Genomic DNA, 72089 nt, shown 5'->3' on the forward strand with positions numbered 1-72089 from the left:
AAACTGGAAGTGGAGTTGGGCTCAAAGTGCTAGAACACTAGCCTTAATCGACAAAGCTCAGAGTGAGCACCAGGTTCCTAGTTCAAGCCCCATGAGCTATCTTCCCCATGCAAATAAGAAAGACCTACAAATTGATTTCTCCGTTTTGTTTTACCAAAAAAATCAATAATCCAATAAACTTAAACTCACAATGGTATTTTGAAAATACTCAAAGATTTGAGAAAATTTAAATTCTTTGTAACCTTTGAGAAAGCCAGTTTTATGATAGCTTTTAGTCCAACTTCTTGATCATTACTTGATTATAATTTATCATTTTTGTAACTCAGAAATCAATTATTTAGGTTTTATAATAATCATCACATTTCATTTAAAAACAAATCTTTAAAGAGAATATCTTAAAATGATAAATTATTATTTATTCTAATTTTTCACATCTTTAGCCTGATGAGTTATGTTTCAAGAAGTTATATGAGCTGGGCGCTGGTGGCTCACACCTGTAATCCTAGCAACTGAGGAGGCTGAGAAGGGGGGATCGTGGTTCAAAGCCAGCCCAGGCAGGAAATTCCGTGAGGATATATTTCTTTTGTTTCTGAATCCCCTAGTCTAAGATACTTTGTTACTGCTATTCAGGGTAAGATGCTGCACTGTTTCCATTTAAAGAATGTTTGTTTAACTTATTCTGGTTCATTCTCCCTGTATTTTTTTCATACAGTTTAAGATTAAGTTGTTAATAATAAGAAGAAGAGGAAATATAATATACATCTCCAAATGCATTTATTCTTAATTAAAAATTTAGGTTGGAATTATCTTCACTGATATAAATGAAAACAGATTTCCTCACAAAGTGGCTTCCATGTTCAACAATGAAGGAAGGGACTTAATTAATTATTTTTCTGTTCTTTTCTTTTTCGTTTCTTTTTCTTTTCCTTCCTTTCATTTCTTTTTCTTTTCCTTCCTCACCTTTTCTCTTCCTTCCTCTCCTTTTCTTTCCTTCTTTCTTTCCTTCCCTTCTCTCTCTTCTCTTGCTCTCTCATTCTCTTCCACTTTCCCTCTCCCCCTCTGCCCCCATCTTTCTCTCTCTGTCCTCTTTCTACCCTACTCTCTAGTCCAAGACTGGTACTCTAAGTAGCTGATGCGCTCACTCTGAATAGAGCTCTACCAACTGATCTTTGCTCTTTCCTTCTGCTGAAATAGCAGATAATTAAATTATTACTTCTTCCTTCTTCCTACTTCAAATTTCAAACCTTAAATGTATCCTAGTTTTTGCCTATAAATTCGCTTTACCATTGGGCCGGTGATTTCTTGGTATCTACAATCCTCTGGACTTCTCATCTGCCTTTAGGAATCTGAAAATTGGCCTTGGAAAACTTTTATCTTGGTTTCTTTTATGAAAGGAGTACTGTAAGTGAATCTCTCTCTTATCCTCCTCAAAATAAATTACTGTACATTGCTAATGATTCATTTCTAGGTTTGTTGCTGTTTTCAGTTTCCCTTTTTTGTTTATTAAAATATATTTTTGTTGTGTCAGTAGTGGGGTTTGAATTCAGAGTCTCATGCTTTTAAGCTGATGTTCTGCCACTGAACAACAACCCCTCATCCTAGTTTGCTCTAATTATTCTTGAATTAGGGTCTGTCTTTATGCCCTGACTGACAGAGAACACAAACTTCTAACTTTCCCACCACAGCTGATACCAATGCTGCCCACTATTAATTGACACGAGAAATTCCCTAGAACTTATAGGTGTGAACCACGAGGTGTTGGCTTCACTGCTTCCTTCTAGTGGTGACATTCTCATATGAAGTTATGTCTGACAGGACTATAAATCTAACTTCTAATGATAACAATAAGGTTCCACATCGTACCTGTCGTGCCAACTACAGTACACCTTAGTGTAACAAGCATTATTACACAAGGAGGCAACCTCTAGTTATAAGTGTATACTTAGATTATGTACAATTCACTCAGTCAATTATACTAAATCATGCTGAAAATTATACAGGCAAATGAAAGATGAGAATATGAAGTGCTTTAAAAAAAATGGTAACATCTTTGTTACTAGAGGTTTAGCAAATTTTTGAGATTGTACTTGCCAGGCATACTGTTCAAATAAGATTATATATTCGAACCTGTGAAGTTGCATTTTTAAATGCCACCCCTCTTATGGGAGTTTATGTCACCATTCTACAAGAAGGAGGTGATTTATCAGATAAACAGATAGAAAGATAGGTGGGTAGATAGATAGATACATAGATACATAGATAGATAGATATACACACAAGATTGATAAAATAGATAACATATTTACATTTTTATTTTCTTTATTTCAAAAGAAAAACAAACTTCAATTTTACTATTCTCACTTTTATATAGGAACTATATCTACTATAAGCAGATAAATATTTTGATTAGATGTTGTACATCTCTGAGAAATGGTTTCAAATTCAGTACTGTTTTTACCTGTCCAAAAATTCTTTAAAATATAAAGCGATGTTCAATAGAATATTTCTGTAGAAAAACAGATGTCAGTACATGGGTGAAGGCAGTCTAAGGAATCTCAGGGAAACCTGTTGATTAAAAGGGGATTGAGAGTGTGGAAAGAAAATGAAATGGAGAGAGATATTCTGGGCAAAATATAATATATGCACATCTAAATTATCATAGTGAAATCCCTTAGTGGACTTAATATGCACTAGAGAAAGAAAGAGAAAGAAAAGAGAGAGAATGACAGGAAAGTAAAACTAGTTCCAGTGTGAGTGGAGGGATTACTGGGAGAGCAGAGAATTCCAAATAAAATGCCACAGTGATTCTAAATCAAGCACCAACATTTCTTTTGTTGAGCTGAAACCCCATTGTACAATTACTTGAAGATAATTCAGAAAAAAGTAAAAAGGAAAAGAATCAGCTTTCACACATGTAAAAATTGCCTAATATTCCATAGCTTCTATGTTTTTATTATCAGAACGGTATTTCCCAGGGACCTTGTGTTTTAACCAATCTAAGGCCATTTCAACTGAAAAAATCTAAAGAAATAAATGTCCTATCTGACTGTTTGTATATACACATGTGTATTAGCTAGGGTGGAAAAGCTCACATTTTATTGAAGATTACAAATTTTTTATCTTCTTTACACTTTGATGGATATAAATTATTCTTCTTGTCTATGATCATGAGAAACATTCCAACTCCCCACACTTTGATATCTTTGCTCTTTGCAAACCTTTGTCCAATGTTTTTATTAACTCAATTTAATAGAACCTTTTTATGGTGACCTTAAGAATTTAATAACTCCTCCATGCAAGGACAATACCACCTGCAGGCTCCACTGGGATTAAACTGTACTGGTTCAATATGTCTGTTGGAACTCATTAAAAGAGGAAGGGGGAAGGAGGGAGGGAGCAGCAGCTACACAAATCAGTCTTTTCCCTCTCACCAACAAGTACTGCAGTTGCTTAGGACAGTCAATCCAAGCCATTTGCAGAGAATTTTGGTGGTTGCTAAGGTAATATGTAGCACACTCAAAGCTTCTTAATAATATTAATCTAACTTTGATCATGCAGAGGCTAGCAATATTCAATTAAAAAATGTCTCTCCTCCTGACAGACATTCTGCATATTTTATAGATCTGATCAATACGTTATTAGTCAACAACCTGACGCTGGCTCATGAATTAATCCTTTTCTGTCAATCCAGCAGTTTATAGTCTTCTGTAACCTCATTCCCTCATTGTAGATGTTACCTGGCTTAATCCAATTAAGATAAAATTAACTTTTCCCCCTCCTGGTACCCTCCTTCTATGTTAATTTAAATCTCCAAGGACAGAGACTCCAGGCAAATAATTTTATGCTTGACCTTTTATGTGCAATATTAAAGTGGTATGGATATATGCATGGAAAATCAATGCGCTGTCTCTCCATTTTCATCCTTCTTTAACAGTGCTGGAAAAATTCCATGTGAACGCAGAAGATTACTAAATGACAGTGATATATTTATTTAGGTTGTGAAAAGAACTCAGCTTTGTATTTAGTATCTGTAGTGTCTTTGTCTTTTTTGAAAGGTAAATTAATAATAGGTGGTGGCAGCACTATCAGAGTTATTGTAGATATGGCACACCAAGGATGTTTTTAACAGTTTGCAATATGCAAAAGTAATCATCTATGCTCCTGCAACTCATGTGGCATATGACATTACCTGCTAAGAAAAAGAAAAAGGTGGGAAATATTATTTAATTTTGCATAAGAGCATTAATAGACTGCCTGTACTTCTGGGCAAATACAAAAATTCCACTTGGATAACAGAACAAGATTTCTTCATAAACATCTAGCATACATTCTTTGAGGTTCAGTTTTAAAGTCTAGTCATCTGCAAGCCAACATTTGAAAAGAATTTGTCTCTCAAGCAAAATGGTTTCTATTTCCTCTCCCTTCCTCCGTAATCTCATCCACCTCCTCTACACACCTGTCCACACATGCCTCCATACACCCCCTTAGATGCCATTTTGGAATCTAACTTCTTTGAAGTCATTTAGGAGAGCTTACTTTTCCTTTCCAAGTAACACCTAGGTCTGAAAAAATACATAAATGCAAATCATTGCCACTGAAGTGAAATGTAAAGAAATATATTGCCTCCTCATAGACTTGTAAGTGTAAAATTCGTTGCCTATATAAGAGAGGAATGAAATGTCTATTGGAACAGAATTATCATTTTATTTCTGTAAACATTAACTCTATAGGCTTTTGGTTGTATTTGATTAAGTATAATAAGCAGTGTTTATTTTTGTTTTTGTTTTTTTGTCCGTCAAGAGGCTTGAACTCTGGGCCTGGGTGCTATCCCTCAGTTCTTCACTCAAGGTGAGTGCTCTACCACTTGAGCCACAGCACCACTTCCAGTTTTCTGAGTGGTTTATGGGAGATAAGAGTCTCACAGAGTTTCCTGCCCAGGCTGGTTTTGAACTGCGATCCTCAGATTTCAGCCTCTTGAGTAGCTAGGTTGCAGGCGTGAGCCACCAACGCCGGCAATAAGAAAATTTTTTACGTTGTAATAGAGAAAAGAAATAATGTTCAGCAAAAAACCAATAACGCTATTATATTTCTAATTGACTGCCACATCACCATATATATTCTCTCTATGTTTCTACATGTTTTTTCTGTGTTTTGTTTTGGAGTGTGTATGTGTGTGTGTGTGTGTGTGTGTGTGTGTGTGTGTGTGCATGCACACACACCGCACCAATCCTGAGGCTTAAACTCAAGGCCTCAAACTCTCACTTGACATTTATGCACATGGCTGGCTCACTACTATTTGAACTTCACCTCCACTTCTGACATTTGTGGATTAATTGTGCCCATTCTGTCTTCAAACCGTGATCTCCAGATCTCAATCTCCAGAGTAGCTAGGATTATAGCTTTCTGCTATAAGTTTATTGTGAAATCTTTTGATCAAAGAGCAAACATTTGTATATCCTCCATCCAGAGCTCATTAACAAGACATAGGACTCTGTGAAATCCCTGAAACTAATTTCAAGTTTCCTCCACTTAAAAATACATTATTACTCTGTATTTCACCTCAGTTATTTAATACTAAATATGATAAATATATTTGAATGAACACATATACATTGTTATCTTCAATAATCATTCTTATATTTCAACCTTTCTAAGACTCAATTTTCTGTCTTCTTTAGTATTTTTATTTAAAAAACGTATTGTCAGGGCGATGTATAAAGGGGTTAGAGTTACATAAGTAAGATAGTGAGTACATTTCTTATTGAACTTGTTACCGCCTCCCTCATTTTTCTCCCACTTTTCTGCCCCTCTACTCACTCCTCCCACATTGTACTAATCATTTCCAACATATTGTCTTGGAGTTTTGCCGTTGTATTAGTTCCTTCCTTGTCCTTTGTCTTATGCAGAGTTTGCATCTAAATCTCAACATTTGACATCTTTCTTCAAAGATAGTTTTGTTGTTAGACAAGTCTTAATAGGTGTTTTTTTCTTGGTCTATTAATTTTTTTCTAGGGTTATTTTGGCTTCCACTATGGTTATGACGCATTGAATATTAGGGCTGGGATCTGAAATATCTCCCCAACTCTCAGATGCAGCAGGTATTTCTTTCAATGAAGTAGTGTTTGAAGATGAAAACGTTAGGCGGCGGTATGATTGTGATGACTCTGACTCCATCTCTGGATTTTTTTCATTGATAATTTCATAAGTTAATGGGATATTACAGTTGAGGGTCGTAGAGCTGTATTAGAGAATTTTGGAGGTGATGGAGAATTTCAGAGGTGGTGGAGACTTTTCTAAGTGGTGATGTTTTCAAGAGAGACCTAGCCAGAGGAAATCTGTAACTGACAGACATACCTTTGAAGCGTAATCTTTTCTAATTTTGGCAGATCTTGTCAGGTGTTTTGGTTACAGCAAAGGCAAACTACCCAATTCGCTGTCTTTCCTAACCCTTACAGTCAATATTTTCTCCCTAATATGTTACAAAACCTTTGTCTTAATCTGCTTACAATTTCATAAGGGAAGTTTTGTATTCATTTATTCTATTTGGAATGTATTAGCATAGCCATGAAGATGTTTTCTCCTCAGTTCTACAATATTCATTTTCTCCTTAAAGATTCAATTCCAGTATGCCCTCAAAAAATGTATATTTTCTGTGCATATTTCCAGAGTTGTCTGAGAACTGGAGGGACTTTTGTCTCTAACTTTATATATTGTACTAACTAGTGACTCATTTCATGGACTAGGATTTGAGACAAACCAGAAGGCAATTTTGCATTAGTTAATAAGCACAAAATATAGAAAACTGACAGGTTTAGTTTCCATTTGATTGCTCTTTAGCTTTCTGGATATTTATATTGAGTAGAATAATGCAGAGTCACTTTGGCTACATTAAGAGACAAGTGTAAAGATTCTTCTGAGAAGACAAAGAGCTTCCTGAGATCTGGATATTCTGTGTAGTGCTTAATAATCTAAAGTTAAATTTGAGCTTTGCAACCTCTGTAGTAGCTGTGTTTGTGAGTGTTGAGCATTTCTAATGTTTGCCTCAACTTCTTCCTTTAACATATCTTAATTTTATTAAATCCTGCTATGAGTGCACTTTATGGAATACTATGAGGCCTATGGACTACCTGACCGTATATAATTAATATACCTTTAAAACATGCTTGCTTCTTACCCACCCGTGTTTAAAGTTGCTGGCTTTTTTTCTTTCCTTTCTAGATCAGTCCTCTGTTTACAAATATTTTATTTAGTAATTTTGGTGTTGTCAATAGAAAAGTCATTGAAAACATTTAATAAATCCTACTGCTTGAGGGTCAAAATCCAGGGAAAGTTAACACTGAAAAGCAGGAAGAATGGTAACTTCTGCACACAAAATTCTTTATCATCTCATCAGTGTATTAAGAGTTGATTTTACTGAAAAGAAATGTCAAATATCCTAAATTCCAACATGGCTGACATGCATACTTAGAATCACGCATCTTATTTATGTAAGGAAAAAACAAATAATGCTTAGATAAGGAAATTATTCACACATTTATACTACTTCAAGATATTCTCATCTTCGTTGCCTTATTGCAAGACTTCAACACTGCCTATGCTTTATTTGAGGCTTTAGAAAATGTCAAATCACTATGAAAAAGTCGAAGCCATTTTTATCCATTATATTCTAAACCGAAAGAAATAATCTATCATTTTTCCCACAGAAGTGGTACTCTAATGAAAAAGGAAGGGAAAATAATGACTATCTAGATAAGCTGCCAACAGTCCTAAGGGAGTGGATTCAGACCAGTTCAGTTCGGTTTTGTTCTTGAAATAAAAATCCAGGGCACCCAGCAAATTTGACCACATGTGTTTAGTTCTTGCCCCAGATCCCCTTGGTAACCCGTGAAAAGAGAGACCAGAGTTGTATCTCACATGCCTCATTGACAGGCTTTACCCTTTGGCACAGAACAGAAGAACAGATGCCTTCTTGCTTAACTGCTTACTACCTGCATGGCTTCTTTTTAATTGGCACCTGCCCCTTGTTCAAGTGGTGGGTTGTGCAGCTGAGTAACTATCACCCACCAGCCTCGTTCAAAAAGATGCCAGGCTTTCTTTCTGAGCTTAGATTTTAGCTGGATTCATTTGTAGTAAACCTCCATGTAAACTTTTCACCTGAAAAAAAAGATGAAAGACAACTTCACGTAGAGAAATCATCGAGGGGCCCAAACAAGGAAGACAGTTGGAGAGAGATGATTTACAAATCTGTTCTGCTAGTTCTTCTAACTTCAAAGAAGGCTAAAAACTTTTGGGGAGAGTCATAGAGGTTGAAATAAAGCATATAGTCTGGAGACTTTTAAAAAAAATGGACTGATGCCTATAGTTCACTGAAACTGATGAAGATATTTTCTCCCAGAAAAGAATATTAATGTTAACTAAAAATACAAAAAAGTAAAGACAACCCCAACAATATGTCAAGATAACTGAAATAAGAATTTCTTAATTGAACATCTGTCAAAATAAAAAATGTGTGCTAGATACCATTGCCTTTTACCTGCAATCCAACCTATTCAGCAGGCTGAGAGCTGAGGATCATGGTCAAATCCAGCCTGAGCAGACAAATCAGAGTGACAGCTCCAAAATGCAGAAGTGGCACTGTAGTTTAAGTGGTTGAGTGCCAGCCTTGAGCAAAGGGACAGTACCCAGTTCCTCAGATTAATTTACAGAAAGAAAATGTGTCAAAATATTTTAATTGTTGCTATAATATTTATGTTTTAGTTATTATTTTTGTCCTGTTACTAGGGTTTGAACTCAGGGCTGTATTTTTTGTAACGGTTAACACCCTACCACTTGAACCTTACCTTCACTTATGGTTTTATGCTGGTTAGTTGAATAAACATCCCTTGGTTTTGTCTTACTGATTGGTTTCAAACCTCCATCCCCAGATGTCAGCCTCCCGAGTAGTGAGCCACCAGTGCCTAGCAACATTTTCATTTAAAGTAAACTTCAGCTGATGCACTAGTATTTCTGGTTTAAGATTTGTAGTGATATGTTCATTCAATGATCACAGATCACCATTTTTTCACTCTGCTCTGACACTCTTAATTCATATCTATTTCCATAACATGTAACTCACCTTTAGATAGAGACAATGTGATTATATACCTTCTAGAGGCTACCTGACTTACTATCCTGAAATTAATAAATTCTTTGTAAATTGAAAGGTGAAAGCTATTTCTTTTAATACCTGCATTATTTTTCTAATTCTGTACATTATATTAGTCCCTAAATAGTAGGAAGTAGTGAAGGAACTGAGCACTAACTTTATTAGGTTATTGATGTTAAATTTGTAATTAATCATTGTTGAAAATCTCATTCGTTGACTGCTTGTATGACCTCATACAGATATCAAGTTTTTGGAAAGCATGCCAGTATTCTGCTCAGTTACTTGGGTAGTGAGGTGTAACTGACTATGACTATCACAAGGTATTTTCATATGTTGGGCTCAGATGCATTCCACCATCTTTACCATTCTATGCTTTCAGAACGTGTCCTGGCCTACAGCTATCCACCTGGCCTACAGCTATCCACATGACCCACGGGGCTAGTCCGCAGTGCCTACCGACACAGGTGATTTTCTTCACATGCTTCGTGAGCATTTTCGGTAGAGTTGAGGAGTGCATCCATTTTTCAGAGGTCTTATGAAAAATTAAATGGTTTGCACAACATGGTGAAACATTATTGGGACAACTAAGGCTTAATATTATTAACATATAACATTATTTTTATTAAAAATTAACACCTGTATATTACACTATTAAGTTTAAAAAGAAGATAAAAAGAGCATAAATAATCTGGTATAAAAAACATATGTATACTTTTTAAGAAAAAGGATATTCTACTTATTTCAACTGTGAGGTATCTCAAATAGCTCCTATAATAGTTTGAGGTTTTTGGAAAAGCATAACTTATATACTTGATTCTATATTTATTATAAGTACTTATTTTATTACTCAGATTAAGAGATATTGGAGAGAAAAGACTCATTAAAGTACAGTTTGAAAATCTGTCACTTGATGACCTAATTGAAGGGGACTATTTATAATAATGATGAAAATCTATACATATTAATCTATTCAATTGGATTCTGAGCTTGTAAACAAGCCAAGAAAATATTTGTTTAATTTTAAATAGCCTCATGAATTACAATTTCACAATTAAGTGATTAAGTGCATGAATATCTTAGCAGAATGCTTATTACACATTAACACTATAACAAGATAATATTATTGCTATAGTCATCTTTATCAATATTACTTTCATTATCAATAGTAAGAATAGCAATGGCATTGATATTCATCAGTTTAAAAGTTCATATTTTAATAAAAAGTTTTGAATATGTGGATCCTATTTGATTTTAAATTATGTGAAATCAACACAATAAGAAGTGAAGTGCATAGTAAGGCAATGGTAATCTTATGGTAATATGAAGGAGATTTTCCTGCAGACTTTTGTCTTGTAGGTGTGTGTGTGTGTGTGTGTGTGTGTGTGTGTGTGTGTGTGTGTGTGTGTGTGTGTGTGTGTGTTCATTCTATAGGATACACATTCTATAACACATATACACCCACACATTCTATAGGCTATATATTTTAAAACGTAAATAATCTATCTATCTATCTATCTATCTATCTATCTATCTATCTATCTATCTATCTATCTATCTATCTATCTATCTATCTATCTATCTATCTATCTATCTATCTATCTATCTATCTATCTATCTATCTACCTGTCTATCTATCTATTTATCTATCTAGGAATATTCTCAGATATATTATTTCCAAATGTTATTTTTTAACAGTAAGAATAAATCTTCTCAGTTCAATAAAGGTTGTTCTTTAACCTTTTATCTTTATGTTTATGTGTTCTTACCATTCTTACTGAGAATTGATATTTGAAAACTTTTTCTTTTTTTAATTTTTATTTATTTTTTATTGTGAAAATACTGTACAGAGTGGTTAAAATAACATGGGCAAGATAATGAGTACATTTGTTATCAAGAATGGTAGTCTCCCCCTTTGTTTCTCCTTCCCATCCCTTCCCAGCCGTCCGCACCCCCTCACCCAATCCTCCCCCTGCCCACCAAAGTTGTAAAGTTCATTTTCAACATGACAACTTGTACTTCTCATTGTTGCAACAGGTCCACTCTATCCTTATTTTAACGACTTGTTTTTCCCCTTCCCCTCCACAAATTATACCGACATCAAATACAGAGAAAGCAGGGGTTATACTGTGGGGGAGGGACATACAAAGCAACAAAGAAATAATCTTATAAATGCGTTAGAAACAAATGCATGAAAGAAAAAAAAGCATTTAAATGCATATCTTAGGATTCATTTTCCTAACATCACCTTATCTGACCTTTTCTGCTTGACTCATACATATACTAGATGTTGCAAATAAGGGAAACCATGGGACCTATGTTTCTTTGGGCTTGGCTTACTTCACTTAATATAATTTTTTCCAAGTCTTTCCATTTCCTTAAAAATGGGCAATGCCATTCTTTCTGATGGAGGCATAGAATTCCAAAATTATCAAAAATATTGAGATTTTACGGACATGTGTAGGTATGTCTCTAAAATATGCAGCAATAAACCCAACACACAATTTTTTAACCAGGTGCACATTCTTGTTCTTTTACAGTAGGTAACATATGCAATCAACCCATACAACAAAAAGGAATGGATATAGAAAATAAGGCATAATGCATTATTCTAATTAATACAATATTTTGTAGAGCCACCAGATTTTTTTAAGTTTACATTTTTCTTTTACATTTGTTTGTATGTGTGGGTTAATGCGTATGTGTGTGTGTGTGTGTGTGTGTGTGTGTGTGTGTGTGTGTGTGTGTGTGTGTGTGTGTAGAGTGACTTAAACTCAGAGCCTTGTGTTCTTGTTTGCTTTTCTTTGCTCAGTCTGGCAATGTATCCCTTGAATCACCTCTGCTTCTGGGGTTCTGCTATTTAGTTTGAAATAAAAGTGTCTTGGATTTATCTGCCTGAACTGGTTTTGCACCTCAGGTTTTAGAGCTCAGCCTGGTGAATAGTTAGGAGTACAGAAATGAGCCACAGGCAGCTAGCTTTAAGCTTACTATATAAGCACTTACCTTAACAGATAACAATTTCTGACCTACAAATTATTAAGCAAACTACGATGTTATTGCACTTTCTCTTTTAAATATCTAACTTTGAAACTTTGCTTTGAGTTATCCACAGTTTTTTTGTAATCACATTTTCTTCAGAGTATGAAAATATATTTCAATTCCTTCCATACTAGTTCATCCATATATATTAGGTGCTATTAGAAACTGGGCATTTTGTCTGATAAAGGACAATTTGCGCAAGTGCCAGCCTGTGTTCCTTTTTTTTTAAATTAAATAATAGTGGCTAAGTACTAATCTAGGGTAACACATTCTACGATTATTCATGATGTCTTTCATTCCACAGGTAACATTTGAAGTTAAATTTGCAGTATCTAGGTGTAATTAATTTAGCATGGTAGTTGGCCCAGACATGAATTTCTGAGAATTTTTTTTGTTTTGTATTTGTGTAACTTGGGAAATTTTCAATAGGTTTGAATTAATTCTGCCATAATATTAGATGCCTAAATTTTAGTGAAACTAAACTAGACATATACTAGTTATTGCAAATAAGGAAATCCATTGGACATATGTTTCTTTGCACCTGGCTTACTTCACTTAATATAATTTTTTTCTAAGTCTTTCCATTTCCTATAATTCAAAAGAAAGATAATATTAGAAGTGAACTCATAAAAACAGAATTTTCTCTGATTTTTAAAATCATCTGGCAGTTGGCTAAATCAAATGATTTTATGAATCCAAAATGAGTAATAAACTAGCCATCTTTAAACTGCCTTAAAATGCTTTTTCTAATTTCCATGATTCTCTGAAAACTCTTAGGAGCATAATTAGGTAAATATTTGATTACTTTTTCTAAAAATTTCAAAAAATATTGAGTTTTCATTTATACATGGCATAAGAGAATATTTATTCCATAAACAACAAATACTAAAAAAAGAATATATCATAAAATGACCATTGAAATTCATCAAATTGAACTTTTCTTACCAGTTGGAAATTCTTTATACATTTCTTCTAAATTTACATGCATATCACATGCATCACAATAACACAAACACACACTAACTTGATATTTAATTGTTGTCTTCATTTTACATGGATTGTGGGCACATTTTCTTGATTGCTGTTATTGCAACTGTAGCAGTTTGAAAGGCAATCACTAAAGCTATTGTCAATGCTCAGACTCTTACATCAAGTATAAAAGGAAGTCTGTAAGACATTCAAAAGAAAAATTACTTGCCCTTTGATTATTTGGATTGCTAAGGTTGTAGTTCTTAGAATGATAGAAAAAAAAACACATAGTGATTAATATGTATGTCATATACAATGTATTTCATTCTTAGAATTCTTTCTGGGTAAATTACAGGCAACAAGTTTATATTGGGTTTCATGTAAATAGTATTTGTTTTTTCATGATTCAGTTGACAGCTTTGAAGGCTGTGCTTATTCAATTTCTCATTCACAAACCAGTATTTTCTTATCTATCAACTCTGGTATCAAAGACATCAACTCCCTACAGGGAAAATGGACAGAGACTTTCATTCTGCACAGGTGATCATGCAGAGAGACAAAAGAAAGACTAGCTTACAACAACAGATGAAGAAAGAGGACAAACATTCTTTTCCAGAAACTCCACACATACTTCTCCTTTCTCTAATTGTATCACTTTGCTGCAGAAACTCTTGGTTGAACAACCCCAATTAGCCATAGTTTCCATGTATTAGTTAACTTAGCATCTGTTTTCTAGATTATTAAGGTATTAAGGAAAATGGAATTTTTATTCCTTACTTAGAAATTATCCTTCTAGAGTCAAATTTAAGTGAAATGTATGAAAATAAAGACATTTTCATACATCCACATTCTCCAAATTGCTACCACATTGCTATCCACATTGCTACCATCCTTCCTTTCTGATTAATCCTTGAGAGTTTATGCACCCTCCGGACAATGGAGTACTTCAAAAAGGGAAGATGGAAAGTCTAGAATGCAGTTGACCAACCAGAAAATACTATAAAGCCCAGGATGATTATTAAGGAGATTTGTGGACAAGACTATTAGAGCTATATGAAAAACCTCTTGTTTTAAATAAGTCGTGAATCAATCATGTCCTATATGAAACATATAAGCTGTCACATATGCATGAAGAAATACTAGTGGGTAATTAGCATATGGAATGATGCTGAAATTTATTTCTTACTAGACAGTAAATTTAATGATGTGTACTCTGATTTGACCCATTTTGTTTCAGCTAATTGTGTATTTGCTTAGAGCTAAATAACCTCAAAATCTCTTTTGTATCTAACATCCAGCAATTCTTTCACTCTTATTAGTTAATTTAGTGTAAGATCAATGGTATCATATTTGATTAATTTGAGATATCAATTTCTATCATTTTGACCAGATTATTCGAAGTACCCGAGGTGAAAAGTTCTCTTGAAGTGTATCTGGCATTTTCTTTACATGCCATTTTCAGTAAAGTGAATGTCAAACTGTCACATCTGTGAATATGGACTTAAAACATTACTCATGTTTTCCTAAGTCTCCTAAGGTTACAAGTAAAATGCCAGGTGGACACGGCTAACATTTAAAGGGTCCACTCATGTTCTGTTTACTAATTTACATTTTGTCGATTTAAGCTGTCAAGTAATAGATGTCATGTTGCAAAGAAGAATACATTTTAAAATAATTTTTAACTTGAATTCATTTAAGTCAATAATAAATACAATACAGAAATAATTGGTAGAGTGTGCATATGATGCTATGACTAAAATTACTTACCTACCAGCCACATTTTTTTTGTGCATGTGTTTGCTGGTAATGAAGCTTGAAATCAGGGTCTGACCTCTGTCCTTCAGATTTTGCTATTCAGGGATGGTACCACTAAAGTCTCAGCTACACTTCTGATTTTGGGTGGTGGATTGGAGATATGTCCTATAGATTTCCTTCCTGGATGGCTTTGAACCATGATCCTTAGAACTCAGCCTCCTGAGATACAAAGATTATGGAAGTGAGTCATCAGTCCCTCACTACTTACCAGTCTTCTTATTAAGACATTAACCCTAATATGAATTATGTTTATTATAAAGCAATTGTACTATGGAAAGAACACACACTAGACAGTAACAAACACAGCATTTGTGATAGTGTTAGAATTAGATTAAGAATTTGATAGGTATTTTTTTCTACATACTACTACAATATTTTTGAATCATACTGGGATTTGAATTCTGAGCTTCCTGTTGTCAACCGGTTCTTTACCTCCTGAACTATGCCTTTGGTTTCCAAAAAAATAAATATTTGAGCCAGATGTCTGCAACTCCCACTTATAGCCCTAGTCACTCAGGAGGATGAGAGTTGAGGAACGGTGTTTAAAGGCTGGCCAGGCAGGAAAGGCCGTGAGGCTCTTTTTGTTTTTGTTTTTGTTTTCGTCAATCATGGGGCTTGAACTTAGGGCCTGGGCTTTGTCTCTGAGATTTCTTCCTAAACGTTAATACCCTACTATATTGAACCACAGAGCAATTTCTGGTTTTCTATTGGTTGATTGGAGATAAGAATCTCAAGGATTTTCCTACCTGGGCTGTTATCTAACTGCCATTCTCATATCTCAGCCTCTTGAGTAGCTAGAATTACAAGAGTGAGCCACCAGTACACAAAAAGAAAAAAGTAGAGCTATGGGTACCCTTGAAAGAGAAAAGCACAGGGACAATACCCAGATCCAGAGCTCAGTTTCCAGGACTGGCACCTATATATTTATATATTTGTTGGGATGAAATTTAAAATTTTACTGATGCTAGGCAACCACTCTAATTTTGACTGCTTTTCCAGGTGAAATTATATATTTTATATCAAAGTATATCTTGAGTTATTTATTCCATGTTCCACATTTCTAACCTTTGATATTTGCTTGTGAAAAATCATGTAATCTGTGGTTTCTACAAGTGTTTCATTGCCTTTGTAATATATTCAGCCTTAAGGCATGTTGTATGTTCAATATCAGTCAAAGATTAGGAGGGGAATGACATTATTTGTATTATTTGAAGTTCTTCCTAGTAGAATATATACACACACATGCAGAGCAAAGGTCAGAGAGAGACAGAGACAGAGATTGACAGACAGACAGACAGGCAGGCAGGCAGGCAGGCAGGTAGGAGAGAGAGAAGAGGACGGAGGGGAGGGGAGGGAAGGGGACAGAAGAGGAGAGGAGAGACAAAAACAGACTGACAGAAAGACAGTAGGGGCAGAGATAGAGACAGAAGACATTACTATTACAAGAATGTAGGCAATTCCTAGGATTTACTAGGATGCAGAGACAAACATGACATGGGCTAAGCAGTAACATAAACATAACAAAAGGTCCAGAGAGGACATAGGTAGAAGTAGGAATGATTTAAAACTAAGCAGGCCAAGAAATTTGTGGCGCCTGTTGCATGAATTTCAGTTTAGGCAAACGACCTTTAAATATTAGATAGAGATTACAACTGTATACAACTTTTGTCTTTTAAAAGTAGATACGAGATCAACCATAATACTTTAGACAAAAGGGCTAGATTTTATGGCATCTATTTATTTATTCATCCACTGATTCCTTTCAGAAATAATATAGGATATAGCATGTACTAAATTTCTCTTGTACATAAAAATTCAAATATAAACAAGACTAAATACCATTAATAGCTAGAAACTTAAGGCATAGCATCAAATACTTAGGCTTCAAAAAACAATTATAATGCAATCTTGCTAAGCTAGTTCATTTCTTGGTACATAGAAAGGTGCCTACCATCCAGTGATTCATGATTTAAATCACAGCATATAACAATTAGAATCTAGTTCTTAGAAAGTAGACAACAATGAGTTAATTTTGGAAATGTGTAGGCTCAAGGACACTTAGAAAATCCATAACTCCTAGGCCTGAAGAATTATACTATTTCAAGATTTCACTGGAAATGGCCTTATAGGTTTCCTCATACCAGTCAAAATCCATTGATGAAGTAAAGGGGTGACAGTGTTCAAAACAGAGAATGTACTCATTATCTGGCTTATGCAATGGTAACCCCTCTGTACAATACCTTAATAATAACAAAATAATTTAGAATCATCCATTGATATGTACTCTACAGAAGAAGCTATTGCTAATTCAAGATGGAAAAAACAAGAAGAAAATAGAAAGGCATCATTACAATGAATCTGGATGACTCAGAAGAATCAATAGAGTTACACATGATGGATGTTTAGAGTACAAAAGCCAGACACCTAGCATGGCGATAAGCATGAGCTGTAAGGCTTTACATAATTGAAATTCACCCCAATTGACAATTAATTCTAATTTGCAGAACTTCTAGCAAGCAAAAACCAGAAGGGGGCAGCAAAGAGCTGCCTGGGACAAAGAAATCAACCTAATAAAATGTAGTATATACACACAATGGAATTCTATGCCTCCATCAGAAAGAATGACTTTGCCCCATTTGTTAGGAAATGGAAAGGCTTGGATAAAATTATATTAAGTGAAGTAAGCCAAGCCCAAAGAAACATAGGTCCCATGGTTTCCCTTATTTGCAATATTTAGTATATGTATGAGTCAAGCAGAAAAGGTCAGATAAGGTGATGTTAGGAAAATGAACCTAAGATATGTATTTAAATGTTTTTTTTTTCTTTCATGCATTTGTTTCTAACGCATTTATAAGATTACTTCTTTGTTACTTTGTATGTCCTTCCCCCACAGTATAACCCCTGCTTTCTCTGTATTTGATGTCGGTATAATTTGTGGAGGGGAAGGGGAAAAACAAGTCGTTTAAATAAGGATACAGGTGGACCCGTTGCAACAATGAGAAGTACAAGTTGTCATGTCGAAAACCAACAAGAAAGGCACAGTGACCAAGGTCTTCAGACTGCTTGGAATAAGGTTCTGGAATATCCTAGCAGAGAATTAATCTAACCCAGCAGAAATGCCAGAGTAGGGTAAAAAACGATGTCAGTTGTACCCAGGGTCAGTCTTATTATAGTTATCCCAATTATCTTTTCCTTTGTAAGTTTAATTCCTAGAAGGATACTGACCAGAATCCTGGAGAAGATGCTTTTGCAACTTCCCAGATGAAGCAAATAGATCCGCACGTTACAGTTATGTCCTGAAGTTCATGTATTGGGATGTTCACTTCTTCAGCAATTGGAGAGAGCTGCGTAGTTTCTTAGCTGAGACCCTATCAAGTCATTGCCTTCAACTAACGCAGCTTTACTAAAAGCGACCGACATCCAGAAGACTAATCCCTATAGCAAATGCAGGCCTGTAAGTATTTCCCCAGGGGAATAGAACATCGGAAAGCCATACCAGATATAGAGCATGTGAGGTATCCATTACAATGGCTTATAAATCCACTCTTCTCTCTGTCCAGTCCTCCATCTGTGGGATAATAAGCAGGACACAGTTCAGTTCTGTACATTTTCTATGTATAAATCATGACGCTTGGACAGTCTCTAAGGAAATTCATCTAAAACAAGCGTGCAAAATGTGAGGAAGGTATGGTGTATCTGGCCAGAACCCAAACAAAATGAGCACCACATTAGAGGATATTGTTTATTTTACTTTCCCCTGAATACAACTTGTGTCAGCGACTTCTGTGTTGAATCACTTAAGGTTTTCTCAATTAGCCAGTCCTGTGGCAAACCCTGACACAGAATCTGCCATTTCCCTGAGCAAATTGCCTGTCCATTTATAGCAGCACCTCACAGAACTGAAGTGAAATCCTGACAAACCAATTTCTCAAACGAATTTCAGAGACTTCAGCTGAAAGCAAGACAGAAGAAAGAAGAATATGGTTCTCACGAGAGAGAAATAGATTTTCAGCTTTGATTCTTTATAAGAACTTGAGATGATAAATGACTGGATAACCAGAATATCTGTTATTTTCAGGGAAAATGTCTCTATGTCTCATTCATCTGGTTACCCAAACATTCGAAATACTTGGATAGTATTTAAGGATCCACTTGCAAAGTATTGGCAATGGTTCTTCCATCCTACTTGAATTTTAAAAACATAGAATAAACAATCTGATATGGATTTTCACACATATATTATTAGGGTTTAATAAAATCATCACTCTATTCCACATTATTGATACATTTATATGCATTTTTCTTTTTTCTTATATATAATTACTAACTTTTCTTGTAATGTTCTTGATACTCATTAATCTTCAGTTTTTGTTTATGGTTGTTTGTTTGTTTTGGCCAGTCATGGGGACTGAACTCTGGGCCTGAGCACTGTCCCTCACCTCTTCAGCTCAAGGCTAGTGCTCTACCACTTGAGCCACAGCGCCACTTCTGGCTTATTCTGCTTATGTGATGCTGAGGAATCGAACCCAGGGCCTCATGCATGCAAGGCATGAGGTACCACTGAGCTACCTTTCCAGTCCTAATCTTCAGTTTATTAGATTAGTATAGTATTTATTTTTACCAGTACCAGGGTTTTAACTCAGGGAATCAAGCTTTCTAGGCTTGCTCATTCAACTGGCACTAAACCTTTTAAACCAACCACCAAATCTCAACTTCTTGATAGTTATTGTGGAGATGGAGTTTCATGGCGCTTTCTGCCCAGACATTCAAAGTTTAATGCTCCAGATCTCAGAAATTCTGAGTGGCTGGGATTATAGCTATGAGTCATTGGTGTCTGACTTGCATTTCTTTTTAGAATATGAAGTCAATATTATTCCTCTTTTTATGGTCTAATTTATAGAATTAAGGGGTTAGAAAAATAACCCCTTTATGAAGAAGAAAAGGCTATTTGTAATTTTCCTTTAGCATTTTATGTGTCACTCCTGCCTTGAATTTGAGTATTTAAGAAGGATAAGGTGGCCTGAAATTTTTCCTAACAAAGTTAAATATCAACAGAGCATTGGATCTATGCTTTTACTCAATAAGAAATTTTCTTTTTATTTTTTTTTACTGTAAAGATACTGTACAGTTGGGTTACAGTTACATGAGTATGGTAATGAGTACATTTCCTACCTAGCATTCCTACCTCTCCTTTGTTTGTCCCCTACCACACCTTCCCTCTCCACCTCCCCACATTACCGTCCCCCAAGTGTCTTGTACATCTCATTGTTACAATGGGTCAAAAATAACTTTTCTATGAAAATTTTCTTCACTATCGGATTTTTTTTAACTTTGATATAGTTTCTCTCTCTAAGAATTTTACACATTTAAGGATACTTAAAATCTAAAAATTTTAAAATAATCTGTTTGGGGTATCCTTTACACCAAGAAGTGTAATACCATATGTAGTAAAATTCTTTAGTATTATGTTTATTCAAAATATAACATAAACCATCACTGATGGCTCATGCCTGAGCCTTAGCAATTCAGGATACTGAGATCTGAGGATTGTGGCTCTAAACCAACTTGGGCAGAAACGTCTGTGAAACTCTTCTTCCAATAAACCAGAGGAAAACTTGTTTATATTCAACTGGGAGAAGAGTAGATCAAGTGGTAAGGTACAAGCCTAGCATATAAAAATCCAGTCCTTGTACCCAAATAAAGAAAGAAAAGAAAGAAAATATAACAGAGTATACATTGAAAGGTATGTGTGAGGATTGTCATAATTTCCTTTATGATTTCTTTCAGTTCAATTTATCAGCCCTTCCTTATTCAAAGATTTCTAACCTTGCTTATTTCAAAATACAGTATTTAATAAAGTTATCATTTTTGATAAATTGTTTTATCATTTTGATAAATAGCTTTATTCATTTTATTGTATTTTATTTCAGCATTTCCAGTGTCTTTTACACATTTTACCTTTCTCGTCTTCTACTTTAGGATTTCTCCTCTTTGTACATTACCACATATATAAATATATGTTTTGAACATTTATCTGTTAACTTTCCACTCTTTTGTTCACATATTTATAGGTTTTATAAAATCAAAGGTTTCAATCCTCAGTTGATCACCTGTTTTGAAACTGGAGTATTCTTGAATATCTGATTATCTATCTTAAGTATTTTGTTTTGCAACATAGTGACAATGGTTATATTTAAATATAGTTTCAGGATGAATTGAGATTTTGTATAATATTTATCAAACAAATTAAGTAACTAAACGTATTTTACTACATAGCCAAGCATGGATTTATCAGACTATAAATTTATTTATCTACAATTAGGTTACAGCCTCTAAAGTATTAGGAATACATTAGTGCAAGAAATACTTTTTGTACTGAAGGGCTGAGGGACAGAGCTCAGGCCCAGAGTTCAAGCCCCACACCAACAAAAAGAAAAGGAAAGAATTACTTTTTGTGTGCATGTTGGTACCAGGGCTTAAATTTAAGGTCTGGGCGTAGTCATTCAACTCTTTCTACTGAGTCACAGCTCTGCTTATGACATTTTGTTGGCTAATCAGAGAATCACAGAGTTTTTGGTTTATTTAGCTTTGAACCTGGACCCTCAAATCTAAGCCTCCCGAGGATCTTAGCTAGGATTTCAGGTGTGAGCCAATGGTACCTGGCAGTGAATTCAATTTTTAAAGAAATAACCTCTATTTCCCAACGCATTAGTTAATTTTGACAGAGAATGTATACAATACTTCTTGATACATAAAAAAATGTTGGTATATTCACTTGTTAAAGTAAAGAAAATAAGACCAAATAACCCAAATTGCAGATCTCCAAGACGTTTAAAATAGAGACTGTCTGCATTGATATATATATATATATATATATATATATACATATATATATATATATATTACTATAACGTTATCTCTCAGAGGATCTAAGGCACACTGTCAATAATTTGATGAGTCCTAGCCATTAAATAATAATAATAATAACCCCTGTTTCCACTGTATTTGATGTTGGTATAATTTGTGGATGGGAAGGGAAAAAACACATTGTTTAAATAGGGATACAGGTGGACCCATTGCAACAATGAGAGGTACAAGATGTTGTGTTGAAAAACGTACTTTATAACTTTGGCAGGAGGAAGAGGAGGAAGATGGGAGGGCAGGGATGGTAAGGGGAAACAAAGAAGGAGGCAACAATGCTTGATAAGAAATGTACTCATTACCTTGCCATGTAATTGTAACCCCTCTGTATGGTATTTTCACAATTTAAAATAACCTTATTAAAAGAAAAAAATTATTAGTGTAAAAAGTATTGTAAGATTATCTTTGGTAACATTGTAGTTTTATTTTAACCCTAAATGTATTCTTCATGGTTGCACTTAGATCTGCAATTGAAAGCACCCTTATTTAATGTTTTCTACACTATCATCTCTAATTCCTGGGCCTGCATCTATTTCTGGCCATTGCATAGAAAATATCAGCTAGATGCAGCTGGGATGACCGTGGCATTGTCAGATTGAACCCGTTTGGAAGAAAATGGTATTAATTATTTTTAGCACAGGTCTTTGCTATATTTCCCTATTGTTCTGTCCTTTTGTACTCACTAGTTTTATTCCATGTTAAAATTAATATGAGAGAAACCTCATTTTTTTTGAAGTGTGCCATTTCCTTTTTGTCAATCTTGTAAAAATTGTGTGTGTGTGTGTGTGTGTGTGTGTGTGTGTGTCTGTTTCTGAAAACTTACTATTTGGGCTAGGTGTTTTGACACTTGTTAATTGTATTTAGGTTGCTTCCTATTCTTGTTAAACTTTCATTAAGAAATCCTGTTTAAAGCTCATGAATTTTTAGGTACACTCTGTTCTTGTTAATTATGACAACTGTTTTTGTTGATTAAGCCACATCCTGTTACAAATTGTGGACCACTCTGAGCGGAGGCAAGGGACAGAACCCCATGCCTTAGGAATAAAAAAAAGTAGCACCTAACTCCTTTAGGTGCTTGCCTGCTAGATTTCAGCTGATGATCCACCCTTCTGTAGAAAAAACCTTTGATTTGTTAAGTATCTTTACAGTTAGCACCTTATTATGACCCAATGATTCTTGAGACTCATTTCACTTACCATCTTTTATGGTCATATGTACATGGCTTTTGAGCTTTTCTGATTGTCTGGTAAAATTATCTTAGACATATACTAGTTATTGCAAATCACTCTGTACAGTATCTTTACAATAAAATATTTTAAAAAGAAATGTACTCTCTGAATATCACCTTTACAATAGCATAAATAAATTAAAAATGTGAAATTCAGCATGCTAATATTGAGTTGCACATCGATTTTAATTTCTTATTAATCTGTTCTTAGTAACCTGTTTGTTTGCAAATAGAAGTTCTACTTGCTTTTTTTTTTTCTTGTCTGGACTGTTCAAATAATTTGAGGCAGTGCGCAGCAAGAATTGAGAGTCTCAAAATCAGAGATACAATTTGTTGATGAAGTAGGGTAGTTGGGGCATTTAATCAGCAAGGGAAATGGCTGACTGCCCACTGAGAGGATAGAAGAAATTTCAGCTGGGTGCTTATCAAGAACTGAGAATGTACTTAGAAATTTCTAGGGCTGGTTGGGTAAGCTAAGAAATTGTAAACTCTGAATAAAAATATATGTGTCTGTATCCTGAGTTTTACATCCCAAAAGATGAGTATACAGCCCACGAGGGTTAGAGTTATGTGAAATACTCAACTAACAACAATCAGTGATCTTACTATACCAGGAGTAAACATAGATTCTTGGGGAATAAAATCAGGCATAGCATAACTTTCTCCTCTGACCATCAATGATGGAATAATCAGTATAACCCTATGGTCATTGTAAGGATCCTTTTAGGGATCCTTCTGTTTAGCTGTTCCAGACTAGGAATTTTTACCAGTTAGGAAAATCTATTCATAATTAATAGAGACCACTATACAGAGCCTTCTGATGTCTTCCTCCTTCCAACACTCCCTCCTAGGCCTTAAGGCAATTATTATGAGGTAACTATAACAAGGGTAAAAGATTTATGACCAGCCATGGCTGTTAAAATTGTGTATGGCCATTGTCTCACGCCTGTAATCCTAGCTACTTAGGAGGCTGAGATCTGAGTATTATGGTTCAAAGCCACCCTGGGCAGGAATCTCCATGAGACTCTTATCTCCAATATACCACTAGAAAACCAGAAGTGGTGCTGTGGCTCAAGCAGTAGAGCGCTTGCCTTGAGCAGAAGAGCACAGGGACAGCGCCCAGGCCCAGAGTTCAAGCCCCATGACCGACCAAAAAGAAACAACCAAAAATTGGGTATGGCGAAACAAATGTCTGCTTGATTGAATGGATAAAATATTCTGTTGGCAGTTATTATGCATGTGTGGCAGGTAGACCAAGATCTCAGATTTTCCCCTTCCTTTTGAGATGAATAATGGATCCTGCTGGCTTGGCATGCATGATAGCCCTCTTCCAAGACAAGATAACTTAGAGGAACAAGTTCAATAACATGTTGTCATTACTATTTTCTGATTAAGGACTCAGATGAATTAAAGCCAACTAGGTTGGTTAAGTCAGTTTCCCATAAATGTTACTTCATCTCATGCCTCTCAAGGCAGTGAAGAGAATCAAGAGTTTCTAAGAAAGACATTTGGATACAGTGAAATCCCGTGTTTTGAGGAGATGGGAATGCATCTGCTCTCACTATTGCTAGAGCTCATGTTTGGTAATATTGTAGAGGAGTTAAATGCTTGAAGCTCTTCTGTCAGATGGAGCTTAGGCTGTCCTTTGGTTCAATTTTGGCTATCTCTTTCACTCTGGCATTTTAAAAACCAAAGCTGTCTCCAAGCCTAGGAATCAAATAGCAGCTGGATATGAGCCACGACTATCTTGATGCCAATATTAATATTAATGTGAGCTAGGTCAATTATATCTATTATAACCAAGAGAGGTTTTGTCACTTTTATAGTAAATGGAATTGTAGTACAATTATGACCCACTAGCAAGATAGCACAGGAAGCAGTATATGGTTCTTAATACAATTCTGGCAGAAAATTTGGTGGGGCTATGTACCCTGATTTTTTTGGGGGGGGAAACGTCAATGTTTACCATGTTTTCTGAACCTAGAACCCTAGAGGGGACCATAAACTAAAAAGTCAGAGATAGATAGCCTCCTTCATAACTGGCTAACACAATCATTTGGAAGGGCATTATGGTCTTAATTCTTTTTTATTTTGGGGGTCTGTCGTGGAACTTGAAATCTGGGCTTGGGCGCTGTCCCTCACCTCTTCCAGCTAAAGGCAATCACTCTACCTCTTGATCCACAGCACCATTTCTGGTTTTCTAGTGGCTTATTGGGGATAAGAGTCTCACGGACTTTCCTGCTGGGGTGGCTTTGAACTGTAATCCTCAGATCTCAGCCTAAGAGTAGCTAGGATTACAGGCGTGAGCCACAGGTGCTGGCTATGATCTTAATTCTAATGTCCTTTACTTGTCCCTCATGGGGACAATGGCATTAATTGGGAGTTATGCGACTAATTTATAGAATCATCAATACTTCCTTAGACAAATTTCAGTATTATACCATTAGTTTAGTACAGCTGAGGTAGAGAGGCAGATAATGTTAAAAGAATTTGAAGAAAACATCAGAAAGTACAAAGAGGGGGATTGTGAGAAAGGGCAACTTTTCTATCAGCAAGTGTGGCTTCCTTTCTGTTCATCTTGAGTGAATTGTCTTGAAAAATTCCTGCTTTGGCCAGATGGCTTGGCCCGAGTTGATTGTGGTTTAGTTGCATTCTAATTCTGGTATACTTTTTAATTAAGATGCCCAGTTCCTGCTTATAAGACTTCCTTTTCCTGTTAATGGATGTATCCTGTTCCTGTTAATTATGTCACATACTGTTGCAGATTTTAAAGCTGAGCTTAGCCAATCCAAACTGGGGTCAAGGCCTTCTGCATTATGGATAAAAGAGGAGCAGTCTAACTGTTTTCTGTGCTTGTTTGCTAGATTTTGGCTGATGGTACACAGTTCTGTAGAGGTAAACATTTTTTTTCTTTATTTTTTTTACCATGTTTAAATAGTTATACAAAGGAAGTGCCATTTAACAAAGATATGTATGAATACAGTAAATCTTGATCAGTGATAACCATGTGAACATTAACACCACCCTTTGACCCACCCCTTTCTTTTTCTTAATTTTGTGGTATGTACAATTACTTCTTGACTGTATTCTCTTCCTCTTCCCCTTTCCATTTGTCTCCCTTTCTCCTCTTGGCCTCATCCCCTCTCATTAATATACCTTTTTCCTAGTGCTTAGTTTGTTGGGCTTTGATGTAGTCTTTCTGAAAATTATGCTACTTGAACTTTCCAATGAGTCTATTATACATCAGTTATTTCATTTATAGCCACTTGCATAACTCCCAACATATTTACTTTGTCTTGACTTCTTTTTGGGTAGAGTCCTTATTCCTAGGTGACACATCAACATCTAGAGGTATATCTAACAATAATATGCAGCATGTAGTTTCTTTAAAATTGAATTAATCTCTAAGTAACTTACCATGAGAAAGCGTCTTTGCAATGTTAAATTTTCTCATTCCTATGACCTCTTTATCTACTTTCCTCTCAAGTCTTTTATATTTGTCAGGGAAATCTGGTTTGAGTTCCATATATTTTATGTAATAATATTTAAAATATATTTTTATTTTTGTAATTGTGAATAAAATGTGTTGTTTCTAAGCTCCTTGCAGATGGCTAGTTCTCATCAATTGTAGTGAAATAAAATTTTGACTTATCAGAGCACACTCATGTGAATAATAGATTATACCACAAACTAATAAAATCTAAATGGAAGCTCAGATATTAAGTGTTGGTTTCTGAAAGATGTAGCATATGAAATCATCTTTCTCATTGGTTCAGGAACTGTTTGTGTTGGAAGCTGCTGAATCACATAAGTAACCCATAAGTACACTGAGATTACACATAACTAACAGTAACTTATTGCATAAACACACTGAAAAATAATTTGGAGTATACTTTTCTAGTAAACAGGCAAGTTTCAACTAATTAAACATATTTGAGACAAGACCACACTAAAGCTACCAGCACAACTATGTTTATTGCAACATTATTTACTATAGCTAAGATATGGAACCAACCCAGATGCCCTTCAGTAGATAAATGGATCAAGAAAATGTGGTATACATACACAATGGAATTCTATGCCTCCATCAGAAAGAATGACATTGCCCCATTTGTTAGGAAATGGAAAGACTTGGAAAAAATTATATTAAGTGAAGTAAGCCAAGCCCAAAGAAACATAGGTCCCATGGTTTCTCTTATTTGCAATAATTAGTATATGTATGAATCAAGCAGAAAAGGTCAGATAAGGTGATGTTAGGAAAATGAACCCTAAGATATGTATTTAAATGCTTTTTTTTTCTTTCATGCATTTGTTTCTAACGCATTTATAAGATTATTTCTTTGTTGCTTTGTATGTCCCTCCCCCACATTATAACCCCTGCTTTCACTGTATTTGATGTCGGTATAATTTGTGGAGGGGAAGGGGAAAAGTAAGTCGTTTAAATAAGGATACAGGTGGATCTGTTGCAACAATGAAAAGTACAAGTTGTCATGTTGAAAATGAACTTTACAACTTTGGTGGGAGGAGGGGAGGATTGGGTGGGGGTGCGGGGGGACGCTGGGAAGGGATGGGAAGAGTAAACAAAGGAGGAGGCTACAATGCTTGATAAGAAATGTACTCATTATCTTGCCTATATAATGGTAACCCCTCTGTACAGTATTTTTACAATAAAAAATAAATAAAAAATAAAAAAATAAACATAATTGAGAATTAGCCAATCATCGGCAGCTAACTGGATATTCTGCAACTAAGCAAATGTTTACTATAATCAATAATATTTTTTAAAGTTTTTCTTCTGTTTGACCCTCCAAAATTCACTAATGACATTGCTAAGTGGAGCTTTCCCAAATTCTATTGATTATGAATTCTGTTTAGTGTGTGCTTCCCAATTCACAAATCGTTCTTTATTCAAATAAACCAGTAAATTTAATTTAACAAAGTTTTGGTTTTAAAACATTATTTTTTTCTGTCAGTCGTGGGGCCTTAACTCTGGGCCTGGACTCTGTCCCTCAGCTCTTCAGGTCATGGCTAGCGCTCTACCACTTAAATCATGGCACCACTTCTGGCTTTTTCTCCTTATGTAGTGCTGAGGAATTGAATCCAGGGCCTTGTTCATGCAAGGCAAGCACACTACACTGAGCCACCTTCCCAGTCCCTAAAGGATTAAAATTTATATGCTAATGCTGAGGTAGATCTGAGGTCATAAGTATAGTTGGGGCCCGTTTGATTAGATATAGTTTTTGAGCGGCTGCATGCACACATACTTTAAGAACTTTCTCAAGTATCTTACTGATGTTATCTCACATTCAAATATTTACAAGTTGGTCTAGTACATATGTACGTGTGTGTTTAATTGAATTTTTAAGAACTGCATATTGTTTTACACATTACACAGAAAATGTTACAGAATAGAGCTTTAGTTGGATTATTAGCATTTTCTTCTTTAAGATAATTACAATGATGCTTTGAGTGAGGAAAATAGCTATTTTATTTGGAATGCTAAAATGTCAGCAATAATAACCAAAATATTATTTTAGTTTTATATTTTCATGTTGTACATTCTTTAAAAAAATGCCCTACAATTTATAATGGATCCCAAATAAGATTGGAAGAAAGTAATTAATCTTTAAAGCAACCAAACTTCAATATGAGAAATGTTATTCTAATTAAGCATTTTCCACTTCTGCTGAAAGGGAGCAAATATATTAGTGTACTGGACCTGAGAATTTGATCAAAAGAATAGGTTATGTTAATAGTGCTAAAAAGAAAAAAAATCTCTGAGAGATATAACTAATTCAACTGTCTTTTATTGGATCTGGAAAATAAAGCTTTAGAAGTAAGTCAAAACAAAACAAAACGATAGAACTAGAATCCCTATACTTTTTGGATACTTGTAGTTCAAATTATAGAGATTAGATCTGAATCACATTTGTATTTAACTGTTTGTTCACTTTCCAATTAATGCATACATTCATATAAGTTGCTTTTTAATAACAAGGCACACTTATTATATTTACACCATTAGTGTTTCCTTAAACTCATGAAAAATTATATTCTCTAATAATATGTTACTTCTGTTTTATTTATGGTAGTATACTCATTAAAAGCTATTTTCAATGTTATCTTTACTTTTATCTTTATTGACTTATAGTGCAAAAAATGTGATATGGAAATGGCACTGTGTTCACACTACTAATTTCATTTTCTTTCACTCTGATTATGCTTGTTTATAACTTCCACTTATTTTTAACTCATATCAAATGGTTAGTATAAAATAAAATAAAAGGCAACATATTGTCTCAGTGGTTCAAGACAGAAAATTAAGAAGAGAAATACATGAATGATTTTTGTCCATTTAAGAAATCAAACATTGAAATATATATATATACATATATATATATATATATATATATACACTTATGCATATATACACAAACACAACTCTCTCAACTCTTGCCACATAGACTATCTACATATCTACTATATATCTATCACCCACTGTATATCTAGCTGTTATCTTCTATCTCTGTTATCTATCTACCAAGTATCTCAATATTACTTATCTGAAATTCTTGGAACCAATATTTTTATTTTTTTCAGATTTTAGAATATGTAATCTGGCATGCTGTAAGACTACGAAATAAGAAACTTTAAAAACAAAAGTCCTTAGGGTTTTAATTGTACAATAATTTACACCACCCTGCCCCATCTTGCCAAAAAAGGAACTATTTTTGTACATAGTTTAACAATACCGTATAAGCTACCTTTCCACTAGTCAATATCTCTCAGATATAAAATACACTTCTATTGTTTTAGTGGAATCATTCAATTGTTATAATAATATTGGAATAATATGTCAGGTACAGTTGTCAATAATGATTGTCTATGTGGTAATTTGCTCAAAACACATTTGAAGTTCCCACTTTGAATACACTAAAGAACTGTATGTGAAAAGTTCTTAATCGGAATTTAATATCTCAGCAATAATAACTAAGCATATAAATATATGCATTTATTGGAAAGAGAACAAAGCAGATGTGACTCATAGCTTATCTCTGTAATTTGAAGTACAGGTACATATTATTTTTTCTCAAATTCATAGGGCCAATATAATGCATAGCTTTATTTTCTCCCTTTCTATATATATGAACTATTAGGACATTCCTAGGAAAGTCCAAATTCTGTACTGAGATTGCCAAATTCTGGGAAAAAATGAATTTATGAAATTGTAAAGTGAAATCTGTGTTAGTTTTACTGTCAAGCCTCAAACTACAATTAATATAACCACAGTGTGTGATGAATCCTTTGTTGAGAATTTTTTAAAAGGCATTAAGCTTGAATATGTAGAGGAAAAAATATAACACACAGAGCATTCAGTATTAGCTGTAGACTGAGGTATCCACTTTCAAATCTGCACTGAAGGTCTTGGAATATATATCTCTTGCTGAGAAAGGAAAACTGCTGTAACAGAACTCCTGTGATAGTAAAAAGAGAATCGCTTATAGATCTGCTAGTAAACTTTTCTTTCTAGTCATAACATCGATTAAGAACAAAAAGCTCCCTTTATTTTCTTCATATTGATGGTTCAAACCTATAATCCTAGCTGCTTATGGTACTGAGATGAGGATTGTTGTTTAAGGCATCCTGAGCTCCTACCTTCTTTTAACCACACCAAAGCCAGAAACGGAAGAGTGGCTTATGTAGTATAGAACCAGCCTTGAGTAAAAACACTAATGGACAGCACCCAAGCACCCAGACCCTGAGTACAAGCCTCTGTTCACACACACACACACACACACACACACACACACACACACACACACACACACACACACACACACAAAACTAACAATAATAATGTGTCTACAGATTGTCACGTGAATATGAAATATTTCCTTCTTTTTATATGAATGCATTTTGAAATGTACCTATTGAATTACATATAATTCCATTGTGAAATGCTTTCCTTAATTTATGCACTAAAATTTAATTTTAAGTGGGTGAAAGTGTTATCTATTAATTTAGTTTCAGGTTAATTTCCAATAATTGGCATTATGTATCTAAGGTGTAAGCTGTGTTTAACAAGGATAGAATGTAACTCACAATTCTTCTATTACTTCTGTTAGTATCTGGCTCTGGTCCTACTATCCACTTTTGCATAGATCCCTTGTGCTTTTTCCTGACCTGTTCAATTTTTCAAATAAAGGGTATCCTTAACAATTTTTTCTACTAGACTTAGCTGATTTTCCGGTACCCTTAATTCATTATATGTTTCTATGGCTGGGTTGTCCTATTGTACTATAAAATTTATTTGCCCATTTCCTAGTAAAACATTAAGATCCAGTGCAAAAGAGCTATGTAATTTAGTCATTTTATATTGAATTGTCTTATGCATAGTATTTAGTGGTAAGTATTAAATAAATTCTGTGTTGTAAGTAAAATGTATGAAATTAAAAGTTTCTTTTTAAGTTTTATTAAACATTCTGAAATATAATTCCTTTTTATTCAGTCATGGAGCTTGATCAAAGAGCCTGGATGCTGTTGCTCAGCTCTTGCACTTAAGGCTACTTGCACTCAAGGCTAGCACTTTATCACTTTAAGCTAAGGCACCACTTCCCATGTTCTGGAGGTTAAGGAGGTAAGAATTTCATAGACTTTCTGGTCTGGACTAACTTTGAACCGTAATCCTCAGATCTCAGGCTCCTGTGTAGCGAGGATTATAGACATGAAAGGTAATTCTTACATTTCAAAAACCCCTCCAAAGTACATTGAAAATGTTTTGTTAAATGTAATGATAGTTGATGATATTCAAGAAAATAATTTTTAAATGTACATAAAACTTGAAATTATATGTATAATTTTGCTCTTGGAAGGCATTTTAATTCTGGGTGCATCATTATGTTCTTTTAAATTTAATTTAATTTAATTTATGTTTTTTTTCCTATACTGGAATTTGAATTCAATTTTGCTTAATTTTTTTACCTTCAAGTTTGATGCTCAACCTCTTGAGCCACACCTTCACTTCTGACTTTTCCTTATTAACTGAAAATAATTTGTCTCTTGGATTGTGTGTCCAAGCTGGCATTGAACCATGAACTTCAGATCTCAACCTTCTGAGTATGTAAAATTACAGCTATGAAGCATTGGTTCCCTACTCAGAACGATTGTATTCTATGTAAAACAATCATGAAAACAAATGAATAAAGTAATAGTCCATTTTTTATGACTATGTACTTTTATCAATACAGATACGTTTCTTCAGATGAAAAATATAAACATCATCTTTCACACCTTTGCTATTTTATTATTTAATATAACCATATTGATACTTTCTATTGTATACATATGTCTATTCAGGCATATTCCAAAAGTGCACTTCTTATTTCACGAGTCCTATGTAACATAAATACTTCTTTTGAAAAGTGTATTTTTTAAACAGAGTCTTTAACTTACAGTTCAATAATTATCATTTGCATTGATTAAAATCTCACCTCGTCTTTAACAATACACTTTTCCACTTAGAGACACTGTAAATTGTTATGCTTTGTAATGCTCATAACTTAGCATTCTTGTACCCAAGTGCATCTTAATTATTATATTCAAAGACAGTTACTTGACTCCCCCAACCCCAAAGTATTCTTGACTTCCCTCTGCTTTGTTTATGTAATAATGCTAGTTATTGTTTTTTAGAGTCTCTTCAGTAAAAGTCTGTGATTAATATTCAGTCTGTCTTACTTTGTAATCAGTGTTTCTGAAAGGTTGTTATTAGTTCTCTCCAAGGGCCTTACAAATCCTGAATCAGGAAAACATACCACGGCAATTTAATTAAACTTTGACCTCAGCTTCACATCAATGGCAAAGTTATATACCTACTCATTATCTATGCAGTAAGTGATGGTTCAATTTTTATTTTGCTATTGCAATAGCATGCTTATCTATACATGTATGCATTTGCAGCCACATATTTTAACACATAATATGTAAGTACAGTTGTGAACTGTATACCTGGTTTCACTAAATTTCTTAGCTATCCCTGCCCCTGAAGAAGACAATAAGTTTCATTAAGTAGCCCTTCTGGGACAGTCTATCCTTGTACCTTTCCTCTAAATAGTTGCAAGCCTGACAGCTCTGTAGTAAGTTCAAGATGGTTCGTATTATTTAAATATTATCACAGGGCAGTGCAACATGTTCAAAATCCTCTGTGTCCTGGATAAGGTTTAAGTAGCTTCTTTTAAAAGGAACATTAAAATAAGAAAGAAAAAATATACTGAAATTTATACACTGTCAGTAGGAATGTAGAATTCCATTATTTTCTTAGTAAACCTTCCTGAGAAAAGGGTTCCTACCACAAAAGACTAGAGCTTAACAAGTACAAATGAATAAGTAACTGAAAAATAAAGCCTATATAGGAGTACATGTACTAACCCTAAATGAGGAAAATAAGAAAAAGGTGTCTCTATATTTGCATGATTTTGTAACATTCTGTCTTTGTGGTTTGAGTTTGCATTGTTTTTTTATTTGTGTGTGTGTGTGTGTGTGTGTGTGTGTGTGTGTGTGTACAGGCTTTTAGTGTGAATTTGGAGTCTCTCCCTCTTACTTAGGTATATCCTGTCAAAGCTGGTGCACTACAACTTAAGTCACATCTTCACTTATGGCATTTTGATGGTTAATTAGAAATGAGAGTCTCATAGACTTTTCTGTTCAGCTTAGCTTCAAACGATCATCCTCTGATCTGAGCCTCCTGAGTAGTTGGGATGACACATATGAGCTGGCACCCTTGATTCTATTCTATACTTTTTCTAAAAACAATTCTAAATTATCTACTGTGGACTACTTGCCATGCTCTCTAATTTATCTTATAAAGCTATGCAATGTTTTGTGCCATTATTGAATAGATAAATATAGTTGTGTCAACTTACTTATTAAAATAAATAAGCACTATGGTAAATCCTAATTACTTCATGTTAAATAAAAGTATTTCACAGGCCAGGATATAGATTGTAAGATAGGAATGCCAAGATGCTAACTTAGTTCCTCACAAAAATAATGCAAGTAAGCAGTCATCACCACAGAGTGTAAGAAAATAAAGCTTATCATAAAGAGAGAAGGGAAACATTTTGAGAAACAATGTCAAGGTGTTAATGGTTTCTGTGATCTTAACATACATATTTCAAAGTAAAAAAAATCAGCAATTGTAAGCAAATATTCAGAATTGCTTTTGAGGATCTTATTTCTTTTTCATCACTTAATTTCTGATTTGACAAGTGAACAGGTTTAAATCATTAAATAGAATGCCTATGCCATTAGGTCTTATTTTATATATTTTAAGTGGAAATTTACCTCAAATATAATGAATCATTCAAGTATGTTGACTTTTTATGAATTATTTACTCATTATTTTGTGTCTATAGAAAAACAAGTTCAGGTAACATTCAGCACTTAGTTATTTCAACATAGATTTCAGAAATAACCATTTTTCATAAGGGATGTGTTAGTTTATATCCTTTAATGTGAAGTATAATGTGTGCATTGTTGACTTTATAAAGTTTATGAGTTTATGAAATTTTTTTGAGTTCACTAAAACTGATATTTGTCTGAGTCACAGATAACAAAGGAACATGGACCCCGGTTCTTTTTTAAGAAAAAACAATCAGCAGGAACAAAAAGCAAACCACAGAAAGGGCTTTGTGAGCAAATTGTGATGTATTGTCAGCATACAGGTAGAATTTGGATCAATTTCAAATTTTTCAATGCCTACTGTAAATTATTTTGACTGGAATCCTAAGTGGTTTATTTGCATTCTCACCCTACATCCCATATCTGAAGATTATCTTTCATAGTCTTATTAATGATGTCTTTCTGAAGCTTCTAGTGTTACCTGCTCAACATATTTTAGGTCTAGATCAAATATTGTTATAAACTGTAATCCTTTCCTCAAATAATGTATCACATTTTGGTCCAGTGTCTTCTTTCCTACCTCTGCAATTAACCACAGATATGCTTCAAAAGGATGAAATAACTTTTTGTCATTGAATTCATCCAGTTTGTATGAAATTGGTTTATATGATTAGAATGAAGTATATAAGTTAATACATTAATGAATAATTAATGATTATGTAATGATTCATCTCACTTAAACCACCCTAATTAAGGGCTGGTAAGTTGGCTCAGTGGTAGAGTGCTTGCCTTGCATACATGAGGCCCTGTGTTTGATTCCTCAGTACCAAAAAAGCAGAAAAAGCTGGATGTGGTGCTGTGGCTCAAGTGGTAGAATGGTAGCCTTGAGCTGAAGAGCTGAAGGACAGTGCCCAGGCCCAGAGTTCAGGCCCCACGACCAACAAAAACCAAAAACACCCTAACTAATAAAAATATTATTTCTTTTTAATATCACACTCAGCACAGTTTCTGAAACTTAGTGCTAAATTTCTATCACACTGACAAATACAATCCAAGATGATACAATTAGATGTATTTATTGGTTGCCTACAATATACCAAATAATGAAGCTTTGTAGTTTAACATATGGTTACATTTAACTTCTGTGTGTTTATTAAGCAACATTACAATACCTGATTAAGGGCAGAGGAACTAATCAGAAATGTTATGTGATTATTGAAGGTCAGGCACTAATAAATAGAGTAACAATTCACTCCAGGAAAGAGTTTTTCCAGAGTAGAATGGGAAATAGTAAATGGTTATGTTGAAAATAAGTTTTCTTTTTTTTGGGAGGGGGGTGGAGGGTTCCCATCGTGGGGCCTGAACTCTGTCCCTGGGCGCTGTCTCTCAGCTCTTCAGCTCAAGGCTAGTGCTCTACCACTTGAGCCAAAGTACCACTTCCAGCTTTTTTTCTTTTTGCTTATGTGGTGCTGAGGAATCAAACCCAGGGCCTCAATCATGCAAGGCAAGTGTTCTACAACTGAGCCACCTTCCCAGCCTGAAAACAAGTTCTCTATGTAGAGAAATACAAGAGTGTATTGAAGAAATTTTCACATGATTGAAGAAACCATATTTAGGGAATATAGTGTGACTATAGAAGCAGGCAAAACAGAAAAGAGTGACAAATAATCAGAGACCGTTAATTTGAAGAAATATATAGACAATACAGAGATACTTATTTTAAGCTTTGTGCCTGAGGAAGAATTATGAATTGACATGGTATTATCCATATGCAGAATTTTTTAAAGAAATAAAAATTATGAAGTTACTGAGATTACTCATATTTGTCAAATATGAAAGTATTTAAAGAGAGAGTCTATTTTTCTTTATTTTTTCTTCCCCCCATCTCTATTTCAACTCAGTATCTTGTACCTGTTCATCTGGTGTTCTTGCAGTTGGACCATGTCTCCAGTCTTGCTTTTCTTGCTGAGCATTTTAGAAATAAAGTTTAGTGGACTTGGTTGCCTGGGCTGTAAAATAATGAGTAACTGCCTCTATGATGATGTGTCACTATTGTCTATTTTGCCTTTTACTGAAACTATCTGTCCTCCCTACAGCCATGATCCTCTGTCTCAGCCTCCTGACTAGCCAGAATTAGATGCATGAGCCACTAGCAGATGGTCTGAAACCAGATTTGCAATAGATCATTTAATGTATGATCAAGATATTTGGTCAAGTCTAAGAAGATAATTAATTGTGAATCAAAATAGAAGTGTCTTTAAATGCCTAGTTCAGAACAAGTAAAGTTCTGAGTTTCAAAACCCAAGTGTTCTGTGAACTGAACTATCCTAAATCAACAAAATTCTGTTATTCTGAAATTTGCAATAGGCCACAGAATTACCATTGAGTCTCACCCCTCTGTGGTTCATAGAACCAAATGAGATGCTTCTGAAAAATAAAATAAAAGAAAGGAGCATAATCTAAGTCTGTAACTCAACTTAGCAAGCTGTTTAAATAAGGGACAGAAGTTATTAATATTTGTTGTTTATAAGTAAGGTTTATCTGGGTTTTGCTTGGTTCTCCTAGAGATTTTTTTTTGAGGGGGGTCCAGTTGTGGGGCATGAACTCTGGGCCTGGGCATTGTCCCTCAGCTCTTCAGCTCAAAGCTAGCACTCTACCATTTCAGCCAGAGCGCCACTTCCAGCTTTTTTCTTTTTGCTTATGTGGTGCTGAGGTATCAAACCCAGCTCCTCAGTTATGCAAGGCAAGCGCTCTACCACTGAACCACCTTCCCAGCCCTCTCCTAGAGATTTAAAGGAATGAATACAAGGTTTGGGACAGAGTTTCCATGGTGCAGCATTTGTCCAACATGAGAAAGCCTTAAGTTTAGTGTCCAATACTTCAAACATAAAGAGATCTAGAATTCCATCAACTCCAAACTCTGTAGTTATTTGTGATGTTTGAGAACGGGTAATTCCGTAAGAAAACAAAATTAGCTTTCACATTCAGAAAATAATACAGGGTAAGAATTTAATGCTTCATCTGTATAAAAGACATTTTTACTTTTAAATCCACTTTGACAAATGCATTCCAACTTTATCCCGTGCCTTGCACTTTATTTATTTTAAACTAATTTGTGATGCTTTGAACTACAATTGCATTCTTGCCAATTAACTAAGCTTTCTGGCTGACAGGATATCAGGTAATATGTAGTTTCTCAGAAATGTATTTGAAAATACAGAGCCAGTAGTGTGTACAAAATCAGGTTATTAAAGTTAATGAACTTTTACATTGGCAGTTTTCAGAAATTATACCAATTAAAATTTAATACATTTGGCCACTAACATCTGGTATTATTCAAAGATTTTAATGTCATGTAAATGAAAAACTAGTTAATAGGAAGAATGAGGATAGCATATCCGAAAGACATTTCTCTTCCACAAATCATGCCTTCGCTGTTTTCCCCACAATATACAGTTTTGTTACCTCAACTCTGGAATGAGACCCTGCACATTACTGCCATATCCTGCCTGAGCATCAGGGGAAACCAGCAATTGGTCTCTAAGGAAATTTGCATCATGGCACAGAAGGAAATGGCTTTCACTCAGACCACATGAGAACACAGATCATTGTCAGAGAAATCTCCCTAAATGTAAGGAAAATGTGCTTTACATATGATTGGAAAAGCCGCAGATTACATCGGAGCTGCTGCCAAATTAATTTTCCTATTTAATATCATTTCTCTGTCATAACAACCCTGATATCATTATCAGTGTGAACAACCCTTTGGTTGATCAGATTTGATCATTAATTCCTGGAAAGAGTTCCAAAGAATTATTTTGTAGTCCATGTAAGTTACCCTTGAACTATGGGTTCCCCCAATATCTCTTTAGCAAATGAAATATCCCACTGAGATACGATATAAACCACTTGAAGTGACTGAATGCTACAGAGTATTTTATCCCTACAGTTTGTACTCTGAGATGCAATACATACTCTTTGATTTTGAAATCGGAATGCTCTGCATACAAATCTTGATTTCATCATGTGTAAAAACTCCTTACTATTCTGATTACTTGATTTGTGAAGCAGAAATAGTAATATAATTCTTAGAAGCAAATCTTCAAATAGAATGTTAGAGGGTTTTCCAGTAACTGCTCACTCAGGACATAGTTCTGGTGAAGCACACCCAACTGCAATTTGGTGTTTTTGTGCTTTGGCCAGATCACTTAGAGATAAAATAGATTTTTCACCCCCAAATTTAAGCCCTTACAGTATCTTTTCAAAGTTTTTATTTTAGTAGAGTATTAATAACACCTAACATGCAAGGTTATTTTTGTATATTACAAATATAATACATATATCATAGCAAGGATTAAGGATTGTTTGGTTCAATTGTTATTTTAGTCTTTGAATTAAACCTTACATTTTTCTCTTTTAAGGATTTAAAGAGATAAAATGAGTAGAGTAAAAATTCCCCCTAACACAAAGCAAACAGAACACAAAGGAATAAGGTGTTCAGGGTGGTAATATCTCGTAATATCTCTAATCAGTTTGGCTATTGCAGAGTCTATTAAGAAACAGAAGAATACCCAGAATGTACTGCACCCCTGTAATTTCAGCATCCAAAGAGTCAAGTATTATGAGGAGCAGACCACCCTAGGATACACTGTCTTATAAAGAGAGAAGAATAAGAGAGAAAGGAAGGAGAAAAGGAAGGAAGAAATGGAAGGAAAGAGGGATAATGAGAAAAAACAGAAATAGAGAAGAAGGAAAGAGAGGGAGAAAAGAAGAAAGCAGGGAAAAGAAGAGAAGGTTAGAGAAAAGGCTTAAAATAAGATTTAGTTGTACTTTATGGAGATTATTAGGGGATTGTGCTATACATTCCACATAACCAATAGTCTTGATTGCCTTTTACAATAGATAATACTTCCTATGTATATATAAAAGGCAAGTGGTCAGTTAGAATTCATTCCACCTTATTTCTAACCCATGGAATCTTTTAGTTCCTGCCAGTCAAATGATAAGAGGGGATGCATATTTTTTAATAGTCCTATCTTCTTATTATATACTATATATTTGTGGTCATTAGTTCTATCTCTTACAATAGAAAATGGTGTTGAACAAAGTTAGGCCTTTTCTGCATAATAAACTGTTGTTTATTTCTACTCTGTTTTTATCTTATCTGAGAACATAAAGCTGCAATTTCAAAGTCATTAGGAATAGAAAGTCTGTCCTACACTTGAATATCCTTCATATGAAGTGCGCTCCTGAGGAAGAATTTAATGATTATAGTAGCAGACTGATGCTCTCAACACCCCTGAAATTCTTGCAGGAAGGTCATCCTGCAAGGAACTGCTCAAAGCAGAGGTGCACAGCTCTGCTCAAAGCCCAGAATAAGCACTTCACTAGGATGATTCCAGAGGTGAAACTGATTCTTACTCTTCTTACCTTGTCAGACACACATCTCTCTGGCTTTATTTTAAATTTAGTACTATGGCTGACATCAAATGGAGGATGTAAAGGCAGGCACTGCCTCAGCATCCACAAGAGCGTGAACTGAGTTGCTAAGCTAGAAACTGCATTTCCAATTTCACCCATGCAACTAATTTGAAAATTTGAATGCTATCACCACAAATATGTCTCTTAAATCCTCCACATAGTACCTGCAAAAGACGTCGTTTTCTTATGTGGGCATAAAGATTATAAACAGAATGAGTTCTGCTGACCTTCACAAATATGTAATTATTCAAATGTTGTATTTCATATGCCTCTCATTTTATAAAGAATCTACAGATTACCTTGTGTCATACTTTTAAATATTTTAATATTAAATATTTTAATAGTATTGTTTAATCTATCAGCTAATTCAGCTAAAATGGAAACGTATTTTCTTAGGAAAATAAAGTCTCCAGGAAGAATGAACATACTGAGAGAAGAAGAGACCATGATTTAACTCTAAATTTAGAATGCTTTTTCAAGGGAGATCATCATGAAGATGAGCCATTAACAACAAATGAATTAACATCATAGCAAAGTCACTAGAATGTAATGGTAACTAAAGATAAATGCTTTAAAAGTCCTTATAAGTCAGAACTATTCACAGAAAACAATCATAAATAGTCACTTAGAAAAGTTTTGTGAAGTTGTAGGAAGGAAAAGGTACCCAAAGAGATTTATGGCAAACTAATAATACTAAACTATACATTTTTCATTATTCATTATTGCCTTCATCTTTCTCTTTCTTGCTTATAAATATTATATTCCATGATGAAACCTTTCACAAACATTATTAGTACTTTTGACCCTCATTAATTAATCATACAGAACTGACAAAACTCTGAAGATTAGGTAAGCCCACACTCTGCTCTCAAAAAACTACATTTCAGCTAAGAACATCGTAAAACATGATTCACTTGTCTCTTTAATTTCAGAAACATCTGACTCATATGGACATTCAACACCATCAAGCTACAAACGTCTGTTTGCAAACCTCTCATACCAAATATATTTCTTAATATTTCCTCTTTTATTATAATTTATTTTACTTTTTTTTTAAATTTCTTGTTATAGTCATGTCTACATGGCCTGAAGGCTAATTTCACTCCTTGTTTGGCTTCTCAATTCAGGGAACTCCCTTTAGCTGGAGAGATGTTTGCCTTCTTGAAGTCCCAGAGACCTCAAGGGGTAAGAATTAGGCCTAGGTATACACATCTCCCAGATTTCAAGTTGCCTTTGAGATGTTTCTTGTTAGAGAAAATAGTTGCTTTGAAGACTACCTTATATATTGATTCAGTCTGTAAAGGGCAGTGTGGGACAGGCTTGGTCATTCTGTTGGAGAATTCTACCTTATATATAGTTCTTTCTACTTGAATCTCATGCAGGCTCTTCTAAGATAAAACCGTTGACACACTAAGTATTAAACTACTTTGCCCATCTGTGTTGTGGAACAATGACGGCTTCAGAGGCTGAGGGCCTTCGAACATATTCTTCCTCATAAACTGTTTCTGAATCATCACAAGATTATTTCTATTATGTTGAGCCATGATGAACATAGTTCAATGATGCCCTTGAACATTATTCTCTTTTCTCTTGAGAAAAGTTGATATTCAGTCTTTTACAAAGTCATAGAACTTTTTCCCATCAAATCTGAAAGGAAAGATAGTTAAGTGTTGTGTCTTTGAACATGTTTTCTAGAGCTCCTCTGCCAGCATTCAAATCCTGATTGTGCCAAATATCAGATGTGTAAGAGTTGGCAATTCACCTTCCTCTTATGTTTCTCAGTTTTCCTACATACAAAATAGAAAGGAAAAATACTCTCTAACGTTTCTATGTGAATTCAGTTATTATTTAAAACAAGGTCTGATAGGAGATGGGTAATAAAACCTTTCCTAGAACCATGTGGTGGAGTTAGTGGAATGGCTCAGTTGGTAGAACACTAGGTAAGAGTGAAACCATGAGGTACTGAGTTCAATTCCTGGTCCTGGACCAAACAGCAACAACAACAAAAGAACCTTGTGGCATTTTGTTACTGCCTATTATAAACTCAATGTAAAAAATTACTACAGGACTACTCAGTGTAGGTAGTAAAAGATTATGTGGACTCTGTCTCTCTGACTCTGTTTCCTTTCTTTCAACCTCTTGAGTAGTTCTAATCAACAGCCAAAGTTTATTCTCTATATAGGTGAGGGGGGTTTTAGACAACTTTACCCAAAGCCTTTGCTTAAGGTCCTACAGATCGTAGAGCACAGACAAGTCATAACTAAGTCAAATTCCTGACACACAAAGTCCATGAGTGTAAAACACTATCTTATGACACTTAGCTATAGGTAAGATTTTGTGTCGTTTTCACACTGGAATATTTGTTTTTTATAACTAGTAAGAAGACTCTCCATTAAAAATTTCTTTTTATAATGTTTTTTAAAATACATTTGTTTATTGTAAAGTTACTGTATAGAGAGGTTACAGTTACATGAGTAAGTTAATGAGTACATTTCCTATCAAACATTGTTATCTCCTCCTTTGTTTATTGGAGATATGAAAGTTACAAAACTGAACTAAACTAAAGAAAGTGCTCCCAGAAGATCTGAAATCCTTTTACTAGGATTGTTAGCAAAAAGTCAGAAAAATACATTAAAAAAAAAAACCCTCTGGGCTGAGAAGGTGGCTCAGTGGTAGAATGCTTGCATTGAGGCAATGCGTTCAATTCCTCAGCACCACATAAGTAGAATAAGATGGAAGTGGCACTGTGGCTCAAGTGTTGGAATGCTAGCCTTGAGCTGAAGAGCTCAGGGACAGCACCTAGGCCCAGAGTTCAGGCCCCACGACTGACAAAATTGTCATTATAATAAGTGCAAAATTGCATACCTAAAATATTATTATACAAATCAGTTCATAAGAATAATGCAATACAATTTCCCAAATAAAGTTGATGTTTAAAAAAGAAAAACAAACAAAAAGTCCTTAAAGCTGAATTCTTCATTTAGTGGAAATGTATGGGATACATATATTCGACTGAAATGTATAGATTACATATTGAATTTGCTTTTCTTCTTTACAAATTAGCTAATTTACATAATCAGAAAAATATATTAAAGATCAAATTTTCTCCCTACTTTTCTGTTCTACAGTGGTATTTTAAGCTTAATCAATGTTCTAGAAATCTTAAAGAGATAATAAACTCAAATATTCAAAACTTTTTGTGTTGATGACTGAGTTTATATAAAAGTTCAATACAAAACTTACTGTCTCTTAAGGTCTGTCATTCAGGTTTTTTCCTTATTGATGTGAATCAAATAAATGAATAAAATTAAGTCTGATCTCAATAGCTCATGCCTATAATCCTAGCTATTCAATAGGCTGAGACCTAAAATTGGTGTTTGCAGCCACATGAGCAGACAAAGCTGAGAGATTCTTATCTCAAAATAACAGGCATAAAATTACAAGTAGAGTATGCCTCAAGTGGTAGGACAGGAGATTTGATGAAAACGCCAAGCAAAATGGTATTATCCTGAATTGAATCCCCAATAATGGTAGATGTACATGAAAAATAGAATAAGAGTTCCAGAAGATGGCGGATGAGAAGCTAGAGGCAAAACAAGCTCTCGCATAGTAAGCAGTTTTAGAGTTCCAGTGAACAGTCCTAAACCAGAGAATCACACCAAGTGTGCCATCACAGGACAGAGTGTTAGGCCAGAGAAGGAAAATCCAGGCAAGGAGACAGATCTGAGCTCTTGCCAGCAGTCACCACCGCCATGGCGGTAGCTGTGGCGGCGATGTTCGTAGCCATACCTGAATCACAGATAGTCCAAGACAAAGGAGCCAGACGCAGCGGGCGAGCAGATTCTACTCAACACCAGCAAAAACTGACAAGGAGCGGACACCTTCATCCTGCAGTCTCAGACCAGGGACAACCCAGGAACCAAAACTTGGCGTGAGTAGAAGCCTGACGTCCTCACTCCTTCTCAGGGAGCAGAGGAGGGAAGGCCTCCCCTTCTCCCCCCAGTACTGGAGATCTCCATCTTGAATGGTGACTAAGCTAAGCGGACCTGCGAGCTCCAATTCAGGCCTTGGAATAAAACTAGAGTCATTTAGCAGGTCACAAGAGCCTAACCTGACCTGCCAGACTCAGCTACACCCAGGGAAATGTCACCCAGCTTGGGCGCCAGCCCCAGGAATGGCTTTCTACACTGGATAATCAGAGCCAGAGGCTGCCCCTCCCTTTAGCAGCCTTGACAATCAATTGAAATTCAATAAACAGAAATCCTGAGAATGGTTTCAGGCTGGGCTCTGTGAGATTCTCACAAACTAGCCCCCAGGAAAAGCTACTGTTTGCTGAAAGGCCTCAACTCTACCCAGAACCTAGCCTCATCACAGCATCTCCAAACTTGAGGAAAAAGCCATCTCCCTCTTTTGTGATACTCAATGCAGATCTCCCTCGCATTGAACTAACCAGGGAGGGGGATCCCAAAATCCTGGGTAAAGCAGAGCATTTTTCTGCCTGGTCCAACAAACTGACTTAAGAAACCAACCAAGCCACAGGACAACAAGCAGGCCAGAGCCTCCAACAAGAGGCTGGTTACTGACACAAGGGAAAAAACAGGATTTTTCCCACCCCTCCCAAAAAAATCAAAGACCTTCTTCTTCTTCTTCTTCTTCTTCTTCTTCTTCTTCTTCTTCTTCTTCTTCTTCTTCTTCTTCTTCTTCTTCTTCTTCTTCTTCTTCTTCTTCTTCTTCTTCTTCTTCTTCTTCTTCTTCTTCTTTCTTCTTCTTCTTCTTCTTCTTCTTCTTCTTCTTCTTCTTCTTCTTCTTCTTCTTCGTACCTTTTATAAGAAATTTTTTCTTTTCTAAAATTTTTAAATTTTTTTCATTTTTACCTTTTTTGAAAAAAATTGTTTTCTCGTACCTTTTTTTTCCTCTTATAATTTTATTTTAGGGAAACATGTGTGTGTGCGTTTTTCATTCTTTTTTTAATTTCTTTTGTTTCTTGTTTAGCTCTACTGAAATTCTGAACTTTTTTTCTTCCTTTCTTATCCTTTTCACCTTTTCTTCTCTTTCATTCTTCTTTATGTGACTTAATTGTTGTCCTGCACATCCTCAGATAAAACCGTATTTGAATATTAGGCCTTATATCCCACATTGTGTACACACATAATCCACAAATTTATTACTCAACTCAAAACCTCCGAGACTTAAATTCCTCAATAGCAGTACTACCTCTTTATATCTATATAATATTTTAAGTATTTGTATTTTTAATTTTTTTCACATCTCCTTTATACCCCTCCCCTTCTCTCATTATATTCACGGTCTTCTCTCAATAGTTTCTTCTCGTGTCTGCAGAATATTATTAATTTTTACTTTTCTATTTTTTCTGGTCTCTTTTCTTCTCCCTTTCCCTTTCTTCTTTTGTTCTCTCTCTCTCTACTATCATCCTATTCAATCTCTTTTCTGCTTTGAGATTAGGATTTAGTTAAGTTAACTCTCCCTGTACCTTTCCACATCACTCTATTCCTTTTTTTTACCCACATCTCTCCCAAACCCTAATAATTTGTGGTTTTCCAAATTCTTCTTTGCGGTACATAGCCCATTAATATATAAGTGCTTGATGTTGAATAGATGTATCTGTTGAACTAGATTGCATCTGCAGACTATTGACTGTGCAAATTCAGACTTTGGTTGATGCTTGCCTTAAGAGAGTGTTCTAGCACAAAACTGGTGTTATTTTCATCCCAAATGGGCAGAGTAAGCCGTAAAAACACAAGAAAAATGCCAAGTCCATGTATCTCAACTCCAACTCATGATAATCAGGGGACAGAACAGATAATGAATAATCCAGAGGAGAGTTCCCAAATAGCTGTACAAACACTGCTGGCAAAAATGATGAATGAAATGATTGAAAACATACAAAGGACACTGTATGAGCATGATAGGGAGAGAGAGGAGACAATCCAAAGGTTTAAACAGGAGTATCATGAGCGTGAGGAAGCTACTCAAAAACTGATACAGGTCTTGCAGCAGCGTGAGAATACTCAGAGAGAAAGTCAGGAATGGTGTGAACAGGCTGAGAACTACAGGAATGGCATGAAAGGAGCGGGAGGAAGATAATCAAAGAGTAATACAGGAATTGAGAGAGCAGGTTGAGAATACACAAGGATCACTAAAGGCATTCATGGGATCCATTAATAAAGAGCTGAAGGAAGTCAGGGAGACCACAAAGAGAATGCTGAATGGAACCCAACAGAAGGAATGGGAGTCCAAGGAAACCATAACCAATCAACTAAGTGAGTTGAGAATAAACACTGAACACCAAAATAAGGAAGTAAAGAAGTTCATACAAGATCTAAAACAAAACTTCAACAAAGAATTTGAAGCCATCAAAGCTGACCAATTAGAAGGAAAAGAAAAAAACAAAGTAGAAAGGAAAAAAGTAGAAAAAGTAGAAAAAGTAGAAAAGGAAAAAAACAAAGTAGAAAGTCTTGACAGCAGGTTAGATCATGCAGGAGATCGAATCTCGGGGATTGAAGACAGCCTAGATATTATAGAGAAGGAACATATAACCATCCAAAACAAGTCCAAGAAATTTGATAAGTATATCCAACACTTGGAAGACACCATCAGAAGGCCTAATCTAAGGATAATGGGTGTAGAGGAGCACCTAGAAACAGAAGTTAAAGTTCTAGGAACTTTTTTTAACATGATCCTAGCAGAGAACTTCCCATAAATGCAAAAAGATAGGCCTATTGAGATACAAGAAGAGTTTAGAACTCCAAATAGACCAGACCAGAATAGGACATCACACTGACATATTATAATCCACACAGGATCAACTCAGGGCAAGAAAAAGACCCTTAAAGCTGTGAAGGAGAAATGATTAATCACCTATAAAGGGAAACCAATTAGTATCACCTCATATTTCTCAGCAAAGACAATCAAAGCAAGAAGAGCCTTGAATGATGTATGCCATGCCCTAAAAACAAACAACTATCAACCAAGAATACTGTACCCTGCTAAACTCTCCTTCATAACTGAAGGCCAAATAAAAACCTTCCATAGCAAAGAAAAATTGAAACAATACATCTCCACCAAACCAGCCCTACAAAAGTTACTTAAAGCTGTCCCACACATAAAAAACCAACAAGACCACAATAAAGGCCAAGAAACTGCACCCAAACTGAGAATCCAAGAACCAATAAAAGAACCCAGTTTTTGCATCCCCCAAGAAGGCTGATAACATGGTAGGAACTCCCAAATACTTCTCAGTCCTATCTCTTAACATTAACGGACTTAACTCTCCAATTAAGCACCATAGACTATCTATTTGGATTAAAAAACAAGACCCTTCTATCTGCTGCCTTCAGGAGTCACATCTTACCCGTAAAAAAAACACATTTTCAATGTTAAAGGCTGGAACAAAATCTACCAAGCAAACGGCCCTCATAAACAGGCGGGAGTTGCAATCCTAATATCACATAAAATAGACTTCAAATTAAAATTCGAGAGAAGAGATAAAGAAGGTCCATACATACTAATGAAGGGATCTCTCCTTCAGGAAGATATTACAATTCCAAATATCTATTCACCAAACAATGGAGCACCCACATTTATCCAAGAAACACTACTTTCCTTCAAATCCCACATAGATGCAAAGACTTTAATTGTTGGGGATTTTAACACACCACTCTCCCCACTAGATAGATCAACTCGGCAAAAACTCAACAGAGAAACCACAGATCTAAACAGCTGCATAGATCAACTATATTTAACAGACATCTACTGATTATTTCACCCAGCAGCATCAGAATACACGTTTTTCTCAGCATCACATGGAATATTTTCCAAATTACACCACATTTTAGGCCACAAAGCAAACTTGTCCAAATTCAGAAACATTGAAGTTGGATCTTGCATTCTCTCTGACCACAAGGGAATAAAATTAGAACTCAACACCAAAAGCCACCAAAGAAAGTCCGGTAACACATGAAGGTTGAACAACACACTGCTGAATAATGAGTGGGTCATGGAAGAGATTAGAAAGGAAATTCAAATGTTCACGCTATTCAATAAAAATGAGCACACAAATTACCAGCTCCTTTGGGACACAGCAAAGGCAGTACTCAAAGGCAAGTTGATAGCTCTAGGCACCTACATCAACAAATTGGAGATATATGAAACCAACAATTTAATGACACATCTAAACCTCCTTGAAAAAGAGCAGCAAAATAAACCCCAATCCAGTAGACAGAAAGAAATAATTAAAATTAAATCAGAATTAAATGAATTAGAATCCAGAAAAAGTATAGAAAGAATCAACAAAACAAAGAGTTGGTTCTTGGAAAAAATTAACAAAATTGACAGACCCTTAGCAAATCTTATCAGAAAAAGAAGAGAACACACCCAAATAAATAAACTCAGAGATGAGAATGGAAACATCCCCACGGAAACAACCAAGATTCAGAACATTAGAAGGGAATACTTCTCAAAACTTTATGCTAATAAGTTTGAGAACTTGACAGAAATGGACCTTTTCCTAGCAAATATTGACATACCAAAATTAAACCAAGATGAGTTAAACCATCTTAACAGGCCCATCTCAAGCATTGAAATAGAAACAGCAATAAGAGACATCCCAGCTAAGAATAGTCCAGGACCAGATGGTTTTACAGCAGAATTCTACAAAGCATTCAAAGCAGAGCTCACACCAGTACTCCTCCTATTCTTCAATGAAATTGAAAGAGAAAGTTCACTACTGAACATATTCTATGAAGCCATCATAACCCTCATCCCAAAACCAGGCAGGGACTCATCAAAAAAAGAGAACTATAGACCCATTTCTTTGACGAACATTGATGCAAAACTTCACAACAAAATTTTGGCCAATCGACTTCAACAATTCAGGCAAAAAGTCATACACCACAATCAAACAGGATACATTTCAGGGATGCAAAGCTGGTTCAACATATGCAAATCAGTCAATATTATTCATCATATCAACAGGTGCAAAGATAAGAACCATATGGTTATCTCAATAGATGCAGAAAAAGAATTCGACAAGATCCAACAACCCTTTATGATGAAGGTTTGGAAAAATTAGGAATCCATGGAACATTCCTCAATAAAATAAAGGCTGTATATGGCAAACCTACAGCCAGCGTTATACTTAATGGTGAAAAACTAAAGCCCTTTCCTCTTAACTCAGGAACAAGACAAGGATGTCCACTCTCTCCACTTCTCTTCAACATAGAATTAGAATGCCTCGCTACAGCAATAAGACAAGATCCAGATATAAAGGGGATACAATTAGGGAGAGAAGAAATAAAACTCTCCCTCTTTGCAGATGACGTGATCTTGTACTTAAAAAATCCCATAGACTCCACTCCCAAATTACTCAAGCTGATTCAAAACTTTGGCAAAGTAGCAGGGTATAAAATTAACCCCCCAAAATCAATGGCTTTTCTGTCTTCCAACAATGTGAAAAGTGTGGATGAAATTAGGAAAGCAACTCCATTTTTAATAGCCCCACAAAAAGTAAAATACCTAAGAATTAACTTCACCAAAGAAGTGAAGGACCTCTACGATGAAAACTTTAAAATCTTGAAATAGGAAATAAAAACAGAAATTAGGAAAAGGCAAAAACTCCCAAGCTCCTGGATTGGAAAGATTAACATCGTGAAAATGGCAATACTTCCCAAGGCTATCTACAAATTCAATGCAATACCTATCAAAATTGCAACCTCATTCTTCAAGGAAATAGAGGAGGCAATCCAAAAATTCATATGGAACAATAAAATACCACGAATAGCAAAAACGCTCCTCATCGGAAAGAACACTGCTGGAGGAATATCAACACCAAATTTCAAACTCTACTATAAAGCCATAGTAATCAAAACAGCTTGGTACTGGCATAAGAACAGACCTCAGGACCAATGGAATAGTATTGAAAACCCAGAAATGAACCTAGAGACCTGTAGCCATGTAATCTTCCAGGAGTATGGGAGCTTCTGCCATTTTCTAAGTGCTGTTTTGATTTCCTTTTTCAAGTTTTTAAAGTATACTTTGAACTCCAAAAATTAAATCCCCAAACAACAAATCCTCAAAGAAACAACTACCCAATAAATAAGTGGGCTAAATACTTACAGAGAAACTTCTCTGAAGAAGAAAGAAGGATGGCCAAAGGACACCTGAAGAAATGCTCAACCTCCCTAGCCATAAAAGAAATGCAATTCAAAACAACATTGCAATACCACCTCACCCCAGTTAGAATGGCAAAAATCAAGAACTCTAATAACAACAGATGCTGGAGTGGATGTGGACAGAAGAGAACCTTACTTCATTGTTGGTGGGAGTGTAAAGTTGTTCAACCACCTTGGAAAGCAGTATGGAGGTTCCTGAAAAGACTCCACATAGAGCTCCCCTATGACCCAGCAATCCCACTTTTGGGCATTTACCCAAATGTTTACAAACAAGACCACACTAAAGCTACCAGCACAACTATGTTTATTGCAACATTATTTACTATAGCTAAGATATGGAACCAACCCAGATGCCCCTCAGTAGATGAATGGATCAAGAAAATGTGGTATATATACACAATGGAATTCTATGCCTCCATTAGAAAGAATGACATTGCCCCATTTGTTAGGAAATGGAAAGACTTGGAAAAAATTGTATTAAGTGAAGTAAGCCAAGCCCAAAGTAACATAGTCCCATGATTTCCCTTTTTTGCAATATCTAGTATATGTATGAGTCAAGTGGAAAAGGTCAGATTATATTATGTTAGGAAAATGAACCCTTAGATATGTATTTTAATGTTTTTTTCTTTCATGAATGTCTTTCTAAACCTTTTATAACATTACTTCTTTGTTGCTTTGTATGTCCCTCCCCACAGTATAACCCATGCTTTCACTATATTTGATGTCGTTATAATTTGTGGAGGAGATGGGGAAAAACCAGTGGTTTAAGGATACAGGTGGACCCGTTGCAACAATGAGAAGTACAAGGTGTCCTGTCGAAAACGAACTTTACAACTTTAGTGCGTGGGAGGGGGCTGGGAGTATTGGCTGGGGAGGCGGGGTAAGGCTGGGAAGGGCTGTGAAGGGTTATCAAAGGAGGAGGCTGCAATGCTTGATAAGAGATGTACTCATTATCTTGCCCATGTAATTCTAACCCCTCTGTACATTATGTTCACAAAAAATAAACATAAAAAATACAATAAAATTCAACATTGTTCCCTGTAGCTCATAACATTTTCTACCTTTTTGCTTATTTGATATGAAAAGGAACTTTATCTTTCAAAATCTATGTTCTTCTCTATTTACAACATATAAGCATGCTGTTATTCACCTTTCAAATTTGTTATCTCCAAAACCAAACATTTAGATTGATTGTATTTGACTAACTTCATAGAATAATCTTTTTTCATTAAGATTCCACTCAGGATTTTGGAAAGAATGCAAGGAACATCTACTTTCATGCTAGTGGCACATATGACATAATTTGTTGTATGTCAGAGTTTAAATTCAATCACCATTATTAGGTCAAAATGGAAACGTTAGACCAATTCAAGAGTTTAATATTACACTAATTTTGTTATTGTACCTAGAAGTGTAATAAACAAATATATTGTTATATATTTTCTCAGTTGTTCACAAATAATTATTCCAAATCTTTTGGTAGTAAATACATCACAAAATCCATACATCCTTCAATAAATTGACTGTAATCACAAATTATTTATCCTTTCATTCGTTCATCCTCATTTTTTTGTCATATAAATATTTTTCATGCTTTCTTGCGGCTTTTCACTTCTCTCTTGCAGCTTTTCTCCTGGGGACTGTTCTACCATCAAACATTCAATACTATTTTTTAACTACTTAAAAAAAATCACCGTCATGTCAAATCCTACTTTTTGGAATATTCAAAGCTCACTTTTCAATTCTCATTTCAGAAAGAGTTGGCTATATTTACTTTCTACTTTCTCACCTCCTATTTTCTTTTGAGCACACTTCCATTTCCACAATGTGACACTTTGTTGAGATTTCCAGAAATGACTGTGTTTCCCCTTTGGCAAATTCTCAATGCTCAAAAAAGATGAGCCACAGATTTTATAGAGTGGATCACACCTTTTTTTGCTACACATATTATTTTCTTTTGATTTCTTTATTTTATTTTATTTTTTTATTGTGAAAATACTGTACAGAAGGGTTACAATTACATGGGAAGATAATGAGTACATTTTTATCAAGCATTGTAGCCTCCTCCTTTGTTTCTCCTTCCCATCTATTCGCATCCTCCCCCCGCCCCCCACCCAATCCTCCCCGCTAACCCCCCCCTCGCACCAAAGTTGTAAAGTTCATTTTTCTACATAACGACGTGTACATCTCATTGTTGCAATGGGTCCACCTGTATCCCTATTTAAACGATACCACTTTCTCCACAGACTTTCCTTTTATATATGTCCATAGTTATATGTATTCATCAGGACACATTCAAGCAAAAGTATTTTATCTGAAAGTAAAACACTCTAAACCAATACTTTTCTTTGAATTATGAACTTAATTTGCTTTTTTTACTCAAGGCTAGACCTTTACTGCTTTGAGCCACCGTGCTATTTCTGGTTTTCTGGTAGTTAATTGAAGATGAGTCTCATGCACTTTCCTGCCTGGACAGACTTTGAACCATGATTCTTAGATCTCAGTCTCCTGAGTAGGTAGGATTTATAAAAAAATTGAAAATAGGGGTACTGGGAAGTTGGCTAAGTGGTGGAGTGCCTGCCTCTAATTCATGAGGCCCAGGGTTCGATTCCTCAGCACCGCATAAGCAGAAAAAAGCTGGAAGTGGCATTGTAGCTCAAGTAGTAGGACACTATCCTTGAGCTGAAGAACTGAGGGACAACGCCCAAGCCCAGAGTTCAGCCTCCATGACAGACCAAACAAACAAACAAACAAAAAAGGAAAACAAAAACAAATAGGCACAGAGTTAATTAACATGGAAACTGAAGATTCACTATAAAGCTGTTGGTGATAAATACAGTAAGTTTCTGGTCAGCCATTCTGCTAGCAGTATGTGCAATAAGTAGAAATGAACAATGGAATAGAGGGAACTGTTTCTCAGTTTTTGGATATAAACTTTCAGACAAGGTGCGATGGCTAGAAATATAAGACTAGAGGATTGGTATCAGAGATGTTATAATCTCCTGCTTAGCTTAATGCAAATACAGAATGGATATATAAGTTCATAGATACTCCTTAGTATGCAGCAATATACCTCCTTATTCTTTCAGCTGAGAGAATTGCTAGGAGACGACATAAAAGAACTAAACACAATCTGATAAAAGATGATTTGGTCAATATTAAATAAAGAGGGAAATTCAAAAATTCCTAGAATCCAACAAAAAACCCAAACAAACACAACCTCCTAGCCCGGCAGCAGTAGCTCACTCCTCTTATCCTAGCTACTCAAGGGCCTGAGATCTGAAGCCAGTCTAGTCAGACAAATACCAGGAAAGCCTTATCTCCAATTAATAAGTAGAATTCTCAAGTGGTAGAGGTCCATCTTCCAGCAAAAATAATGAAAGGAGAGAATGAGGACCTAAGCACATACCCAGCACTAACACACACATTCCACACATGTACAAACACACATGCATACATACATACACACACACACACACACACACACACACACACACATACACAAACAGAAATTCAAAACCATCTGCTAGAATCGTTGTCATTCATTGAAGACAATATTAAGAGGAACATTTATAAATATGAGTCATAACTCTGTCTTGAAACACTATGGATACAGTATAGCACTAATTATAATTCAAAACTTGTGTTTACTATTATTTAATGAATTGTTTCCTAGGGGTCTTTTGAAAGAGGTACTAATTTCTACGGTATTTAAAAGGGCACCGAACAAGTTTGTAAGTGTTCTCCATCCTTGATTATGAAAAGTCACAGCTTACTGCGCACATATCTATTAAAATTAACTGGTATTTTTGTATGTAATTCATCATAATACATAGTTTTAGTAGAAAGACATCTATAACTAATCTCATAGAGTTGACAAAAAAAACATCCTGCTCTTAGTGGTTTTGAAGTTATTTCAAATGGATGTTTTAAAAGTATATGTCTTCATTTACTAAAAAATTAAGACTTTTAGAATATAATAAAGCCTATGAAATGAGCAATTGTCTATCATTATAGTTTATGTATACATGCCCATTATTAATTCATCTTTCTATACTTTCTAGGATTCAATATCAATATTATAAATCTATTTATATTAGTTTAATATAGTTTTTCCATAATATGGTTTATCATAAAATATTATGAATAATGTTATAACAAATAAGGTAACATACTTTTATAAAAAATATATTTTTCCTCACTCATCGATATGGTTGATGTATTCTATAAACAAATAATTTTTGAAAATAATTAAATAACATAAAAGATATGACTTTCATAAAACTGGTTAGGTCCTAGATGTATCCACATAAAAAAATTCATAAAAAATATAATATGTCTTACATTCCAATATTTAAATTTGTATGCATTCTATTTTGTCTTCCCTTTGGGAAAAACTGATATATATATATATATATATATATATATATATATATATATATGTATCATCCAATGCACAGTGATTATTCTATATACTTACTGTTTGAGTGGAAGTGTACATTGAAATCCCTCACTGGTATCAGCATTCTATGACTTTAAATCTAACTCCTGGATAAAAGAGAAACAATATGCTATGTGGTTCATCATACTTTAAGAAGCACCCAAGAATTTATGTGCAAGCCTAGACCTTCTAAATTATTGCAAGAAACTGCTCGTCATAAATCCTATAAATGTTTCCTCTGATTTTCAGTCTTTGCTAGTGGCTGCCATAATCCTAACAATTTCTATAAGTTCCAGTGGCTTCATTTTTTACTTTCTCTAAGCCAAATCTCAAAAATCTTATGTTGCTGTAGTTTAGCAACAAATGGTACCCCCTATCCTTCTGTTTACCCATAATCTCTTCATGAGTGGTAATTACTATGAGAAACATTTAACATAACCCATTATTTTTCTGTCCTTAGGACTGTACAAGGTATCTAGCTAAATATCAAATGTATAACTCTTCCAAAAGGATATATAGAAAAAGGTTTTCTTTCCTTTCTATTTGAATTAGGAGGGGACATTTTTGTTGGATAATGATAAAATTATGTGGTTATTTTCGGCAAACATTTTCCTAAAATAATTTACAATGATGAGTAATTGTTATGATTTAATTTCATAAAACATGTACATATGTATGACTGGGAGCATTGATAGGACTACTTCATAATTTTCTATGATACAATAAAAGAAAATGGAATCATTACTGCAGAGTTAATTGTTGCACAAGGAATACATTGAAGGCATGACTAAAGGTCCAAGAGATGAAAGACATAGAAGTTTATAGAAAACCTTTTTATTGTCTGAATATGAAATGAGAAAGGAAAAAAAATTAAAAAAACTAGATGCTACTGGCAAATCACTGTAGGTTTAGATACTAGGAGACTGAGATCTTAGAATCCCGGAGTTCTCAGTTTGCAGCCAGTCCCAGTGGATCAAATGATAATGATAAAGTACCAATATTAAGCTAAAAAGCCCAGCAAAAGTACAAGGCCCTGACTTCAAGCCCAAGTAGCAGCACTAACAATTTTTAGTAAGAATTCATTCATAATAATAATGATTTATAAAAATATTATATTATCATTTTATATGATGTATATTATATATATTACATAATGTATATATTATGTAATGATAATATGATGTATGTAAGATATTATGTTTGTATATAATATTGTATATTGCATATACTCTAATATAATATATTATAATATATACTATAACAGTATATGTTAATATTAGCTATTGTATATAATGTATGATATATAATAGATATCATATGTTATACATTATATCATATGATGTATAGTTATATATAATGTGTTATATATTATACACAATATGTAATGTTATATTATATAATGTGCAATATATAATATACATTATATTATATATTATAATATAGTTATACTATATTATAATTCTATTATTATACATCATATGGTATATTATATCATATTATATATGTGTTACAATTATTATAACTGTATCATAATAATTATTATTATACTGAAGAAGCTGAGTGCTGGTGACCCACATATGCAATTGTAGCTATTCAGGAGTCTAAGATTTTAGGATTACTGTTTGAAAACAGCCGAGGCAAGAAAATTTATGAGACTCTTATCTGCAGTTAACTACCAATAAAAGCTCAAGGACAATGTCACTTCCTGAGTCCAACCCCCAGTATTGAGACACAAGAGAGAGACAGAGACAGAGACTTAAATAGATACAGAGAGGCAGAGAGGAGAAAAAAGTATAGTTTTCTTAGGAGTAGTGACATATGAAAATTACTGATTGACAACTGTTTGAGAGAATTAACTGTTTCTTTTTTTTTTTTTTTTTTTTTTTTTTTAATTTAATTTAATTTTATTTGTGAACATACTGTACAGAGGAGTTACAGTTACATGGGCAGGATAATGTGTACATTTCTTACCAAGCATTGCAGCCTCCTCCTTTGTTTATCCTTCACATCCCTTCCCAGCCTCCCCCCTCCCCCCCTAATCCCAATCCTTCTCCTTCCTCCCTCCCCCCAGACCCCCCCCCCCCCCACCAACATTGTAAAGTTCGTTTTGGACATGACAACTTGTACTTCTCTCCCCTATGACCCAGCAATCCCACTTTTGGGCATTTACCCTAATGTTTACAAACAAGACCACACTAAAGCTACCAGCACAACTATGTTTATTGCAGCATTATTTACCATAGCTAAGATATGGAACCAACCCAGATGCCCCTCAGTAGATGAATGGATCAAGAAAATGTGGTATATATACACAATGGAATTCTATGCCTCCATCAGAAAGAATGACATTGCCCCATTTGTTAGGAAATGGAAAAACTTGGAAAAAATTATATTAAGTGAAGTAAGCCAGGCCCAAAGAAACGTAGGTCCCATGGTTTCCCTTATTTGTAATATCTAGTATATGTATGAGTCAAGCGGAAAAGGTCAGATAATGTGATGTCAGGAAAATGAACCCTTAGATGTGTATTTTAATGTTTTTTTCTTTCATGCATGTGTTTCTAACACATTTATAAGATTATCTCTTTGTTGTTTTGTATGTCCCTCCCCCACAGTATAACCCTTGCTTTCACTATATTAGAATTAACTGTTTCTATACTCTATTATTACCATAACAATAAGTCAATAACAGGAAATAACCCATGTATCAAAATGGATATTTATCTCAATTTCTCTCCAGAACATGATTTTTTAAAGCCAGACCAATGATCCAAAAATCACGGCCTTAGTCCACTATGCTTTCAACAACAAGATAAATGATACAACTTTAAATATTCATTGAGTAGTTGAAATTAGAATACAATGTGTAGTGGTATTTCTGAATATCTAGTAACAACATTCTTCATACCATTAGAATAGAAAGTGGTAACAAAAATCTCATTACTATTTTAGGCACATTCATATAGTATTCTAGATGGCATCATAACTTAATATGTATATTTCTATACCATTCACTACATAGAAAATATATCCTCTACAATCTCTCTTTCAAAACTGAATGTAAATTGATAGCCTCATCACAGTGAGAAGAAAGCCATTTATACCATGTTTATCCATTTTCCAAAAAGAAGATTTTTACATGATATCTTTTATAGGGGAATTTTCTCAAAGCCATTGTCAAGTTGAATATGACTCTCCAGCCTAAGTGAAAATATCTAGTTGTTATTCATGAGAAGAAGCATATCAGTTTAACAAGTTTGGCTTATTATAGTAGAATGGCAATTCTAGAGTTCATTGTATTACTTTCATGTACATGTGTATATTGACATTTTCCCTGAGAATATTTTATTCATGAATGAGCTAAATTTTGAATTAATGAAACTGACAATTAAGTTGCACTACTCATGGTTGCAATGCATACTTAAAGTAATTACTTTTCTAAAGAATAATACAACAGGCTATAGACGCTGCTGGTAGTTAATGGAGTAAATAGGCTTTATGTAATAATTTTATACTAGAATGTTATTATGACAAATTTTAAGATTCAGATACACTGGTTCTTGCACTTATAAATGTATGTGTATACATGTATATCTATGTTTATAATGTATATGAGTATTTCTAACATTGTTTTGCAGAGGACAAAAATAACTTTGGAAGACTTTAAACACTTGTCTAAGATTCCTTTTTTTTTCTTTTTCTATTTTTTATTGTGAAAATACATTACAGAGGGGTTACAATTACATGGGCAAGATAATGAGTGCATTTCTTATCAACCATTGTAGCCTCCTCCTTTGTTTCCCCTATCCATCCCTTCCCATCCTCCCTCCCTACCCTCCCACACAATCCCCCCCCCCCATCAACGTTGTAAAGTTCATTTTCGACATAACGACTTGTACATCTCATTGTAGCAATGGGTCCACCTGTATCCCTATTTAAATGATTTGTTTTTCCCCTTCCCTTCCAAAAATTATACCGACATCAAATAGAGTGAAAGCAGGGATTATATTGTGGGGGAGGTGACATTGCCCCATTTGTTAGTAAATGGAAAGGCTTGGAAAAAATTATATTAAGTGAAGTAAGCCAGGCCCAAAGAAACATAAGTCCTATGGTTTCCCTTATTTGCAATATCTCGTATATGTCTGAGTCAAGCAGAAAAGGTCAGATAAGTTGATGTTAGGGAAATGAATCCTAAGATATGTATTTAAATGTTTTTTTTTTCTTTCATGTGATTATTTGTCTAAGATCCTTAAAGAGAAGTATTAAGGTCTATACAAAAGAGGAAAAAAATGGGTGGTGCTCTGCTTGCTGACATCTATAATCCTAACTACTTGTGAAATTCAGATAAGTGGATTACGGACCAAGCCATTACAAGTAGCAAAACCCACGAGATTCTTACCTCTAAGCAAGCACTAGAAAGCCAAAAGTTGAGCTGATGCTCATAGAGTTAAAGTCTTGAGCAAAAATGTCTTTTTTCTCAAGTCTTAGGCGAAAAGCTCTGGGATAGTGCCTAGGCTCTCAATTTAAGCCCAGAACTGGCACATATATACATATATATGCACAAACACACACACACACACACACACACACACACACATACACACACACACACACACACAAACAGAGGCAGGAAGAAACATCTCACTTTTTAGAGCATTCTGATTCTACCATACCACAAACATTTTTCCATCTCTGCCATTTAAAGAGCTTAAGTTATGATCTAACATCCATGATTGTGATACTTAAGAGTACTTTCTATTTTCCTGGCATTGTTCTAAATTATGTTCCATCTATCAATGGACAATCTTAGTAACAACCCTGATACAAAGATTCTGTGATTACTTTCAGTAAAAACTAAGAAAAATATAAATGACTAAGTTTAGAAAATTACTGAAGTTATCACAGCAGATAACTGGTTTCAGAATGCAGTTTTAGAGAATTACTCGATTTTATCCAAGTGTCTTACTTGTATGATCTAGATCGTATCAATATTGTCCTTCAGAATTTCCTAGATTGAGTTGGTGACCTAAGATTCCTCTTAACCAACTACCGGGCACTGCCCAGTTGAGAACTTGGACTTCCTCATGTTAAACCATTCAAAGTTGCAATGATTCCATATCTATGGCCCTTTATCTCATAGCCAAGATTCCATGGTCCAATGATCAAAGGAAGTAGCATTGTTCATGGTTAATCATAGCTAATTCCAGTAATAATATTTTTATTTCCTGTATTGCCTCCTTAATCTCTGCTCTTATTCTATTTCCAAAGTTAAGAGTGCTTCACAGGGGGACACAAACACTATTCAACCAGAAATCAAACCTTTCTCTGTGTAATGTGAACACCTCCTACCTCTACAGCTGGTGAAGAACAAAGTTATGATACTGGTTTTGGTTATCCTGGATACTAAAAGAAAATTGGACCATTGCTACATAAAAGTGACAATGAATATCGAGTATGGTATTGCTTAATACCACGGTGTCTTGTAATTAGAGGCAGTGGAAAAATTATGACTACTTAATCAAAGACATGACAAGATAATTATGGGCACTACTATAAACCCGGATTTGTCAGTATTGAAGATCATCCCCAAAACACAGAAAACATGACTAGCTTTAACATTTCGGATTTTAAAAGTGAATAGAAGGCTGATGTATTAAAACATGGTCTCCAGGTTTTGATGCTATTGCCAGTTGTAGGGATCTTATATAAATGGGAACTACTGGGAAGTTCTCAGTCATTGGGATTTTGTCTTGTCCCTTCCTTGCTCTCTTTTGCTTCTTAATATTCAGAGAAGTGTGCTTTCTCTGTCATGTACTGCTTTCACAATGTACAAGAAAAGTTACAAGTTAGCCAAAACTCTGTGCTAAAAAACCTTTTCATCTTAATTTAATCATATTTGTTAGGAATTTTATTACATTAGTAGAAAAAATCTAGTACACCATCAGAGGTTCTTGTGAGGACAAGGTGCATAAGAAATGACTAGAAGAATAAGGAAGTAATTCTAAATAGTAATTAAAGCCAGGTGGTTAGTTGTGAGTTTTGATGAATACATATCTGGAATTGTTATATTGATTTTTCTTAATATATTTAGATTATGTACATATTTATGAGAGAGAAAATCTGATATTTTATTTTATTTCCATTCTTAACACTTTATAACCAAAAATGGTATTAGAATAGATTATTTTGTTCCATGTGATTTCAGTTATGGAACTATCAAGAAAAATGACTTTCATAAAAGACATGAAGAAAAGAGTTAAGAAGTTTTCAGTTATAGGTATGACAGGCATATGTTGGGTGGAAGTAGGACTTTCCTATTATCTTTATTTGGATAATATGATGGGAAGTCTTAATTTTCAAATTTATTGGATTGAGGAACACCTAGGAGATTGATAAATAATTCTGGGTGGTTTGGGGTAGACACGTTCAGAGACAATTACATGACAAAGGCTCTCACCTAAGGACTGCTTTGATGGGTTTGTACCCTGATGAAACTGTTGGGAAGTCGTGCTGAGTTGGATGTTGGACCATTAGAAGTGGCTCACTACTGCATGTTCTCAGGGCTATGTACATCTTGCCCTGGCTCCATCTTATGTTCTTTTTCTGTGCTTCCAGGCCTACATCATGAAAGCTGCTCTGTTCTTTCTCATTCTTCCTTCAATGTTGAACTGAAGCTTGTGAAAATATGAGAAAAATAAATCTACCTGAATTAATTTGCTTATGTCCAAAACAAGCAGGCAGGGAGCTAAAACAGATCACATTGATATGTATGGGTGATATATGTATAGGTGTCAAGTTGGTAAGAAAAGAACAGTGGCATGAGTTTTATGTGTCCATTTGCATAAGCAATATTACCTTACTGTCCAATTAAGCACTACTAATATTGGTGCTGATGTGAAGGCATTTTTTTAAAGATGTGGATAACACATACAATCAATTGACTTTAAGTAAAGTAGATTACCGTCTTATACCTGACCTCATCCATTTAGTTGATAAGTCTTAATTATAAAACTGAAATTTCCCTAGGGAATTATGGTCAAGAATGAAACATCAGTGCCTGGCTAGGAATTTCTGCCTTGAAACAGCTTGCACTACAGATTGAAGACTGGCCAAACTGCACAATTTACATCAGCTGATTATGTATATTCATATATATGCCTTTATGAAATAAAAAAAAGTAGATACACACTCACACACTAGTCATAGAATTAGTCCTCTTTTCTATAGGTTCTACATCTATGGATTCAACTGAGAACAGATAGAATATAATTATAAAATAAATTATTTCTTTACTAAGCATGATTATTATCAATAATCTCTAAGTAATAGAGAATAACAATGAATACAATTTGCACTTTATTAGATATTATAAATAACATAGAGATTATTTACACTATGCAGGGCTGTGTTCACAAGTAATATGTGAATACATCACTGTGTTGTATAATGCAATTGATTTTAATATCCAGAGGGTTCCTGGAACCAATGTCCCCTGGATATCAAGGACCATCTATGTATAGATAATCTCCTACTAGCTGTTGTTAGCTAGAGAACCCTAACTGATACATACTTGAAGAAACAAAGATAAATATAATATCCATCCATTAACTGAGATTTGTAGCCTAAAATGGGCAAGGAAATGTGATATAAATTTCTTAACATCCGTTTATCCACCCCTGGTCTCTGCAGGATACAATCATGCTTCACATGGTTTTGCTCAGTGGGTAACATCTCTCTCCTGAATCAAAGTATTGCTATATTCATTCTAACTTCCTTTATGTGCTATTTGTAGAAAAGACTGACATGTAGAATTTGGGATCAAAAACCATTATCACACTAGGAAAACAAAATGTTCATATTAAGGATCTCTTCAGAGACTCTGTCTTAGATCTGCTCTCTCTGCATGTGTCCCTCTTCTGGTTATTCTAAATGAACTCCTTCAGTATGGTGCATCTCTCCTATAGTTCTTACGTGATCACTTATTTTCCACTGATTCAGTTAGTCCAAGTTTTTTTTTTTTAATTTTAATTTTCTTTTGTGAACATACTGTACAGAAGGGTTACAATTACATGGGCAAGATATTGAGTACATTTCTTATCAAGCATTGCAGCCTCCTCCTTTGTTTACCCTTCACATCCCTTCCCAGCCTCACCCCCCCCCCGCTCCCCTACCCAATCCCCCCCTCCCATCCCCACCAAAGTTGTAAAGTTCGTTTTAGACATGACAACTTGTACTTCGAATTGTTGCAACGGGTCCACCTGTATCCTTGACGACTTGTTTTTCCCCATCTCTTCCACAAATTATACCAACATCAAATATAGTGAAAGCAGGGGTTATACTGTGGGGGAGGGACATACAAAGCAACAAAGAAATAATCTTATAAATGAGTTAGAAACGCATGCATGAAAGAAAAAAACATTAAAATACATATCTAAGGGTTCATTTTCCTAACATCACATTATCTGACCTTTTCTGCTTGACTCATAGATATACTAGATACTGCAAATAAGGGAAACCATGGGACCTATGTTTCTTTGGGCTTGGCTTAATTCACTTAATATAATTTTTTTTCCAAGTCTTTCCATTTCCTAACAAATGGGGCAATGTCATTCTTTCTGATGGAGGCAAAGAATTCCATTGTGTATATGTATACCACATTTTCTTGGTCCATTCATCTACTGAGCTAGGGGCATCTGGGTTGGATCCATATCTTAGATATGTTAAATAATGCTGAAATAAACATAGTTGTGCTGGTAGCTTTAGTGTGTTCTTGTTTGTAAACATTTGGGTAAATGCCCAAAAGTGGGATCGCTGGGTCATAGGGGAGCTCTATGTAAAGTCTTTTCAGGAACCTCCATACTGCTTTCCAAAGTGGTTGAACAACTTTACACTCCCACCAACAATGAAGTAAGGTTCCCTTCTGTCCACATCCCTTCCAGCATCTGTTGTTAGAATTCTTGATTTTTGCCATTCTAACTGGGGTGAGGTTGTATCTCAATGTTGTTTAGATTTGCATTTCTTTTATGGCTAGGGAGGTTGAGCATTTCTTCATGTGTCTATTGGCCATCCTTCGTTCTTCTTCAGAGAAGTTTCTCTTCAAGTCTTTAGCCCACTTATTTATTGGGCAGTTGTTTTTTGAGGATTTGTTGTTGGGGGATTTAACTTTTTGAGTTCCAAGTACATTTTAAATATGAGACCCTTGTCCGTTGTATGGCTAGTGAAGATCTTCTCCCAATCTGTGGGCTTTCTATTGATCTTGCTAGCTATGTTCTTTGTCATGCAGAAGCTCTGTAACTTCATGCAATCCCATTTGTCCAACCTTTCTTTGATTTGTTGTGTTTCCGTGTCTTTATTTAGAAAATTTAGGCCTGATCCAAAGAGACCTAGGGTTTCTCCTATTCCATCCTGTAATGTTTTCAGAGTGTATGCTTTGACTCCGAGGTCTTTGATCCATTTGGAGTTGATTCTGGTGCAGGGTGATATATAAGGATCTAGCTTTAGTTTTCTACAAGTAGTTAACCAATCTTGCCTGCACCATTTACTGAAGAGACTGTCTTTCTTCCATTCTACTATTTTAGCTTTCTTATCGAATGTTAGTTGAAATTGGGTCTGTAGGTTCATTTCTGGGTTTTCCATTCTATTCCATTGGTCCTGAGGTCTGTTCTTATGCGAGTACCAAGCAAATTCCAACCTCATTCTTCAAGAGGCAAGCCAAAAATTCATATGGAACAATAAAAGACCCCAAATAGCAAAAATGCTCCTCAATGGAAAGAACACTGCTGGTGGAATATCAATACCAAATTTTAAACTCTACTATAAAGACTTAGTCCACGTTTTGAGTTGTTGACCCAACTAAGCATATTATTTTAAGTAATAGTGTCTTCCTTCAAACCAGATTCAATTGCTTACAGAATACTAGTTGCTTATAGAATATTAATTGCTGTATCATTCTATATAAAAGCTAAGTGTATTCTATGCTATTTTTCTTAGTGAGTGAGCCATGTAATCATGCCTAGGAATTTTTAAAACATGACACTCTCCTTACTTCTTTATGTATTGACTTTCCAATAAATCAAAAGCTTTCTCTTACAAGCTGTAATTCTGTTTTTTTTTTTTCTTTTTTATTGTGAGGATACCGTACAGAAGATTTACAATTACATGGGCAAGATAATGAGTACTTTTCATATCAAGCATTGTTGCCTCCTCTTTGTTTCCTCTTCCCATTCCTTCCCATACTCCCCTCCCACCTCCACTTGATCCTCCCCTCATCCTCCATCCAAGTTGTAAAGTTCGTTTTTCCACATAACGAGGTGTATATCTCATTGTTGCAATGGGTTCACCTTTTATCCCTAGTTAAGCGATTTGTTTTTTCCCTTCCCCTCCACAAATTATACCAACATCAAATACAGTGAAAGCATGGATTATAACGGGGATAGGGATATACAAAGTAACATAGAAATCATCTTATAAATATGTTAGAAACAATTGCATGAAAGAAAAAAAAACAAAAATTCATTTGAATTTTATCTTGGGGTTCATTTCCCTAAAATCAACTTATCTGACCTTTTCTGCTTGACTCAGAAATATACTAGTTATTGCAAATAAGGGAAACCATGAGACCTATGTTTCTTTGGGCCTGGTTTACTTCACTTAAAATAATTTTTTCCAAGTCTTTCCATTTCCATAGAAATTGGGAGAACATCTTCAATACCCGTACAACAGACAAGGGTCTCAGATCTAAAATATACCTGGAACTTAAAAAATTAAATCCCTCCAAAACAAATCTTCAAAGAAACAACTACCCAATAAACAAGTGGGCTAAAGAGTTAAAGAGAAACTTCTCTGAAGAGGAAAGACAGGTGGCCAATAGACACATGAAGAAATGTTCAAGCTCTCTAGCCATAAAAGAAATGCAAATCAAAACAACATTGAGATACCACCTCATCCCATGTAGGATGGATATAATCAAGAACTCTAATTACAACAGATGCTGGAGGGGATGTGGACAGAAGGGAACCTTACTGCATTGTTGGTGGTAGTGTAAACTTGTTCAACCACTTCGGAAAGCAGTATGGGGGTTCCTCAATAGACTCCACATAGAGCTCCCCTATGACCCAGCAATCCCACTTTTGGGTATTTACCCAAATGATCACAAACAAGACCACACTAAATTTACCAGCATGACTATGTTTATTGCAGCTTTATTTACCATAGCTAAGATATGGAACCAACCCAGATGCCCTTCAGTAGATGAATGGATCAAGAATATGTGGTATATATACATAATGGAATTCTATTTTCTTTTCTTTCTTATACTTGCAATGTCAATGTCCTTATTTTCATGTTGTAACAGTCCTATTTCTTCAAATATTTCAGTTTATATAGTAGTCATGTTATTTAAAGCATACATTAAAAGTGCTTCCCATATATGAGACACTATGAATTAATTTATTTGAGTAACTACTACAAAGAGAAATTATTTAAAAATGCAAGCTGAGCTGTGAAGCATTACATGAAAAAATATCTAATTAATCAGTTTGAAGCATAGCCCATTGGAACTACAGTCAGTAAATATTTAAGACAATTATCATTAAAATAGAAAAATTTTCCACTACTTCAAAAATATTGTATGAATAGAGCTTTTGTTGGTAGGAAGCTAACCATTTAAATCTATATAGGTAGACTAATTAAGGATATCAGAACATAATATGCTGATATCAACGTGGAAGACTGGTACAGACATGTACAGAGTTGCCAGAAGACAATTATGTAAAATTCAAATGACTAATTAGATTTTCCAGTCCCACAGAAAAAAATAGAGCTAGAACTAACATCAGTCAACTATAGAGACATTTTTTACAAACATTCAAAAAAATAAACCAAAAATAGATTTTTAGCTTTATTATTCTTCTCTTAACTAAGAACAAATTGTCCCTGAGAGAAATGTATTGACTAAACATGCTCTAACCTTTCATAAATTAATCCTCCTAGGATATCAGTTTGTCAGAATGAGAAAATAAACATGCGTGTATGTGTAAACGATTATTAAGTATAATGACCATGGTGGAATCATAATTACACTTAAAAGGAGACTTCACCTAATCCTTCCTCTTGGAAAAACAAAGGTGTTATACTGATAATAAAGTTTATCTACTTAATTTGAAAAGGTGATATGGATGATGGTGAACAGAAGGTTGACATGTAAATAACTTAGAATGATGCCACATTTACAAATACTCAAATTTAGTGTTTCACAAGAGACTCTAAGGACAATGTTCTTATTTTTAACACACAACAGCATACCAAATGTCATAGAAGTGATGTCTGTACTTAATAAATCTTCCATTGCATATACACATCCTTCTAATGATAGATGTGGTTCTGAAAATTAGCATTCTATAGACTTGCTGAGTAACAGTTTGCATGACGGACTTATTGATAGTCATAACTGGATTGGTGCCAATTCATTACCGGATTATATTTAATTCAGTTTAATAATATTAAATTGTATGTGTGGAGAAATGATTTGCTATAAAAAGAAAAAGAATTGTGATTAAACATGTAAAGCTTTGAGGTAAGGTTAACGAGTTTAATCCTTATGTTTATTTTCCGTCCAAATATCACAAGACCTAAAAACATCATGGTTAAAGCCACCTATATTTGTCACCCTCCTAAGGTCACAATTTTGAGAGAGATATACAGACCCGGACACAAAGAGACTCAGGACACTTAGAAGGGTACAGCAAATCAGGTCCAGTTGCAATATGCTTTTACGTTTAAGAGTGCCAATTTGAAGCCTGAACTTTTGTTTTTATTTTTTATTTATTTTATTTTATTTTATCTTTTTATTGTGAAAATACTGTACAGAGGGGTTACAATTACATGGTCAAGATAATGAGTACATTTCTTATCAATCGTTGTAGCCTCCTCCTTTGTTTCCCTTTCCCATCCTTTCCCGTCCTCCCCCCCAACCCCCCCCCCATCCAATCCTCCCCACTACCCCCTCATCTCACCAAAGTTGTAAAGTTCATTTTTCGGTATAACGACCTGTACATCTCATTGTTGCATTGAGTACACCTGTATCCCTATTTAAATGATTTGTTTTTCCCCTTCCCCTTCACAAATCATAACGAAATCAAATACAGTGAAAGCAGGGGTGATACTGTGGGGGAGGGACATACAAAACAACAAAGAAATAATCTTGTAAATGTGTTAGAAACAATCGCATGAAAGAAAAAAAAAACATTTGAATACATATCTTAGGGCTCATTTCCCTAACATCACCTTATCTGAACTTTTCTGCTTGACTCAGACATATACTAGATATTGGAAATAATGGAAACCATGGGACCTATGTTTCTTTGGGCCTGGCTTACTTCACTTAATATAATTTTTTCCAAGTCTTTCCATTTCCTAACAAATGGGGCAATGTCATTCTTTCTGATGGAGGCATAGAATTCCATTGTGTATATATTCCATATTTTCTTGATCCATTCATCTACTGAGGGGCATCTGGGTTGGTTCCATATCTTAGCTATGGTAAATAATGCTGCAATAAACATAGTTGTGCTGGTAGCTTTAGTGTGGTCTTGTTTGTAAACATTTGGGTAAATGCCCAAAAGTGGGAATGCTGGGTCATAGGGGAGCTCTATGTGAAGTCTTTTCAGGAACCTCCATACTACTTTCCAAAGTGGTTGAACAAGTTTTACACTCCCACCAACAATGAAGTAAGGTTCCCTTCTGTCTACATCCCCTCCAGCTTCTGTTGTTTTTAGAGTTCTTGATTATAGCCATTCTAACTGGGGTGAGGTGGTATCTCAATGTCGTTTTGATTTACATTTCTTTTATGGCTAGGGAGGTTGAGCATTTCTTCATGTGTGTATTGGCCATCCTTCTTTCCTCTTCAGAGAAGTTTCTCTTTAAATCTTTAGCCCACTTATTTATTGGCTTTTCTGTATGCCAACAATGAGAAAAAAATGTGGCTGAAATTAAGAAAGCAACTCCATTCATTATAGCCCCACAAAAAAAAACTAGGAATTAACTTATCCAAAGAAATGAAGGACCTCTATGATAAAAACTTTAAAAACTTCAAAAATGAAATCAATCAGAACTTAGAAAGTGCCAAAAACTCCCATGTTCCTGGATTGGAAAGACCAACATCATGAAAATGGCAACGCTTCCCAAGGCTATCTACAAATTCGATGCGATACCTATCAAAATTCCAATCTCATTCTTCAAGGAAATAAAAGAGGCAATTCAAAAATTCATATGGAACAATAAAAGACCCTGAATAGCAAAAACGATCCTCAACAGAAAGAACACTGCTGGAGGAATATTAATACCAAATTTCAAACTCTACTACAAAGCCATAGTAAATCAAAACAGCTAGGTACTGGCACAAGAACCGACCTCAGGACCAATGGAATAGAATTGAAAATCCAGTAAAGAACCTACAGACCTATAGCCATCTAATCTTCGATAAGGGAGCTAAAACAAGAGAATGGAAGAAAGACAGCCTCTTCTGTGAATGGTGCTGGCAAAATTGGTTAACTACTTGCAGAAAACTAAAACTAGATCCTTATATATCACCCTGCACCAGAATCAACTCCAAATGGACCAAAGACCTTGGAGTCAAAGCAGACACTCTGAAAACATTACAGGATGGATTAGGAGAAACCCTAGGTCTCCTTGGCACAGGCTGAAATTTTCTTAATAGAGACCTGGAAACACAACAAATGGGTTGTTGTACAAATGGGATTGCATGAAGTTGCAGAGCTTCTGCACAGCAAAGGACATAGCTAGCAAGATCAATAGAAAGCCCACGGAATGGGAGAAGATCTTTACTAGCCATAAAACGGACAAGGGTTTCATATCTAAAATATACCTGGAACTCAAAACATTTAATCCCCCAACAACAAATCTTCAATGATCTTTTGTTTTTAATTTGGCAGTTTGTGAACTGGCCAGGCTGCCTTGTATACGAACTATTAATTGTTTTTAAGAATTTGAGGATCAAATTTACCCCAGGGTAACAGAATGCAGCCCAGAATACTGCCTTACCTAGAGGAATGACTGAAGGAAATCTGCCATCAGCAAATTCCCCACACATTCCCAAACAGAGGCAAGAGTCTAGAAATGTATTTGAAACACCCTACATTTGCTCCAGTGGGTAGATGGCAAAAATGGAGATCACTTCGTGTTACAGTTTTCTCCTTAACAAATGTTTTAGTTTTCTTTTATCATTTAACTTCTGTTAAAAACTCTACATGAACTGAATACCAGATACTCACTAGGCTGAAGTCTGTGGATCATAGTTAGAAGCCAGCCTAGGCTGGAAATAAATCACATACACACAAAACAAAGCAAAACAAAACAAATAAACCCGGAACTGGAGCTGCGGTTCAAGTGTTAGGGCATTGGCCTTGAGCAAAAATGTTTTGGTAGGCGCTGGGAATGTGGCTTAGTGGTAGAATGCTCGCCTCCAATGCATGAAGACCTGGTTTCGATTCCTCAGTACAACATAAACAGAAAAGGCTGGAGGTGATGCTCTGACTCAAGTGGTAGAGGGCTAGCCTTGAGAAAAAGAAGCTAAGAGATTGTGTCCAAGCCTGAGTTCAAGTCCCAAACTGTCAAAAAAAATGCTTTCGGACAGCACCTAGTCTCTGAGTTCAAGCCCAAAGACCAGCATGAGAAAAAGACAAAAACCTCATTTCTACATAAACAAGATATCTATGTCCTATGGTGCAAAATAGTATTGCAGCAGCTCACAACTATCTAACATTATTATTAACAGGTTTTGTGAATTATTTTTCCTTCTTTAATAGAGTCAGGCTTCCAGTCATTTTCCCTCTCTACATTGTCAAGGAATCGGGGAAAGGTTGAGCTACAGAGACTAAATTCCAGACCATTGTAGATGAAAGTTGAGGACTCTTTTTCTTCTACACAATCACACCTTTCAGGGAAAATGTGGTAAAACTGGAAAAAAATAATAACAACCAAATGAAAAGCTAAGTTCTTACATTCTCTTACTTCAGATCAATCATAATGTAGATTTTCTACACTGAGAAATGTATGAAAAAAGAGGCAATCATCTCTGTGACATCACTTAAACCAGCATTGTCATTTCTAAGAGAAATAGTCCTTCTATTCTCCATTGCAAGCACTATAGAAGAAATAGCGATTTTTTACACAGAGATGGAGGGCAAACCATAAGGATAGGGAACAACAGAGCTCATAGAACATGTTTACATAACATGGTTCTCATTGTGAGTACTTTTGCATCTGAATTGTATATAACTACATCTTAAAGAAATTAAGTCATGGTTACACATATTTTAAATGATTGTTGGTAAAATATTTGATCACTAATTTTCCAGTTGATCTACTGGCCAAATTTTAAATGCATCAATTATAGGTAAAAGTTACAGCAGAGCAAGGCAAAATATTGCTATTATTTCATCATTTGAGCATAGCTTGTTCTTCATATTAACCAATGGTGATCAAGTACACAATTTTTCAATAAAATAAAATTTATTCTTAACCACACCCCCTCCTAACTACACCAAGCATTGGCTGCTACTCTATAATGACACAAATATATGGCATACACCACCCAAATTAATGAACCTATGCTGTAACAAAACATTTCTTTTTTTTATTGTGAAAATACTGTACAGAGGGGTTACAATTACCTGGGCAAGACAATGAGTACATTATTTATCAAGCATTGTAGCCTCCTCCTTATTTTCCACTTCCCATCCCGTCCCATCCTCCCTCTGCCCCCCAAAACTCCCCGCTCCCCCAGCCCCCTACCACCAGAGTTGTAAAGTTTGCTTTTGACAAATCTCATTGTTGCAATGGGTCCACCTGTACCCCTATTTAAACGATTTGACAAAACAGAATTTTTAATTTGCATTCTATATTCCAATAGTTCAGGATAATTATGAGAGTAGAAGAGAGAGATTTCTTTTTCACATTACAATCTGTAGCCTTATGAGACTTGGGGATATTTAAAAATACTGAAACTTTGGAAGAATCTTTTAATATTTTTAGTACTATTTTAAAGTTTTTTCTCCAGGCACCAGTACCAAAAGTTAAAGAAAAAAATCTTAGTTCAATAAAAGGCACATCACAAGTCTTTGTAAAACCCATGAGAAATACATTTCAAAAGAAAGAGAAGATCCAATCATCCCATAAGTATATACTAGAGGCTTCTGTTGTTTTTGTGGTTTCATCAAGTGAGAAAGTTAAGAGAAATATAGGAATTGAAGTTATGAAAGCAGCTCCAAATATAATTCGGATGACTTCATGAAGGAAAATGGCATCAGAATCGGATAGTTCATCCAATACAGTTGCACTACAGATATCAGATAATAGAAATACAACTTTTAAATAATGACAGATATTTTCTCTTTTTTATCTTGCTTTCTTGCTAATAAGGAATTAGTATAGATTTTTGTAATTTTCAAA

Source organism: Dipodomys spectabilis, unplaced genomic scaffold, assembly GCF_019054845.1.
Source record: "Dipodomys spectabilis isolate Male_0828 unplaced genomic scaffold, ASM1905484v1 ptg000547l, whole genome shotgun sequence".
NCBI lineage: Eukaryota > Metazoa > Chordata > Mammalia > Rodentia > Heteromyidae > Dipodomys > Dipodomys spectabilis.